Below are 72089 nucleotides of genomic sequence, written 5' to 3'. Positions count from 1 at the left end.
CTCTATATATATATATTCCCTTTAATAACACCAATTTGTATTGTTTTATATCATTATCATCGTTGATTCATCACCTTTACAAGGTACAGTTTTTAAGCATTGGGCATTCTTAGAATGAGCACAACAGCCAAACACGTGGGTAGCGCCGACCCAAACTTTGCCAACATTTGGTTCATTATATCCACCCTTTAATTATGGCAGGCCTGCAATACTGTTCTTTTGGTGTTCACTTTTGTTGCTTGGAGCATTGAATGGTAGCACTCTCCCACAGTAATAAGGACAAGAACAAAACAACACATATTGGCCATTTTAAGCTCAGTGTCAGGGAAGCCCAAAACGAGAGTAAATGCCAGCAGAACAGTATTGCAACCATTTTGGCAACATTTTGGTTGACGCTTTTGGCTGTGTAGCTCATGCCTCGAATGCCCCATGATTACAAGCTGTACCTCGTAATGGTGACGAATCAACAATAAAAAGTATATAAAAATGTGTGTGTGTGTGTGTGTGTGTGTCACAAATATATTAATCTGGGGGTCCTTCATATGAAATATTCGTGAACTACTAAGTTACAAGCAACTGGAAATAAGCCTTGGCCTCTAGGATCTCCTTTTAGTTGACCTTGTACCAATGATTTGTACTGTCATGAAACTGTACCTTTTTCTATTGCAAACTTCTAATAAAATCTTCTTCAAAAAAGCCCAACAAGTAAAAAGATGTTATTATTTATTTTTGGGGTCTGGTGCCAGCAAAAAGTAGCTTTCCTTTGAGATGTTATAGAAAATTATCTATTGGTTCTTTTTAAGCGAATTCATTTTATAATGGGTTTTATATAATGTACTTTGGCCATACTGTCTGGCAGCAGAGGGCAGCCTTATGCAACAAATTGAATGGAATTGGCCCATGCGGCCTGCCGCGTTCCGCTGTCTAGCGCCTGTTCATAGAAAAAAGCCAGGAAGTGATTTGGGACTACATTGATGTTTACGTGAAGTAGATTTTTGAGAGCAGCATTAAGGGAGATGCTTTGACTGTACACACCCGCGCGACCCCCCCCATCAGCTTACCGATATCAAAACAAGGTAAGAAAGAACAAGCCGTATTGGCATCGCGCCGCCGTCAAAAATGGGGCAAACAGGAACGTCCGTAGCAGTAAAAGAGTTAATCAATAAGTATACATCGGCCCCAACTGTTGCACCCATAGTGTATATCATCACCACCAATGTCATACTCACCTCGGAGGACATCAGCAGGTGTAATGCCTATCCTCCTGATGTAACGATGGGCATAGGCACACGCATTCAGTCTCTTCACAGAATTAAACCATGCATGCACGTAGTCCTCTTCCTCTGGGACAAGAGGAAAGGAGAAAAGGAAAGTAGGAGAATATGGAGAAGTGAGGGGGAAGCACATCGTGTCAAATAAAGTTTAGATAACTAGAAGCTTGGCCGAGCGTCTGGTACAGTGAAGGTACCATGCAATTTACTGTACCTTGTAATGTCTCTAAAGTCCCACTAGGTATTTTTAACATATATTTGCATTCACCTTCGTTGAGGCCGGTGAATTGCATGTCCACCAACTTTGCCCAGAAGAGGATGTCTGTACGTGAAACTTTGTTCTGAAACATAATACATTATATTATCAGTTTACACCTGCTTGTTTTTTATTACACACTGAATCCAAAAATATTGTGTGTGTGTGTGTGTGGTGTGAGTGAGAGAGATTACACAGCACAGCACAGAGTGTGTGTGGTGTGAGTGAGAGAGATTACACAGCACAGCAAGACAGACAGACAGACAGACAGACAGACAGACAGACAGACAGACACACACTTTCAACACCCAGGGGGGTCCCAAATTATTTTGGGCGGGTCCCCAGATGATTAACTTAAGCCCCGTTTTCATAGTGTCAAACTTCTGGAAGTTTTTTCAAATATTACAACAATTCACCTTTTGTCAGCCTTCTGATTGGTCCCTGAGACTCCCTGACTGGCCAACCAGAAAAAAACCATTCACTTTTTGTTATCGGGGGTGGAGTTTGTGCAGTGGAGAATGTTGCTTCAGGCTTTCAACAACTGTCCGCTCTGCGGAGCACAGCGTTCGTCCAGTACGGCCACGCGAGGTGATAGCGATCTCGCTCATCATAATGAATAAGCTTCAACAAACTAGTTCACATGGACCTTATCAATGTAACTAAGAGTTACGATTGGGTACATATATTTTAAATGGGCAGAATTACGAAAAGCCAGCCTATTATGTGAGGAGAACTATACTCTGGCAGTCATCTTCCTACCCAAGATGCACTGCGCTTTCTCTTTCTATTTCTATTCTCTCTCTGATCCAGAGGATTAAACTATTTAAAACATATATTTTCGGGGGAAATGTAGATATCATGTAGATGTGTTTCTTTGGTACTTTATATAGCTGTAATGAGGCTATGAAAAAAAAAAGAATCTGCAATGGTGATTCTGTCCCACTGGGATTAAACAAATTAAAACATATATTTTCAGGGAAACCCCCTGTTTTGCAATGTAACTACTGTACCTTTGTCTTCCCTTTTTATTAATATCACCTAGATGTTTTTCCTTTGGTACTTTAAATTGCAATAATGAGGCAATGAAAATACCCTCTCCCCCCATTCACTGCCACTATAAAAACAATCTGCCCAGGGTCAAATGTACCACCATAGTAACAGGGCAGAATGGGGCGGGATTTGCAAATTACAGAATTTTGAAATTCACGCCATGTGAAAACAGTCACTTAGTTTTGGGATCCGAAATGTCATGGCAAAATACCTAGTAATTTTAGCTGAAAGTACCGTGAGAATACCAATTTCCTTGCAGTGAAAACGCATACCGTGATTTTTGAATTTGTTTGACAAGGACGTGCGTGCAATGAGCCAATATTAAAAGTTATAGCATTGTATTTGGGATTGAAAGCTTCACCTTGCATAAGGGGATTCATTATTAGGCTATCCATATTGCATTCGAATGTAAGTTTACTAAGGCAGACAGAAGTCTATTTCTTTCTCCAATCTCCACCCTATACAAATATATAAACTTATTTTATTCTATAGCCTATTTTTGATTAAGCTGTGTGGTTTTGATATAAAGTCCCGTCTGGAGAACGGGAGACCAGAGCCCTGCACGGGTCCAATTTTGACAACCTGTGCCCACCCCGCGTGTCATTAATCAGATCCGTGTACCGCCGTACCGCCTGCTACCCGTCATTATTAACAAATCTAAACCAGACCCGCCCCGCCCGTCAAAAAATGGACCCATCACCCGCCCTGTTACCCGTGATTACATGCATTGAAGTAAATAGCCTACAGCCATGCGTGCGTTCTTCCAATGGCATCGCACTCCATTTTCACTCCATAGTTGATCCCCCTGCACGCCATCGTAAAATGCTGTTATTATGCCTATTATTAATAGGTCTATTATTATTTGGATAAAGTAGAACAACCTTTAAAACCAATCATACTAATTTAAAATCGTATCATGATCTGTCACGACAGCTTGTTGCTGCAGCTGCTTTCTGCCTCCGCTGCTTTGTGCAGTTGTATTTGTCATACGATGGTGTCGCGCATTGAAAATATCAGAGCTACAAGCTCACAACATGTCGGAACTTGCAGCTTTGTGAGCTTGCATGTCTGCTATGCTCGACACGCAACGTCATATGGCGAAGCACATATCCAGCTTTTCACAGCTGAAGGGAACTCCACTCGCTGTCTGTCTGTCTTCGTTCTCTCATCACTGTTTAGGCTACTGTTATGATGATAAACAGCCCAAGCTAATCTAAACCAAAACGGACCCATGATGTGACGATAATAAAAAAGGGATCGGAACTCAGTCGTGGAATCACATGGATATTATACAATCATGCACCTTTCTGATCGCAGCAATGATGTGGTTGAATTGGACAAGTTGATTGCAGGCAAGTCATCCTTCCTTGCGCCTCATCATCATGACATAAAACAAACCCTCAGACTTGTAGGTTTGCATATTACGTTTTAATGAGATGTAGGCTAAAGCCCAAATCATATTAGTTTGGGCAACTACATCGCGCTAGGCAAGCAGATCACTCGCGGCCACTTTATTCAGTTGTGTGTCGGTCGTGTCCTCCACACTGACTGTGTGCGCCCCAGCCCGGCTGCCGCCGCTCCATGTGTGTGACTTGACGTTTAGGTGGAAACAGTGCTGTATGCATGCCGTGGTATGGTTCTGTCGTGCTGCTCACTGTGTGCGCTCTTGAGACGTTGTTTTAGGCAGAAACAGTTGTCTGATTAAATGTCACCCGCCCGTGTTTTTAGTCGCTCACCGCCCGTCCCCATACCCGCACATTTATAATAGTAGATATATTCTGCCCGTATCCGCCCGTCAAACACGGGTACCTGTCGGGTACCCACGGGGCCCCGAACCGTTGCAGGGCACTGCGGGAGACTCAATAGGACGCGATGCGCACATTATGCCGTGATAAAAGCTGCAAGCTTCATCATTAATTAATAGTTTCTCGTCATCGTTGTGTGATGATTAAACGTGTTACAGGGCAGCGAGCATCGAGTCTGGTCATATCGTTGCATTGCATCAGGGAATATGGATACCAAACTAACTTATCTATAACATTCCCACATCTCCAAACATAAACATGCGCACACACACACATGTGCCAGTGCCATCAAGGATCACCTCTCCCAACTATAAACAACTTAACTTGGTAATACATACAACGTGCGTGTGTGCGCACACGTGTGTGCACGTGTTTGCGCGTGTGTGCGTGTGTGCTTACTCCAAGGAGATACTTCGTTTGTCGTTGTTTCAGTCTCTTTGCCAGTTCTTGCATCGCTGAAACCTAGGCAAAACATTTCAAAAGTTAGATTTTTTTTAAACAAAAAGATTTTGAAAATAGCAGAACTACAAGTTGTGAGTTTTATAGCCGGCTGCCTATGAGTAGTGCGCTGTGCACGGTCACAGCAGAGACAGAGTGTCAGTAAAAGGAGGGAGGTTCCACAGAGCTCTACCCGGGTAGCAGTGCGCTGTGCTCGACACAGCAAACACAAGAGTGTCGGTAAGGAGGAGGGAGGTTCCACAAAGCTCTGTAACCCAGGGAGCTGTGCGCTGTCCTCGGATCCAGTCAGGGTGGAAGATACATAACGATACATAGCGATATTCATTATTTCACCAAAGCATAAACGGACTACTTGTTATGAAGGATATTAATGTAAATAAGATATCTGAATGGATAAATGTTATATGCCCATATTTACAATTAAAGGACAATATATGTAGAGGTTACTTCCTCATAATGCGATAGCGGTGAATGCAGCGGGGTGGAGGAGACAGGAGAGTAGAGAGATGGGCGGGGAGCAGAAAGACAGAGGGAAAGGGGGTATATCCGAGGACGACCCACTGCAACTTCAAAATACATTTTAACCAGGATGCTGTTCTTTTTTCTGGAAGCTCTGGTGAACTCCATGCCCAAGAGGGTTAAGGCAGTGCTGGAATGTAATGGTGGCCACACAAAATATTGACACTTGGGCCCAATTTTGACATTTTCACTTAGGGGTGTACTCACTTTAGTTGCCAGTGGTTTAGAAATGAATGGCTGTGTGGCGAGTTAATTTGAGGGGACAATAAAAATTACAAGAGAAAACACAGAAATGAGGGGTGTACTCACTTATACTATTAAAAATAATAATAGAATGTAACACACACACACACACACACACACACACACACACACACACAATGTAAAAGTAATTTTGTCTTTCTATTTAAGGGAAATTCAAGGTTACTCTAATGAAAGAACTCCATGACACATTTCATTTAAACAAAAAGCAAAGCACTTAATTTAGGAATAAGGAAGGTATAGGCCTACAGGGAAGGCAAATAAACTTAGGTCTAATATACTGTACATCCAAACAATGCAGAACAACGTCTAGCAGCTGCTGTTTCACCCACATTTCCCAAAGTACTGTGCGATTGTCCTTCCCAAAACAGAAGTTTTTCAGCACTTTATCCAAACTGTTTGGTCAAATCTTTGTGGAGTTGCATGAATTAGAATACCATGGTTGAGGCCAGTTGTGGAAAGTAACTAGGTACAATTTTGAGGTATTTGTACTTTACTTAGTATTTCTAATTTCCAATACTTTTACTTCTACTCCACTACATCTCAGAGGCAAACATTGTACTTTTACTCCACTACAATTATTTGAAATCTTTAGTTACTAGTTACTTACTAGATTTTGATTAGTAATTACAAAACATGCATCCACCACTTCAACCCTATACACAATTTGGTCATTTATAGCCAATCTACAAGCTCACAACGTGTCATGAGGCGATCACAATGTGTCATGATGTGATGCATTGTGAGCTTGTAGATCTGCTATCTTCAAAGAAATGGGACATCATCAGTATGACGTGTTTTGAAGTTCCTATATGGGCATAAATGGACACAGGCAAACGTGTTCTGCATAATGACTACTTTTGTACTTTAAGTACATTTTAGCCGGTTTTCCATATGCATAGCCCCACTCCACCCCACACACTTGTGGTGGGTTTTCCACTGCAAGGAACTGAGTATAGTGGTGTGAAAGTGGTACAAAACGGGGTACTAAAAAGTATCCACTCTAAAGTGTTTCTGGGATGGGCCAAGCGAGGCCAAAGCAGTGACATATAATGCTGCTTGCTACTGATTGGTCGGCGAGGCCAAAGCAGTGACATATAATGCTGCTTGCTACCGATTAGTGACATATAATGCTGCTTGCTACTGATTGGTCGGAGAATCTGTCTCATGGCTGAGCTGTGTCTTTCAACACAAATCGAGACAGATTTTAGTTCGCAAGTCACAGCTGCAAATCAAATATAAAAGCAAAACCTGATTGTTTTATATATCGGTTTAATAAAGAGGTCGATTAGGCAGAATTGTGTTACCCAGCCCTGCAGTTGAGATTCCACGAAGCACCAAGAAATAACCAACACAACAGCGGACATATATCTATCGCCGCGAATCGCAATAAACAGCGGCCAATGTGTCGGCCATCCGTTATTTTATATAGATCTATCTTCTCAGTGAGATGTCTCCTGTTTGTATTTGTAACTGCATGTGTTGAATAGGGAAAAATAATCTCTTCTGGCAGTCTACTGATATAGGCTACAGTAACCAAATGGACCCAGTGCTACAGAACAGAACCCAATAGATCCAGCCGTTCCTTAAACGCACACATAAATAATAGGCCTAATAGCAGAGTGTTTTTTATATTTATTACACTCGAGGGTCTGCCTTATCACGGTTATTTGGCACTTCAGCCCTGCCTACGGAACTCGCCTTCGGCTTGTTCCTGCAGCAAGGCTGTCGTGCAAAATAACCGTGATAAGGTACACCCTCTTGTGTAATGTTGCTTATTACCCGGCTTGGTTGAATGCTTGATTTTGATTGGTCGAGTGCTGAAATCAGCGGTGAATTATGAGCGTATAATGACCACTCCGCTCTATAATTCACCGCTGCCTAATCAAAGGCTCAGAGCAGCTGCTGTATTCAGGCTGCACTGCGTGGATTTCGTGCCGTATCCAACATGTCAGCCATGTAAACAAACACACAGCGACATTTACAACCAAACGTTGCTCTGAAGAATGTCTTTAAAAACATTTGAGGCGAGAAATAGACAACGCAGTAACAGAAATGGATTCTATTTGATCAGCACTTCCTTGTTTTCCAAGGCGACCGTGTTGCGCTCGGGGGGACGCACTTTCAGCCGTCTGTAAACAAAGACACACTTTGTTTTGATTTTAGTTTTGAGTCAAATTATTAATGTTATGTATTAGCCGGGTAATAAGTGCTATAAGGTCTTGCTGCTTGGTCATTATGGCTTATATGGACACTTCGGGCTGATAATTCCCTTATCACCCCGTCGTGTCCATATAAGCCATAATGACGGCGCAGCAAGACCTTATCGCATACTTAATTGATCAACACAAATCTTACGGTTTTTAAGTCGTCGTAGATGTCGTCTTCTTCCATGAATTCATCACCTGCATCTTCAACCTCTTGGGGATGCTGGAATATCCGACTGCAGTGTTACAACAATAAAACAAAGTGGAAAACAAAGTAAAAGATAATGAGGATGCAGCGTAAGCTTTTTCAGCAAATGTAGTTAGTCCTTGTATGACACTTTCTGCTGCTCTAAAAAAAACAAGATTTAAAAAAAGAACATATAAGTGCCTTTCTTAACTGTAAAGAACTGTAAAGATAAAAGATGTATTTGGCTTTAATTTCATTGCACAATCCATGATTCCCGGAGGCGCCCCCACCTCTCCCCCTCGACCTCAGTCTAGTATCACAGCCGCCTCTATTGGGTCCATTCACTTCAATGTAAATACAGCAGATTTTACACATTAAATATCAATTCCGTTTTGGACCCAGAGCTTCAAAATCTCTTCCAATCCGTCAACAAGGCCGGGATATGCATTGGAAAAATATGTAGACCTTTAAACTTTTAAACAATACAACAGAGGAATATATAAGGACGCAACAGAGAGGAATAAGGAAATCGCCTGGCTGCTGGACCTACAGAGACTCTTGATCACGAGTCGAGTCTCGAGTCTTTGATCTACAAGTTGAGTTGAGTCTGGAGTCTTTGGGGGGTCGACACTCGAGTCGAGTCTTTGATCTACGAGTCGAGTCCGAGTCAAGAGTCTTTAGCGAAAAAATAAAAAAAGAATAATTTCCTTTTTAATTAATTTTATTATGTAATTATACGATGTAGCCGTCCGAGCACACTCCCCTCTTAATTTGTATTGGCCAGAGCGTTCAGTGCTGTGCATTCTGAACGCACCGACAGTTGATGATCTACACAGACTGACGTGACACACAACCCGAAATAGAAAATGCACAGGCACTGTAGGCACAGGCTCACACACACGTTAGTGACGCAATCGGACGCTGCATGCATGATTTGAGGCATTTTGTTCCAAAAATGTGTTATGCAAAAGTTGACCCGCTGGTGGCGCTATAACAGGCCAATGTGAGAAGGGTGGCAACTGTTCCTTGACCTAGTGGGAATGTGCTTGCAAGATTTCACACACATCACAGGCTGAGTTCATGATTTGAGGTGTTTTTGGCCACTTTATCGCTGCTTGCAGCTATATTATTATTAATAATTATTATTATTATTTTGTGTGTGCACTTCATAGGCATGTTAGATAAAGGTCCTTAGATTGTGTGTAGAATGTTTCATGCAAATTGCAACAAAAAAATCCAGAATAAAAACAGGTTTAAGCGTTTCACAAACTGCTCAAAATGATATAGCGCCCCCCTTTGGCCAATTGGGGTAAGATTGGTTTTAGTGATATTTGGAATAACACTATACATCTTTGCCAAATGCCATGAATATGTTACTTTGCATGCATGATTTAGAGGCAGAAGAATAATTTGCATAAAACTGCAATATTCATTGAATTTATTAAAAAAGCATGTTTAGATATTGGTCCAAAGTTCACGTAAAAAAGTTCAGTTAGAGAACTCACGATAAGGATTGAAACAATGTTTATTATTATTATTATAAATGAGTAATACAAGTGTATATGTCACATTTATTTTGGCGTCAGGCTCTGCTCTCCCTGCTCAGCGCAGCACAGAAGAACATCAATAACCATTAGGAGCAGGGAGATATAACTATATTTAAACACCCCCCATGGGGAACAGAATTAGCAGCAGAGCCTACTGGTGGTGCTGGGGAGGCGGTGGGGGCAAGCAAGTGCCAGCTGCCAATCAGCAAGGCAGGAGGAAGAGACAACTGAGCAGGCTTTAAGTAGGTTGGCAATGATCAGCTGACTGCCACGTCACCTGTGACGTAAGACTGGCGTAATAGCGTTGTAACAGAACTGAATGCAACCGCATTGACCCACTCAAGTTCTGCTAACTGAACCAATTCCGCAGGCTACATACATTTTTGTGCACCTGACGCGAACATTCCAGAATAAAAGTGGGTTTAAGTGTTTTACACTTAAATACAGATGTCCTCCTGCTCGAGTCAAAGCACGCGTGTAAGCAAGTTTGATTGATTGATTGATTGAAACCTTTATTTATTCTCGAAAAGAGCATTGAGGTTCACCCTCATACTGAGGTAGGGAGATTTAAAAGCATGTTATTAAATTGACCATACGATATTGGAGCATTAATTTTTAGCATGCATTGTAGATTGTTCCATGAGACAGGAGCATCAACGCAAAAAGCTGTTTTCCCTAGTTCGGACTGAACAGGTGGAACCTTAAGTGAAAGCCAGTCACTTGAGCGAGTCCGGTAAGTTATTGTTTTCCAGTCAAGTAGTAAAGTGATATAAGGTGGTAACTTCCCATCGATAACTTTAAAAATAAACTGGTGCCAGTGCCTTGTTCTTCTCTCAGCAAGGGATGGCCAGCCTACTCTCTCATAGAGGGTACAGTGATGGGTATAGTAACCTTCACCAGTGATAAATCTAAGTGCTGAATGGTAAACTGTGTCAAGGGGTAAAAGGGTAGTAAGGGGAAGCATTTCTATAGATAACATCCCCATAATCTAATACTGACATAAAGACAGCTTCCACAATCCTTTTCCTGCAGATCATTGGGAAGTTTACTTTATTTCTATATAGAAAGCCAATTTTCTGTCTTAGTTTGGTTGAAAGTTCTGAAATGTGGTGATTAAAGTTTATCGTCTAGCCAAATACCCAGATATTTATATTCTGTAACTCTGTCAATGGAGGATCTAATTAGAGTATCAATATGAAGACAGTCTGTATTTATATTTTTGGCTCTTGAAAATAGCATGAATTTTGTCTTGCTTAAGTTTAGAACTAGCTTAAGTGAGATGAGAGCATCTTGCAGGGTGTTAAAAGCATTTTGTAATTTTTCCATTGCTACTTCAACAGAATTGGCTATACAGTAAATAACAGTATCATCTGCATATAAATGGGATTTACAATGTTTTAATTTGGATACTATATTATTTATATAAATAGTGAAAAGGACTGGACCCAAGACTGAACCTTGGGGCACACCTTTAGTGACTTGCAAAAATTCAGATTGGGAATCCCCTCCTCTAAACACATTGGCGCCTCCCTGTCAAGTAATCACCTGTAAGTTGCATGACTTCAAACGAAACGAGTCATGACTTAAGCCGTTTGAAGTTTGAATTTTCAAACGCTTCGTATAGCGCCCCCCTTTGGCCGATTGGAATAAGATTGGTTTCAGTGATATTTTGACTAACCCTCTACATCTTTGCCAAATGCCATGAACGTGTAACTTTGCATGTATGATTTAGAGGCTGAAGAATAATTTGCATAAAACCGCAATATATATTGAATTATAAAAAAAAAACATTATTTAACGTACAAACTTCTCACCACATAGCCTGTGTAGAAATAGGTTCAAAGTTCATGAGAAAAAAGTTTCATGCTCCGAAAATCCCAGGAGGAGATAGATTTTTACTGTTTTTCATATAATTCCAAATTGTGGGGGATCTAAAGGTCAGAGGTCAAAAGAGGGTAAAAGTTGTTCGGCATGAGGAGACGCATACGTGTATACAGGTTTCATGGCTGGACCTCAAACACAGCATGAGCTATACCTGTTCAAAGTTCGCACTTTCGAAGGCTTCCTACAGCGCCACCATTTGGCCGATTGCTGTAAAAAGTAATAGCACACGTCGCCACAGTAAGCTGAACACATTGATGTTTTTATTTTCATTTTCTGTCTAAGTATACAGGAGTAGAAAGGTGCCAAAGTATTGAGGAGAACTGTCTGACTGACCTAAGTTACTAGATAAATAAACTAGAATTGACAGAGTCAATTTTGACAAGTGTGCCTGCAGCTCGCTAAATGTGCAACCTTGTGCAGCGGTTTGGACTGTGAGACCATCCACCAAGTTGCCTGTGTTTCGTTTTAAGAGGGTCAATCCCCCTGAAAAACACGTTCTGGCACGAAACGGTTACGTTTTGCGCGTTTGTGACGCCCCCTACGGGTCGAAGAGGAAATGCTTTGGGGGATCTGTTGAGTATGCCACCCGCGACCTGTGGTTAAAATTCAGTGTCGACCTTTTGTTTGTGATTTATTTTTTGCCAAACGGGCAAAAATTTGGCAGCCTGTTACGAACGAACAGTATGGACTATCAAAATACCCCTTGACTATGTTCATTGCATGGGTTCATAGATAATGTGTACCCATTTTTTTACATTTGACGAATATATGTAGGAAAAGGAGCAAAAAGTGTGTTTTGGCGAAAATTCTAAATGGCGGAAAATCTATCCTGACGCAAATGGGCAGGGCCTATATGGGGAGATGCGTCTTGACCCAAGGAATCCAGGGAAAAAATAATTTAAATTTTCCGACCTACGGTTCAAGAGTTACGAGGCAAGTGGACCGTTATAGCGCCACCATGAGGCAGAGTGGAAAAGCTTTTGGGGATTCGTTGAGTATGCCACCCCCGACCAGTGGTTGAAAGTCAGTGTTGACTCGACGTTTTGTTTGTGATTTCTGGCTATTGTTTGCGAAACAGGCCCCTCCCGCTAACTTTGGAAGCGCGTTACGAACGAACGGTATGGACTACCAAAATATCCCTTGAGTAACTTCATTGCATGGGTTCATAGATCATGTGTACCGTTTTTTGTGACATTTGAAGAAAATATGTAGGAAAAGGGGAAAACAGTGTGTTTTGGAGAAAATTCAAGATGGCAGAAAATCTAGCCTGGCGCAAATGGGCGTGTCCTATGCTTTGCGAGAGAAAAATACTTGAATGTGATTTCTTGCATTGTCCCATTATAAGTCAATGGGGACAATTAAGCGTTGTTTTTTGCCGATTACGTCGGCATGGTAAGGCGGATCGGAACGATAGGTAATAGCACACCATTCCCGGCCGAGCCGCACGTTTTGATGTATATATTGCGGGGGTAGCGTAAATGGTGCGGCACTAGTTACGTGCCAAACTTTGTGAAAACGCCACGCATGCATGCCTGGCTTAGGTATGAGGGAGTACAATAAGTGTTTTGCCATTGCATGGCAGGCACACTTAATAAGTGTTTTGCCATTGCATGGCAGGCACACTTAATAAGTGTTTTGCCATTGCATGGCAGGCACACTTAACTAGAATTGACAGAGTCAGTCAATAATGACAATATCTTAACTCATTGAGTGCCTATCCCGAATTAGTTCGGGATATATGATCGTATCACAGTGTGCCTATCCCGAACAAGTTCGGGATATAAAAAAAAAAAACATTTTTTGATTTTTTTTGATTTTTTTTTTTTTTTTTTTTTGGACCCCATCAAATCTGGTGAACATGATTTCAATCGCGATTTTGCATGTTCCACCCCCATACAACCCCATCTAACATACAGGGCAGCCATTTTTGGTTACATTACATGTAAAACATAATGGCGATTATCTCAAGAATGCCTGAACGGATTTACAATCGGATTTTTTTGTTTGAAAGCTGTGAACAAACTGCACAAATCCACTGGATTTTTCAGAGCTCATTCTTCTCTGTTTTTTTCCCATGCATGAGGTGTGCAAGGTTTAATCATGGCTAAGTTGACGAAAATAAGGCTTCTAAAATGCTTGGTAGCCAATAGCTAACTTCAAGCTAACTTCATCCTCTTCCTGTACATGCAGTCATGCACAAAGGAAAGTGTTCAGGCAAGTCATGGCTGCAGGGCTTCTGCATATACCAGCATATTTCTATGGGATTTTCTCTGGCCACTGGGCGCCCTCTAGTGGTGAAAGGGGTGGCACTAAATGAGTTAGTGCAATGTCCTACACACCATGCCATGGATGGACAATGACATTCCCATAGTCTAATTCATACTAGCCTATAGGGCTGTAATCTAGCCCTGTTTTAGGGATTCGAACTTCGGGGGGATTTTCCGAACGAACCATCGAACCTTAGATGGTTCGTTCAATTGAATAAAAACCGAACGTTCGGACGTTCGAACCATCGAACGTACTGTACCTTTAACCAGCTAAAACAGTGTAGGAAATGTTTTAAATGCGCTGTTTTATCCATTGAAAACGCGTGGATGCGTGGCCGCATTAACACCTAGGCTAACACTTGGAAAATCCAACCCAATCGGAGAAAATGTTGTGCAGTTTGTTGACGAACAGGCTCAATGTATAGCAGAGTTGCACGGATGATGATTAGACTTGGTGAGTGACTGCGTCGGAGCGCGTCGCGTTCGGGCTAAACTGGTCTCGATGTAACAACCCCAGACATCGCATTATAGATCCTTTAGGCCGGGGTTGCAATGAAATCCATCTTTGCTCATGCTTAGGAGAAAGGCTGTTTTATCTTTGGGTGCGTGGATGGCTGGGTGTTCGCTGTTCAAAGCACACACGCCTGTCTCTGCCCAGCTCAGAGTGCTGCCTCTCACTCTACTGTCATCAAGCGTGTGTCAGCGAGGCTGATTCGCCACCCGGTTCGCGGCCCCAAATAGGAGCGCAATTGGAGCGGAGGACGGTCCTTGATCGCTCCAAGCTGTTCTGGTGCATTTTATAACTACTATAATGGTCACCATTAACTGTTAGTGTTTACCGGTAGGCCTAACTTATTTCGTATTTGGCTATCTCTACTACTGTGATATTCTGAATAGGCCTATCACATTCTGATAATTATTTTTCGTGTAAAAAAAAGAAGGAAAAAAAAGAAAAAAACCTGAACCCATTAATTTCGAACTTCGATTGCCAACGTAACGAACGAACGTTCGAATCTCCGAAGGTTCGCTTGCAGCCCTACTAGCCTAACTGTGGCTTTAAGTTAGACAGTTATAGGAAAGGGACGACAATGTACTCATGTTGGCTTTCTGTGGTCCAGCAGCCAGGCGATTTTCTAATTCCTCTGCTGCGTCCTTATATATTCCTCAGGGCGGGGTTGCACCAGCTGTTACTAAGTTATAACGTAGCCTAGTTGTAACGTAAATGGCTTCTAAGTCAAGACTTACGCATTACTAGAATGTCAGGTGTTGCACCACACAAATTTGTTCTTACGTATCTCTAAGTAACAACTAAATATTTACACCACCCCTTGGGCAGCACTAAGTCTTTACTAAGTAACCTATCTCTATGGGAGCAGAGCAACTTCACTACGTGGCAGACAATATTATATCGGCTATTTAATTGATTCAACAATGAAACGACCCATCTGTTTAAAACATACATTAAGCCCTATATACATTTCGGACATTTGAAAATAGCCGATCTACAAGCTCACAATGTGTCTGCTATTAATAGGGTATTTCTATATTGCAGGATTGATACTTTTTAAATTAATTTAAATACTTTTCAACCACTGCATATACAGCACAACAGCGAATTGAACGGTGCGCTCTCTTCCCCTGTGTCTCCAAATATGTGTTGCCCTGCGTTACTTCACAACGGGGAAAAATGTACGAGGCCAATATCATTTGTGATACAATCCGTTTGCAGGGCAGTGCGCACTGCGCAGGGATGCGCTCGCCCTGTGCACGCATATCAGTGACTTGTGTACTGTACTGCACATGCCAGTGGAGAGACCGGAGACGGAGCTCTCTGTTGACAAAAGACGATACAAGCTTTATTTCCTTACTAGAAACAGAGCTATGACGTCATTTTATGCGACTATACATTACTTTAGGAACAGTCTACGCATTACTAGTTACGTTATGTCTTAAGCAGTTGTGGTGCAACACCTGTTAGTAACTCACTTAGTTACAAACTAACTAGTAGTTACTAAGCCTCTAGTAAGGACTTTACTCCCTAACTTAGGGCAGAAGTTACGTTCTGGTGGTGCAACTGGCCCCTGTTGTATAGTTTTAAAAGTTTAAAGGTCTACACATTTTTCCAATGCATATCCAGGCCTTGTTGACGGATTGGAAGAGATTTCGAAGCTCTGGGTCCAAAACGGAATTTGGCATTTACATTGAAGTGAATGGGCCCATTAGAGGACGGCTGTGATACTAGTCAGAGGTCGAGGCGGAGACAGCGCTTGGAGGGGCGGAGTTGCGAACGGTCCATTACATAATCAGTGTTACTTTTTACAGCCATTAGACTTACATTTAGTCTTAGTCTTTTGAATAACAAATAATAGCCTTAGTCTTCTGAAGTTGTTTTAGTCTAGTCTTATGGACACAATATCGAAATTGTGTAGTCTTTTAGTCTTAGTTGACAAAATTAACAGAATTTAACACTGACGATTATTGGTCAGAATAAGACAACTCAATCGACATGATTTTGTTTCAATGTACACCAACAAACATGAGCCTGGGGCATCCATCTACCAGTTGTTAGATGCATAACGAAATGCTACAATTTCAAAACCAAAGGATAAGATAAGATAGGAAGAATGTATATATACTAAGGAAGAATATATATATACTAAAATAAAACAATCAGCAAGAAATGTCAATGGAGAAATATTTTTTTTGATTTCTTGACCACCTTTGAAGAACACAACACAAACCTCCAAATTGCTCTTTCCCTTTAACAGTATATAGAGATTTAAATAAGTAGCTGGGAGGAAACACTAGGTTACTTACTTGCAGATGTACTCCGCATCGCGTTTCACACCCCTCATAGTTGGCATGGTTGGACAGCCGTTTCTGTAGTTCACGATCCCAGTCCCTAACAAAAAAAAGAGACACTCGAGTGGTTAATGTGAAGGCAAATGGTTCCATTTGTACACTCTCAGAGATAAATTAACATTGGGTTCTCAGAGATGGAAATGTAGTAGCCTAATGCATGTCAAACTGGGGGTCCTTGAAATTAAGCTAGAGCTTAAACAAATACTAAAATAATTACAAACGCAGAAGAAAACAAAACTAACGGAAATATGTACCCCAGTACTGTAATGAAGCACAATTGTGAGGTATTTTTGAGTATTACTTGTCTACTACTCCACTACAGCTCAGATCCAAATTAGTGTTGTCAAAAATATCGGTATATCGATAAATATCGATACTGAAAAAACCCATTCGGTACAATACGGCTTTTCCGTAGTATCGGTAGTATCGATACTACGTTTTACAGTTCGGTACGGCCATGAAAGCTGGAGCGTTCCCGAGCAGTGGCGGCTTATTTCCTCTCTTTTATTTAACTCTCGACAACAACAGATCCGCTCGCTCAAATAAATGACTCCATCTCATTACTGTTCATTTGAACAAAAACAACGTGTCGATGCGAGCTGAACGGGGCTATAGTGTTCCGTCTATCTCTCTCGCTCTCTCTCTCCCCGTCCCTACCTCGTCCCTCCACACACACTCTGACTCTCTCTCTCTCTCTCTCACACACACACACACACACACACACACACACACAACGAACAGCAGCTAGTGGTGGCTGCGGAGTTTAGTCGAAAACAGCTAATACAAACTCACATCATGCTAAAGAATGGCCAGATTAATGCACACGCTTTACGTGCTGACAGGGCACCATGCTATTCCTGCAAAAGTGCTGAAATCTATAGCAAAGGCTGCTGAAGAAGCGCTAAAAATGTCCGCGAAGCGTCTATTTTAGCGTCTATTTTCCGTGTCATCAACAGTGCTTTTCTGATGTTTCCTCCCTGTTGGTAGCCAGCCACACATATCCACAATATTGCACTACATAAATCATGTAATCATGAGCAGCATAGTGTCCACTGCAGCCTGCTTGTTTAGCGTCTTGTGCTAAGTTAAACACATCTCAGAGTCTGATCACCCTATGTTGCCAGGTTTTGTTTTTGAGAGAGAAACAAGCAACCAGCGGGGTTGCTCGCTGAGTCTGATCACCCTATGTTGCCAGGTTTTGTTTTTGAGAGAGAAACAAGCAACCAGGGGGGTTGCTTGTTGATACTGATGACAGAAAGGATTGCCAAGCCAATTTCACCAGCATATTAATAACAATAATAATGATGATAATAATAATAGTTAAATAATAATAATAATACATATTATAACAATAATATATTAATTCATGAATCTATATATTTTTTTAATAATTTTTGGGGACGGATTACATTCATTTGGGGACGGTTAAATTTGAAGTTTGGGACGGTCCTGGGACGTTGGTGAAAAAAGTTAGTCTGGAGCCCTGGCCTTTTACAGTGTGACAATCTGAGGCTTTTGAATATGCACACTACCTCAATATTTACTTTACAATTGCAATGCATGCCATGCACTCACTGCTACTGTGAAAGAAAAATATTAGGCCTACTGTGAAAGAAAGTGTAGTTATTTCTTCCAGACAGTTGATAGTTCATTTTTTTATTTGTGTATTTTTCTTTAAATAAAAATATTTTTTTTGCACTAAATTCTCCGTGGTTGCGTGGTATCGAAAATGGTATCGAGTATCGAAATTTTTCAAAATATCGTATCGAAGTTGAAAATCCAGTATCGTGACAACACTAATCCAAATGTAGTATTTTTACTCCACTACAATTAGCTGGGGCGAGGGGTATGAACAAAAGCGTGAACGGCATTGTCAAACATTTTTCCCCCATACATGAACATTGGCGCCATGGAGACTTGAGTTCAATAATATTTTTATGCTGGTGACAGCCAGCATTAAACTTTAGTTGCAAATCCGTACTACTTTTAGATTTCAGAGGACCTAGTCTGGATGGGGTCATGCTCAAGCTCCCTCAGCCCTATGTTCCCTCAGCCCTATGTTCCCTTACTCCCTAACAATTTATTATACCCTATGTTCCCTCAACCCTATGTTTCCCCCAGCCCTATGTTCCCTCAATTCCAAAATAGACCCTATGTTCCCTCAGCCCTAGAGCTGCACGGTTAATCGTTTTCAAACCGAAAGTGTCTATAAAGAAATAGCTTAATTCCCTGAACTGGGTCTTTAACTCACTTAGTGTCAAACGACTTTCAGATCAACTATCTCACTATGGACTTCCCTGCCATACGATTTAAGTCGACTTTTACTTAGATTTTCTTTTTTTTACCCCATTAAATCTAGTAAACATGATTTCAATCGCGATTTTGCATGTTCCACCCCCCATACAACCCCATCTTTCAAACATGGCAGCCATGTTTGTTTACATCTGAAGAAAACATAATGGCTGATAAATCATGAATGCCTGAATGGATTTCCAAGCAGATTTTTTTTGTTTGGAAACTGAACAGTGTGCACACACGTGGTGCATCATCTAGGCATGGGCGTGCACGATCCGTGCACTATAAATTACATGGAAGTCTATGGAGACTTATGGCAGGGAAAACCCAAATAAGGCATATTTAATTGGCAGTAAAAAAGTTAAGCAAGGCAGCGACATACGGTACTTTCTTCCTTGACAATAATGAGAGGCAGACAATACCATTACTGAGATTTTTCTGAATATAAAAACGTTTTATATTGCTAAAGCAAAAAAAAAAGGGAATCATTTGAAAATATAACTGAACGGAATCAAACCATTTACATGATTGCCAATTAGCCTAGTTAGTACTGTGTTCTGTCTGTCTGTCTTTCAATGTGATATGAAATACCTTACTAGGATCTCCTTTTATTGACTGTGTATCAGTGATTTGACTGTTATGAAACTGTACAAAAAAATTAAGTCTGAAGTTAGCCTTTTTTGAATGATGTAGATAGATAGATACCTTTATTATCCCAAGGGGGAAATTCAGTCACCCAGAGTCACACAGCAGTTAAGGTTACACGTTACAGGACAGTAAAAAGAAAAAGGCCTGTTGTGTACAGCTGAGCGACAAAAAAACAAACAAGAAAGAAGAATCGACAATACAGGAGAATCAACCATACAGAGCAACTATAAGTTAAAAAAAATATATATACAAATAAAGTCTCGAGATCAGTACAAAAAAATAATAGTACATAAAGTTTCTATAATGGATTGCAATTTTAAAGCACCTTTCTAAGCATATTGCAAACTCAAAGAACTTACATAAACATGGAACTCCTTATCAAGGGAGGCTTTGTCATTTTTTTTATACCAGTTCGAGTTGCTCTAACTAGACTAACTTTATATCATGCGTCATATTTACTATTTCTAAGTAGGCTGTATACCATAAAGACTAATCTAGATGAATGATGGTGAGTGAGATGTTGTGAGACAAATCGGTTGCCTATTAAAACAGCCGAGTTGGAAATCAGTGTCAATGTCTCAAGATAATTCAGTGACCATGTCGTCTGTGTGTATTGATGGCTGTTTGTCTTCACTCTCTAATGGGATTACAAATCACGTCCTCTGTGTCCATCGTGGTGCAGGGGTCTATGCTCTAGGACAGAGATTTTATGCCGAGAATGAGAGGAGATCGAATCCCGTTCACTCTTTATTTTATTCATCCATTTATTGATGCGTTTATTTGTACGCTTTAAATGGTCTGAATAATGGATGTATTCTACGTGACACATGTTTACTATGGCAAATAGTTTTAATTATTAATAAAATGTATATTGTTAGACACAGTGACAGGAAGAAGTGGTTTGTTTGTCTTCCCGTTTCAAACAACAACAAAAGGCAACCTACGGAGCATCACGGTCCACAGTGCAACAACGTGAGTCTAAACAAATTTAATCTAAACAAGATTCGGATCGGTATTTTGACATGGTGAACGGAATTTTTTAATATTGGCACTGACGCGGACAGCCTCGCGTTTTGTCGCCATGTCCAACATCTGCCGTTTCTAGGACTACGACCGACGCCGTCTCCTTTTGGGGGAAATCTCGCTTTTTCGACATGTCAATTGTTCGACGGGCCGCAACTTCGACGCGCCGATAGTTCGACTTAGGGATTTTAGCACCGCTGTTTCGACGGCACGTTTTTCCGAAAAAAAGGAGGCCGGTCTTTCGACGGGGTGGCCCGCTCCTTCGACTGGCCGGCACGGTCTTTCGACAAGGCTGCGCCCGCCCGCCCGCCCGCCCGCCCGCCTGCCTGCCTGCCTGAACAACATTACCTGAGGAAAGCAGGGCCGTGCTTAGGGCCTAGGAGGACCCAGGCAAACCCCAGTTTGAGGCACCTGGGTCGGGACCCAGTTTCTAGTTGGAGTCGCAAGTAATGCCTCTTTACATTTGGTTTCCTAAACTTTTGTTTTTAATTATTTGAAAATATCGGGTTAGGGTATTTAATTCCATATAAACAAAATAAGAAAAAGCAATTGTGCTTCACTCTCACATGAATTTTTACAGTTACAAGATAACATAATGGGAATATTAGAGTTATTACCTACAAATAACTAACTACCTTAATGATAAGAACAAGAATAACTTTTAAGTGCCTGTTTTGCAGTGGTTCTCAACCTTTGTCTCACAATAAATACATGTAAATTACAGGCAGCCTGTTAATTATATTTCAATTCATAGCTACTTCAATTATTGCCTTTATGCAGACAAATACATTTACTGCACCCAGCATTTAGCTTGTCAGAGTGGTTGTTGGAGTGCCTCTGTGCGGCTGCAGAGTTCATGTGCAACTTCTTCCAGATAGATTGATTGATTGAAGACTTTATTAAAAGTACAGTTTCATGACAGTACAGTCAAGCCAAGGTCAACTAAAAGGAGATCCTAGTAAGCTTTTCGGCTTATTTACACAGGAAACCTTTATGTATCTCATATAACCTTGAATGATGGACGGATAGAACTCCATCATTTACAAAAGGGGGGCCCTGTGATTTTCACTTGCAGGGGGGGCCTGCGATTTTCAGGGACTATAGTAGATTAAATGGTTAATCGGTTATTCAATGAATTTATACATGCATATCAATACCTATTAGATATGTCACAGCAGGGCATGTATGCATATCAATAAACCATTGTCTGAACCTGTTAACTCATGTAATGTATGTGTAAGTGCCGGCCACTTGACATCATTCAATACTAGTCAGGGATCACTTAAAAGACATCACAGAACACACATGAAGGAACACAGACATTTTGAGGAGGGGGTGCTCAAGTGAAAAAAAGGGCACCTTGTGCGGCGCGTGGAACCGTTGACTTCCTAGTAGTTAGTTAGGGATGGACATGGACAGTGTTGCATTGGTGATTCAATGTTTGGGGGGGACGTGATTTGAATGTTGTCACACGGACGGTGCTTACACCTACATTAACATGTTCAGACAATTGCTTATTGATATGCGTACACGCCATGCTCTGACATATCTATTGATATACATGAATCAATTAATTGAATAATCGATTAATCATTTATGAGATCAAAGTTAATTATCAAAAAACACATTATTTATTCTTGGTATCCAGAGACAAAACAAACTGATTAATGAAATGAAATATGAATTTTAACTTTTGGAAGGGGAAAAGGACTATATGGCATTACTTCTGCAAGTGGTAAATACACACAGCTGTGCTGAGACTTTCTTCACAACATGAGATGAAATGAATGCAAGCAAGCAGCATGTATCTAAGAAAGACACAGTTGTGTAACCACTTGCAGAAATAATGCCATATAGTCCCTTTGAGTTGAAAGTCTAAAATTCATAATTCATTTCATTGTCTCTCCAGCAGAGTTTCTAGTGTCTCTCTCTACTCTAGAAGAGAGGTTATACATGAACTCTGCAGCCGCACTGAGGTGCTCCAACACAACCACCCTGACAAGCTAAATGTTGTCTCAATCAGTGGTTCTCAAACTTTGTTATGTCAAGGATAGGGATGTCCCGATACCACTTTTTTGCTGACCGAGTACGAGTACAAGTACTTCATGTTGAGTACTCGCCGATACCGAGTACAATTAATAATACAAAATGTATTTAAATTACGCTTTTTTTTTTCCTCTAAAAAAATATATTATCCAATTTATATATCCGCATCCATCCTCATCCGCAACTATAACATAATGTCAAATTATTATTTTTTTCTGGTATTCTCAGAAATGCATTCATTGATTTAGCCCACAGCAATCTGAGTTCCCAGAGGTAATTTCTTCCGCCACTAGGTGGCGAAGCCCACAGAATCTCTATGTCTTTTTTCAGCTGTGCTACACTGGCAGGCAGGCACGTACACACATTGACAGTTTGACATCAAATGGGGCTTGAGCCCCTGCCAGATCAGTCTGTAAAAAGTGTCCATGAATGCATTTTTTTACTATGGTAAAAAATGCAAATGTCCCCGGGCCCTTTCCATACCATAACTGAAGGCTGCATTCAAGAGAATTGTCCACCAAAAGGCCTTCTAGAAATATCAGCCCCTGCCTCTCTAAAATTTCTCTGCACGTCCCTGCAGACAGACACACTTCACCGAGAGAGCGAGCTTGCAAGACAAGAGCGACAGAGAGGAACAAAACAAACCAACACACATACAGCTTTCTAGTGGGAAGTTTAACTTACCTACAGTAGCCTATACTTTGCAATTTGCGTGAGGTGGTGAAGGATATATGAAAGAGATTCAACTTTAGAGGTAAGTTTAGCGCAACAAGGCATGCCGTGATGCTAATGCCTTTAAGTGGTCGCAGCTGTATCGTTGGAGCACTGGTGCCTCGTTCGCAGTGCGGCACTGTGAGCTTGCATATCTGCTATTTTTCAATAGCAAAAGTATAAAATAATTAAGGCCCTGGCTTTCACCTTGAGCCCTAGTAACTCAGTCCCACTTTTCTCTGTTCAACAGCTCAACGGGGGCCCATGCCCATGTTGGTTAAAAAAATTATAATAATCTCATGAGGCCCCCAGCCTGTGTGGGGCTGCCTAGTTTGCCTGTATGGACTGCACGGCCCTGTTTAAGAGTAGCTTAATGAATGGCCACAGTCAGTGCGCAGCAGGCTCCACCAATCACTTAGCTTACTTGTTAAAAGCAACATATTATTAAGACATGACAGTAATATAGGTGCAAAATGTACTAGCCCCATATAAACGTAAAATATAGCCTACTCTCCTCCCTAGCTGTGGGCATATGCCATAGGCCTATGCACATATGAACCTGCCGGTCTGTGTCCAATAGAAAGTTGCAGAGCATGGAGTTAAAAAAAAAAAAAAAAAAAACAAGTACAAGGTTATATACATGCGCAAACATAACAGATTTACAAGCTATCAACACCGTCGGAGAGAGAGAGAGAGAGAGAGAGAGAGAGGAGAGGAGAGGAGAGGAGAGGAGAGAGAAAGCGAAGAGGCGAGAGACAGACAGACGATTTGTACCGTCATGAAACTGTACTTTTTTCTATTGCAAACTTCTAATAAATTCATCAGTCAATCAATGTGTGACGAGAGAAAGAGAGGGAGAGCGAAGGAGACGAGAGACGAGAAAGAGAACAAAAACAAACGATATAGGGTCGGAGGAGGGTAGGCCTAATAATGCTGGGTTAGGAGCATACGAGCGTTGTCATTGTGAGTCTGTCTGTGCGTGTGTGTGAGGGAGACTTGTTTTTTTCATTGTCGAAATACCGTGCCGTCTTGTCGAACTGTTGTCGTGTCGGACAGTTGTGTCGAACTGTTGGCCTCCTTTTTTTCGAAAAAGGGTGCCGTCGAAACAGCAGCGCCGAAATCTCGCGATCCCTAAGTCGAACTATCGGTGCGTCAAAATTGCGGACAAATGAACAAATGACATGTCGAAATACCAACACGCTCCCTCATTTTGAACCAGTCTGATCATAAACTATAACACCTGTCGGCAAGAATTTCAAACCACTTTCACCCCTGAGCTTTGTCTGATCATAAACTATAACACCTGTCGGCAAGAATTTCAAACCACTTCCCCCCCTGAGCTTTATCCTGTCTTTGGAAAAAAATGGTACACACTGGCGAGTGATAGTCAGTGCGTGTAGGTTAGCGTAGGCTAACCGTAGTAGCCTAGCATTGCCAACTATTGCGCGTGGCCGGGGAAGCTAAAGTCTGAGACCCACGGAGCCACTTCAATAAATAAGCACAAACAAACGAACAACAAACAATTTCACATGAACAATGATGTAACAAATGTTATTTACGGCAAGCGTGAGGAAATAGGTTACCAAGAGAGACACATAGTAGTCTACTACTGTAACAGCGAAGCGCTTCCCGATTAGCTAGGAATCTAGATGAATGTGGATCAGTTTTACCAGGGATGTCGACTTGTTGATGACACTGTGCACAGTGGTTGTGTATTCCAATCACGAAGTTGCCTTTTTGGTTGGTTAGCTCAAGAAATGCAAATACCGCCAGGTCATCTTTGCCGAAATTTTCCGCCAGTTCTATGTTGACAGCCATTTTCACACATGCACCACCTCAGCACCTGCTGCCACTTGGTTTCTGCTTCGCGGGCTGGGATTTTGATCACACTAACCTCGCGTCACTAGATCTCGCGGAGTCCGTTGCCTTGTCAACTGCCGTAAACAAGATGGCGGCGCCCTTAACCAGTGCAGCTAAAAAACGTTGCTCCTCTTACGGTGTGTGGGAGGCTATGGGATAAACTCATAGAGTATATATAAACAAGGATAAACTGAAGACATAACATAAGCAGTAAAGAGAGATTGACTGACTGAGCAAATTCTAAGTATTGCTCATTTGATTGATTGAAGACTTTATTAGAAATTTATGGAATCAGTTTAGACTCATATGAATCTGTGAACAATGTATGAGGCCAATATAATTTGTGATACAATCCGTTTGCAGGGCAGTGCGCTGCGCTGCGCAGGGATGCGCAGAAATGACCATTCATTCATGTGTACACTTCTCGCCCCCCTAGTGGCGAAAAAAAGAACCTCTGGGAACTCAGATTGTGTGTACACTGACTACACTCAGTTTTAGCATTTACATTAACAGTAGCCTATTTTTTAATATTACAGTATTTATTCAGTCTGATAAATAATTCAGAATTCCGATCGAGAGTCAATGTGCCGGTGAACGAGCCAATTAAACAAATGATCAATGAGGCGGTGGAGACTCCTATAGAAGCTAGAACAACAGGCACCACATCCTTGTCCCTGGTCATAGGATGAAGACGAGTTGCATATTATTTATAACAGCAGATCTACAAGCTGTAATGTGTATACTATCTTTCTCAAATAATCAATTAAATCATGCCAGTGAAAAGACCAGCAGCAGCTGGTGTGACTTAGCCTCGTACCCGCCCCTCTTCCAGAAACCATTTCATTTGTTACGTTGCTTTTGCCCCCTTCTGAAAGCTCAGGGCGTGATGTGGCGCAGAACTTTATAGTGCAATATCTGAGATGTCCATTGCTTTAACCTTCAAGTGTGGCACATTGAGAACAATCCAACACTTGACATGAAAGACTTTGTGTGTAAAATCAGTCTTTGCACTTGCTTAAACTTACTTATTGAGCAGCACCAGCAAATTTCTAAAATGGCAAAATTGTTCGAATCAGGATCTTTTTTTTCCCCAATACTGCAGAATTGCTAATCTCGTTAATATTGCATATTCCAATTTCAAAAACAGCTCTGCAAGAATCAAGATTTATGCAAGTGAATATTCCCTGTGTACCTCAACCTTTGAATTTAATGCTTTGACTCTTTCCAGTCTCCCAGCAACACCTTCTGTCTCAGTCTGTTTTAAAGACAAACAAGTCTAGCTGATGATTGTAATGTGTTCTCAATACTGTTGACTCTGTGTTTGTTATTTAGCACTGTAAACATTCCAGTTCATTCTTCCCCTATGAAGCCAATGACACCATGACAAAGCTTTTCCATCCATCATTGTTTGTGTTGATCCCGTTCAGTTATGATAAGCAAGTTATATAAATATATATATAAATATATCAACTGTATATTTGACATTTTGTAAAATAAAGCTAACCGAAACAAGTAATTCATGACCCATGTTTTTTTTCTTTTATTTTGTGTTCGCTCTTCAGTTCAGCGAGTTGTGAGCATGTACTGTGGTCCTCGTTTCTATAGCAACCACTTCTAGCCCAGTCCTCCAGGCCAACCAAAAGACATGCTGTAGGAGGACTAAAAGTCTTGCATGGTACCACTACAAGGTCTTCCTTGTTCAAACGAGTTAAGGTTATATGTTCAGTACCAGCTCAATTTAAATTTGACCACCCCTCATATGCACATGGTGTATTAAGACCCACCGAGCTCACATTAACCCAGTGGAAATTCTGGTCACCACCATAATTGAGGATCATGACTAGAAAAGTAGAAGTGTCCAATAGGGATGTCCCAATACCACTTTTTTGCTGACCGAGTACAAGTACGAGTACTTCATTTTGAGTACTCGCCGATACGAGTACAATTAATAATACAAAATGTCTTTAAATTACATTCTTTTTTTTCTTTTTTATCAGATGTTCCTCACTTTCTGGCTGTATATAACACATTAAATTGCATTGCTTTCCCAGAACATGGCACAACTGCCACACATTTCACTTTTTTTTCAGGTTTAGCCCATGGAAATTCCTGTACTGTGCATGATCTTCTAGATCTGCTATGCTCAAACATTTTGTATTTTTACTTTTGATACTTTAAGAGAGAGAGAGAAAGGCGAAGTGGCGGAACACACAGGGTACTCGGGCGCTTTGTGAGCAGTATCGGACAAGTACCGATACCGCAAATAGGCCGGTATCGGGGCGAGTACCGATACCGCAAAATAGGCCGGTATCGGGGCGAGGTAAACCCATTTAAAACAATTACAGAAGCACACAGTTGTCCAGTTTTTAAAACTTTTTTATTGTTTTTAATTTTTTTTGCTCATTTTTTAAATTATTTATATTATCTACAAAGTAAAAGTTTCTTCTTTTTAACTTAAAAGTTACACAATGGTCAGGTGAGAATTGGGATCTGATCACCTCAGCCATCAGTTTCATAAATAATGTTTTTTTTTCTCCTGTCCTCTGGCTGCCAAAATGTTGTGTTTGTTAATTCACAGGAAGCTTCTCGTCACTTTTGTTTTTAGTTTGGTTAGAAACCTGTTGTGTAGTTTGGAAACAAACGCAGCACATAGCAGCAGCAGCAATAGTTAAACAGTAAGGTTAATACTGTCTAAAAGTTGGAAGAATTCTTTTTTTTTTCCCATAACAAGGTGCAGACAAAATACAAGTTCCAGTTTTTTTTCTCTCTTCTTCACTCACAATCATTTCCTCACTCTTTCATGCCTCTTAATTGGCAAGCTGACTCATGTTGCTGTTAGGGATCCCCTTAAGTGGTGTTGGTTTGGGTTCAAACTATGTGTGTGCGCGTGTGTGTGTGTACGTAGTGTGTGTACTCTCCATGTAGATGCATGTGTGTATTTGTGTGTGTGTGTGTGTGTGTGTGTGTGTGTGTGTGTGTGTGTGTGTGTGTGTGTGTGTGTGTGTGTGTGTGAACACTAACAGGGGCAGTCCTCTGTTAATATTAGAACGCTAGCTCGTTAAAAACATGTCACTGCATCAGTCTGTTAACATTCTCTTATTGCCTGGTCTGGAAGAGGAGAGGAGGAGAGGGGAGGGGCGATGGATTGATGGAGGGAGGGGAGGGTGGGGGCAGAAAAGCTGATGTGGTCGCATGTCTTGTGTGTATGACAGTAGGGGGGGGGGGCTGGTCAGGTCTCTTCATCATGTGGTGGTGGAAGTTCTTGTGGAGAAGCATGAGGCAGAGTGGGTCCCTCCGCTCACCCTTCTACAGCTGCTGCTGATGGTGAGCTTGAACTGTCAGTGGGAAAAGGGGAGAGACAAATACCATTTCATTGAGCGCTTTCAACATGAGGTCCCTATTTTGGGCATGTCATTATGTGGGGCTTCGCCAATGACCCATGTGTTTGTTGCGTGAGCTTGTAGCCGTTTTCGCTATTCGTCGTACAATCCCATAGGAATTCAAGGTCGTCTGTACAACTGTACAGAAAACATGCAAAGATCTTATGTGATGGTGTGTCGGGGCCATTGTTGAGTTGAAGTGAAATATATATTTTTTGAAATGCCAAGTTACCGTGTACCTTTTTTGTCTTCACTAGTATAGTACCCAAACCAAAAATACCTGACAATTCCCAACACCCGTATGGTACAGTTCTGTGTTCAGTTGGGTTCAGATTCTATGATCTCAGGTCTGTTTATCATTATGTGTAATACCCAAGTGGATCTGAGAAGACCTGTACTCAGTGCTGATCAGGAGAGAAAAAACAAGTGCTGTGTGATGATTAGATCAGATTACTGGAGAACAAAACAAGGGGGAAAGCATTGAGCTGCGCATGCATGCCTGGCTGCCAGTGTTTTGGCAGAGCACATCAAACTATACCTCCATGGCATCAAAGGTGCAATTCCTTTTTCAGCCAAGTGAAAACGTTTCGCTTTTTGTAGACTATGTAGCTGCTAGACTCTATTACGGAGTAGCTCATAACTGGCATTTACAGGTAGAACATTTTTAATAGCAATAGAAAGAATTACTGTAGTTCCTCTTCCAGGGGGTGGCATGGACATTTTCCTGTTCCGAGTTAGTTTCCCATAGCTTAATTTCATTGGCTCAGTAACAGATTTGAACTGGAAACACAAAACAATTTTAGGCCACGTTTAGTCGACAACGGTCTCTAGAGAAAACGTCAAAGTCCTGTTGTGTTCTCACTTTTTATTCTGCATTTACACAGTGACGCGTCAGTGAATCAAATGCTGTAGTGTGCATGCCATGTGGCGGTGACACGTCTGTTATACTTCCTATCACAGCAGTTGTTTACATATCTCACCAATGCAACGTGTAGGCTCCACGGTTGTCGGCTTTGCAGTGTGAGCCGTCGTGAGCCAACACATCACACGTTTAGATAAACTGCCCCGTTTATATGGAGACGCGAGGCGGACCTTCTTCAAAGATTTCACTCTGGAAGGTGGATTTGGCGCCTAATATGCGATTCCCATTGAATAGTTTCATAGCTTCATTTGATTTGGCTGCTGAGCCAAATTAAGCTACTGTATGTGAAACTGACTCGGAACGGGAAATGTTTGTGCCACCTTCTGGAAATGGGAACTACAGTTTGGCATAGAGCCTATTGTAATTTGTGTGAATTGAGAAGCGAAGCCATGTCGTCATTTGTGCGTAATGTCGCCCTCTAGGGGGTTCATGCTGGTATTGTTTTGTATTGAAATCGCCATTGGGGAATCTGCGATCGCCGCATATAAGGACTGTATTAAAAAAATAAACACACCATGTGCGCGTTTCTGTCAGCGGGGGGGTTCTGCATAGTTTATGATATTCATTCATATCTGATATAGCCTGTTGTAACTCGTTTCTAGCGTTTATTGTGTTACTCTTTGGGTAAATCTGTACATTTCCACCTTAGTCGATGCTTCATATCCATTTGGGTCAATCCGAGAGCATGGTGTGTCTATATTTTTAACACAGTTCTTATATGCGGTGATCGCAAATTCCCCAATGGCGATTTGAATACAAAACAATACCAGCATGAACCCCGTAGAGGGCAACATTTCACGCCATTTCACGGAAGTGACATCACACTTCGCTAGTCAATTGTTGTTGTTGAATTTCACAGGGCCAATTAGGGTTCGGTTCAAAACATGATGTAACCATAACCAATCGGATCTCAGAATGAGTTTCACCGGTCCATTATGGTTCAGGTCTGTCCTTGGACCAATGAAGAGCTCTACCTCATACCTCACTTTAATTGAAAACTGGAATTATTTTATATAGAAAGCACAGAAACGTTCTAGCCTAGTCCAGAAGTTATTCTCCATTGTAGCTAGAAGGTGCTTATTGTATTCATAAGAAAACAGATTTAGAAGCCAGATGTAGTCAATGTCCCCATATTTTTGGATACAGTCAAGAAGGATGGATCCCATGAACAAATTGCGCTGGACATGTCAGAGTGACTACACTGAGACCAGAGAGCCAAGCTCGCCAGGGCATAAAAACTATTAAGCAACCAACTTTGAAGATCCACTGAAGTTGAATGAATGTATTAAGTGGCTGAAGCACTGTTTACAAGGCAATCAATATGACCAAGAAAGCGACACTCTGCTGGAATGTTTGGACCTCAAAACTTTGAACCCTGACGATCTGTAATTGATAGGATTACAGCTCAGAAATGGAACATTTCTGTGCTCAGTTTGAAGTAATGCAGTAATGCAGTTGTTTTCCCATAATATTACAGACAAACCAGATGAAAGCTACTGCAACTTAATCTCGATAAAACTTCAGCTAAAACTGCCATTTCAATTAACTACCCCAAATCACCTAGAACACAAACACTCACATCATCACTGACCTCCAGAGCACTTAGCAAACTATGACTGCAAAATAACCTTTCCAGCATCACACCACACCAAAACCCCTTACCCATCAGAACATTACATCACCCTCATGCACACACATTAACCACACCCGATTACAAATCAGTCATGTTCCCCACTGACCTATTCTGGGAACCTGATTCTCCAACTTCTCTTTAAATCATGTTTTCTTTCTGTAGATGACACACCAACATAGTGCCACCTACTCACCCCTCACTCACCCCTTTATTTATAAGAAGATAAAGATACGCTAGACCCAGAGGGGAAATTCAAGTGTTGCAGTGGTACAAGATAGGTCTAAGTGAGAGCAGAGAGATAAAAGCCAGACTTGGGTCCCATTTTCTGAGACGGACGCCAAGCGCTAGAACAGCATTTTAGGGTCTTGCACAACTGCTTCGCGCTCTAGATTGTATGGATACCACAGCTCTGTGCATTGAGTTTGCGCTTGGATGTTCATTGATTTTAAAATCAAGCATGGTCTGGGTTCAAAGCTATCTTCCCCACAGACTTGGCGCTACAACTTAAGACCTCCTGTGTTTACTATGATAAAGGTAATGCTTCGATAATAAAATTAAAAAAAAGTTAACAGCAATAATGAGAAGAAAAAAGTTCAATAAGTGTGCTGGTTAAGTCTGCTGGTAGTGTACCTTGTGGGTGTGCCAGGTAGGAGAAGTGTGTGGTGGAAGAGACTGGGATGGGGTTGAGGGCGGTCTGTTGCATTTGGGGCTGGGGACCCCCTGGAGGACCCTGGGTAGCCATCAACATCATTGGGGGATGTTGTTGTGCCGCATGGTGAGATTGCACTAGACCAGACTGCATATGGGCCTGGAAGGGGGGAAGAGAGAGAGAGGGACACGTGGATGTTGGAGTGTGCAAGATAGAGAGAGCCAATCCAACTCAAGAGGAAAAAAAGAGAAGGCGATTAAGGAATGACATCAAAGGAAGACCTCAATGATCACTAAGTGTTCTAACAATGACAACATTTCACCACACAGACAACCAGCCTACAGAATGGGTTCACAAATAGCTCAAAAATGTAATTAACAGGTGAAGCCGCATGGTCGAGCAAGCTCAAACAATCCTTTTACCAAGTGAAGAATGCCCTCTAGTGTTTCTTGGCTGTCTTGCAACTATTACCAACAAACTTTAATACATTTCAATGAAAACACAAATAACCTTTTTTTTTAGGGCAAGCCATTCATTGAAAAAAGTGAACATGTAAAACATTTTAAAAGATTTTCAAAAATCGGCACGCTGTGAGCTTGTAGATCGGTTATTGTCTCCGGCAGGCAGAAGGCAAAGCTGACTCTGGCACCGTTGGACTGATAGCATGAAATCTTGCACACATACTCCTTTGAGTCCAAATAAAGCATTTCTCACATTAGAAAATTACAATAAATAAATAAACAATAATAAAACAAATACATTAATAAATAAAAGAAAGACAAGTAGAAAATAGAGCTTAAGTGATCAAACAAAACAAAGTTGATCCAAAAACCTTCATAGGACAGCCAGGATAGCATGAATCCAGCCAACCAAGTAGTAAAAGCGGTTTCTTGAAAACATCAAGGTCCTGAAAATGTACAATTTAGGCATTTTACAACGCTTGAGGGCCAGGAGGGAGAAGATGATGGCCAAGGTGTCATAGGGAATGGAGAGGAAAAACTCATTACTATGTTCTTGTTGAAGAAATACAGTGAAACGAACAAGAGCACGTTAATATTCCTTCTTTGTTCTTCTTCTAAATTGGAGTGGTTCTTTTTTTAATGTGTAATATTCAACATTAGTTACAGTACTAGAGAAGCATTTACAGTATATACTAGAGTTGCCCTCACACCTACGTCGCACTACCGATCCGACCAATATGTCTGAGTCAGTGTCAGAGTACCCGTTGTACCCGTCTGTCTGGGTCTCTTTTGTGCAAATATACTGTATGGAATTGGAGATCTCTGTATTTGTTGTCTACCCGTGTCCCTTTATTTAAACCTTAAATACATAGCAAGCCCAATCGGTTTATCATCAATCTTTCATAAAATATGCAAGTCATAAAATGTACCAATTTGCGATTGTGTATACTGAATTTGCCTCTTTAGAATGGTGGCAGGGTGGCATTTACCTTCTCCTTTCTTTGTCTCTCCATTCCCACCGCTTTTTTCAGTCTTTTTCTTGAGTCTTCTCTCCTTCACTTGCCTCCTGCTCTGCTTCTGCATCCATTTATCCTTTCTCTCTTGTTTATGTGGATCTTCAATCAGCTGCCCTTTATGCTCCTGCATCTGTCTCCTTCCTTCCTTCTCTCTCATCTCATCCTCCACTGTCTACAATGCAATATCGGCTACACTGTTATAATCTGACACAAACAATATATTTTTACTGGTACCAGCTTGGAGATGATAACAATAGAGGATTAACAACGAATACCAGAAGAGTCGCCAGAAAGAAACTCGCCTGAGCTGATGGTTTATGCCTTTTGATTGATTGAGATATGTATTAGAAGTTGTAGATAGGAAAAGGTATAGTTTCATGACAGTACAGTTCACTGATACAACGTCGACTAAAAGGAAACTCGGGTAAGGCTAGGCTTATTTGTTATTTTCCATTGAGATACTTAATATCCTTATACAGTATACCTCTGTAAACTATGCCTAAACGGTTAAACCTAACCTTATTCCTATCCTTAACCTCAGTAAAATGGTGCCAAAACCTAACCCTATTCCGAATCTTAACCTCAGAAGTTATTTCTAACCTTATTCTCAGTAAAACAAATAAAAATCTCTGCGAGTTTCTTTCCGGCGACTCTACCGGTTACCATAACAACATACCGTTAACGATGATAATTGTTTCACCGTGGTATATCAAAGTAAACTAGAAACAGCAACAAGCTGGTTTAAACCAGGTAACAACACTAGCTCCACATTCAGGTTGACAGCCACTTGGCACTTATTTAATGCTCGTTTGTTCCAAGTGACAAGTGCGTTTCATATATTTGCGGTGCCTGGTGGACTCAACCGGTTAGTACACTGACCACATGCTCCTTGTGAGTTGCGAGGACTTGCGGTCGAATCCAAGTCCTGGCACCTTGTCTTGTGTGTCTTCCCTCTCTCTGGCTTCGGTTTACCTGTCGCTCTACACTCTCCTGTTTAATAAAGCAATGACAACCAACACCTGTTCCACACAAGAGATTTGACTTTTCATGACCTTTCATCCCCATCCCTAACCCAAATGACCCGTTTAACCCGAAGAGCTAGCATAGCAATGTTACCATTATTTAGAAGGGAATGTTTTCAATATAATGAAGATGGCACAGCAGGGTGACTCACCTGCTGCACATGGGCCATGTGGTTGGGGTTGTAGCCGTGCTGCACCTGCTGGGGGTGAATGTAGACGGTCTGTTGGGTCTGTTGGAAGGAGGCCTGGGGAGACTGGGGGTTGGGCCCTGGGGTCATGGAGGGAGGCGTAGGAGCCAGAGCTGAATACATCTGCTGCTGCTGGGGCTGGTTGGCCATGTGGAGGGCCTGGGCCGCTGCCGCCGCTGTTGCAAGTGCACACAGAATGTTGGAAAATAACTAAACTGTTAGGGCAACCAGGGTGGCGAACAATACATATCCCATGACTAGTTGACTTGATGCGCTGGTTAAGGCCGGTAGAGTGGCCGGATGGGAACCGCAAGCTTCCCAGTTCGATTCCCAGGCTCCCCCAGAGTTACTGCTCAAGTGTCCTTGAGCAAGACTCTGAACCCCTAGTTGCTCCCGATGTGCAGGTTCCTCCACCATCGGTTTATGAATGTGTGTGAGAATGGGTGAATGTAATGCTCAATGTAACGTGCTTTGAATAAAAAGCGCGACATAAATGCACCATCTACTGGCTTGTATCTTATTATTATTACTAGAAGCTGCCAGCTTCTAGTCGGCGACCTGGCCAACTCGGAACAATGTAAATAGGGAATGAATGCCCCGCCCTTTAATGCAAACCCCATTATACCTGTTGTCATAGGACCCGTTTTGACCATCTGTTTGCCTGTGTCCATTTATGCCCATATATGGAGATATCTGTTATCTGTCTGTCTGTCAGCGTCCATTTTATGTCCATATATGGAGATCACTGCAGATATAGTTCTGGGTCCATTTTATGCCCATATATGCCCATATTTGCCATTTGCGTCCATTTTATGCCCATTTATGGAGATCTCTGTATCCGTCTGTCTGTGTGTCTGTCTGTGTCCCTTTATGCCCGTATATGGAGATCTTTGTGATTCTGCGTAAATTTTATGCCCATATATGCCATTTGCGTCCATATAGTTCTGGGTCCATTTTATGCCCATATATGCCCATATATGGAGATATCTGTCTATTTGCGTCCATTTCACGCCCATATATGGAGATCTCTGAATCTGTCTGTCTGTGTCCCTTTATCCATTTTATGCCCATATATGGGGGCATTCATTTTATGCCCATATATGGAGAACGCGCGTGCCCGTGGGACGAACGGTTCTCATATGGGGGCATTCATTTTATGCCCATATATGGAGAACGCGCGTGCCCGTGGGACGAACGGTTCTCGAGATACGCGGATTACCTACATACATACACACTCAGAGATTTTTTGTTGACTCATGTGGCGTACGTGATGTCAGAGCCTTTTATGAAGTGATGTCACAATGAGTCAGAGCTTTCGCCGATTTCCTCAGAAACAGCCTGATGTCAACAATCAACCCCGCATAAGGAGATTCCGAACGTTTCGCGCCGGTTCGGGAAAACCGCGCGTCGGGTCGGGTCGAGACCCGGCACTGCACTCCGTGCCGCGGCGGGGAACGCGCGTGCCGAATCTGAAGCCGGTGGGACGAACGGTTCTCGAGATACGCGGATTACAGACACACACACACGCAGAGACTTCTCGCATTTATAGATAGATTATATGATAGTCACTGTCGGGAAGAAACCCTGCATCTCCAAAGTTTAAAATGTGTAAAAGCCCTGCTTCATAAAACAAGAGTGTTGCACACAACTAGTGAAAATAGAAGATCTATTTATATATATAGATCTATATTATTATTTAACTCATTTTAAAAATGATAAATACAAAACGAAAGGTTTTCCACTGACAACAGCGATTTACTGGTTCGTATCTTATTATATGATATGGTATCATTAAGCCGTTTTAAATATAACTGTTAACTCAGTAAGTGCCAATGGCTATATTGACCTGCTGCAGCCTGTTGGTGCTGTTGGTGCTGTACTGGGCTTTGGGCTGGGTGGTTGGGAGGACCGCCGTGCTGCTGGGGGCCACCCTGCTGACCCTGGCCCGTGGGAGTGGCCGAGGGCTGGGGGTGCTGTGGGTGCTGTGGGTGGGGATGCAGGGTGGCACTAGGGTGTTGGTACTGCTGGGGCATCGGCCCTGTAGACACTGAAATGGACAGAGGCGTGCAAAGAATTATTGTTTGCAGTTATGTCGCAGGAGAAATGCTGTTGTGCAGACTTTCATTGTATTAAACTGTTATTATTTGTCCAGCACCAGCAACGAACTGGATGTGCACAACCCACTTCTGAACTACTGTAGTTATCCATAGGTAACCATAGCGTGGTGTCATATACAAATTAACATTGCAGTGCATATCATGAACCTTGGACATAGCATCTGAAGAGAGGAGGCCTGGTTTCAAGAGTCATTTTCTCTTGACAGACCTTAGAAAGTGGTTTGATGAGAAGATTTCTACTGTAATAAGTAATAACTCTCTAATTGATAACAGGGATATTTGCATTGGGCCTATACCGACCGGTGTGGCAGAGGACATACTAGGTGACCTACCATACATGGTGTGTGTCTGCTCTGGGTACTGTTGTGTAGAGGAGGACACCAGGCCGGGCTGGCCGTGTTGTGGCGGGGCCATCATCCTGGCACTGCCCTGCATCACCGGACTGAACACATGCTGTGCCTAAAGGAACACAAACCCACAGACACAGACGGGAGTATGTGTGAAGACAGAGTTGCACGTACTAGCTTAAGTGTTCATTTCACTGAGAGAGAGTACAAATGGAAGGCAAAGGCAGCTACGTAGCAGGATGAGGACATTACTACTTTATTCCACTAAACACAGTAGCGAATGGATTTTTTAAATTCCCTGACCACTTTCAACCTTTGACCAACCAAATGAACAAAAAAAGCTAACAGGGCCTTAAAACCTGAACACTGTTCAGGTTTTACCAGCGTGTGGCTAAAGGTGTTCCATTTCTCAGCTGTAGTAATACAAAATAAAACAAAACTAAAATATTAAAATAAATACAATAAATTATAATACCTGTGTTTGGTAATGTGGCATCTGCTGGACCAGCTGTTGGCTGGTGAACTGCTGTGGACTACAGGTGAAGTACTGGGTAGAATAAGCAGGGCTCTGTGCTACGATGGGAGGCCCTGCTGCCGAGGCCGGGTGCATCATGGTGGGAGCGCCTTGGGGGTGGTGCTGGTCTGATCTCTGCTGGGGCATGTTGGGCACTGTAGTCCACAGGCAGGAGAGAGCCAGGTTAACTCATTGTCTGCCCCCTCCCGAGTTTCCCCGAGTTATTCCTGTACTCTGACGCAGCCACGCCCTAATTTCCAGAGTTTTGGGCCGTTTTTGCAACAAAATCTATCTACTAGGCATGATCGCGATCGCGAAATTGCATGCTTGACCCCCATACCAACCCCATCTTTCAAACATGGCAGCCATGTTTGTTTACATTTGAAGCCATTTTTAAAATGCAGCAAAACAATTAATGAAGCAAACAAAGTGTTTTAAAGCAGGGGTCTTCAACGTTTTCAGACCAAGGACCCCTTAATTGAGAGAGATGAAGCCCCCCACAACCTAGTGTCATCGTTTGACAGCACGATCATCAGTGTATTTTGGATACATGTGAATTTGTGTTTTCAGATATTTAACCACTTGAACCATCAATACTAAATAAACTTGACCTTTCACTCTGTACTTTGTCTGCTCTTTTTCCCCTCTACACCAAACCTCTTTGCAGTGCGAGGTGTTCTGAGCTTGTAGATCTGCTATTTTTGGCTACAGTTCTCAGAATATGGACATTAGGGTTCAAGTTGTTAATATAAAAAGGATTGGAAGTTTTGGAGGACCCCCTGTAGTAACTCTGATGACCCCCTAGGGGTCCCGGAGCCCCTGTTGAAGACCTCTGTTTTAACGCATTCAAGACCCGAGGCCGATTCTACTGATGGCTTCTAAATCAGTTGTTCGCAATACTTTCAAGATTTTAAAACGTGTTCAAGAATAGCAGATGTATGAGCTCGCAGCACGGCATGAGTTGACGTGCTGTGAGCTTGTAGATGTGCTATTTTTGAATAGGCAACGCTAAAATCTAAAGTCACACTGATGCTTTACCGGTTTTAATGGGTTAATTCAACTGGAATAGAGGAAGAGACAAGGTTTCAGAGACAGAATGAGCAAGTATGAGAGAATATATATGAGATCAAATTACTTGAGGGTAACTGAATTGTACACCGGTGTCACGCATCGAAAACGGCAGATCTACAAGCTCACAAAGCTGCCATTTTCCATGTGTGACACCGATGTACAATTAAGCAGGGGTTGACACTAAGGGCTCAGAGGTACTTGCCCATCGGCAAGTACAGGTCATGTTCTACTTGCCCGAAGGTCATTGCCAACTTGCTCGAAAAGTAAATCGTCCATTATAAAATGATAGGTACGATTTTAATTACCGTTCAATTTAACACTTATTTCTTTACTTTCTGGGGCTGTGCGAGAAAAAATGTCACACCTCAATACCTCCAAATCCAAATACCAACCTACTTTAGCTATGATTGAATATGTCTATGGTTTCACACTTGTCATTTTATATTTTTAAATGTAGCAACAGTAAAAAGAAAAACAGCACATTATAGGTAAATAGTGCTCTCATTTTACATTCCACAGAACAGAAGACACACCGCACTGGCCACGTTCCTTGTGCTTAGACAGATATCTCGTGTTGTGTTTATAGACATCTGTGTCCCCTCTCAAATGAGCACTTGCCCTGTCGGGCAACCTGAAAGCCTTAGTGTCAATGCCTGATTAAGTGTGTGTAGAGCGAGCGAGAGAGCGAGCGAGAGCGAGAGCAAGAGAGAGAGAGAGAGACAGAGAGAGAGAGAGAGAGAGAGAGAGAAGGATTAGTGTTTGTTCTCACCTTTACCTGGTCTGTAGGGTTTAGACTGGCTGACAGTCATATGAGGCATCTGAACATGGTACATGGGAGACTGGAGGAAAACAAAACAGGAGGAACATTTAGATGTCATTGAATGGCTTCCTGCTGCCGCTCAGAGTCACGTTGACATCGATCTGGGACCAGATTTCAGATGCATGAATTGAGCTCATATCCATGAATTTACCCACTTAGACCCGGAACGCATCTGTGTCGCTTTAGATTTTAACCACGTTAACGAGATCTGCTATTGTTTTTTAAATCGAGAACATTTTTGCGAATCTTTGATAATATATATTTTTGTAACTCAGGGGACTGAAAAATGAATGATATGCCTAGAATGATTTTTCATGCATTCGCTAGTTTGACTAGAACAACATATTTTGAGATGGGGGTCGGCAGCCAAAAGCATATAATTTTAGGGGTCCTTGACATGAAAAGGTTTAAGAACCACTGATCATAGAAACGTGGGTTTTTCAAAAATCTTAGAAGGATTTAGAAGATATTTACAGAATCGGGTCAATATAGTCAAAGACTTTTTCATGATTTTTCAGAAATAGCCGATCTACAAGCTCACAAGCGCACTAGCACTCGGTGCCGGGCTGTGAGCTTGTATATCTGCCAGTTTTCAATAGCTAAAGCATAAAATAATGGTGAAAGTGGTTAAAATCTAGAGTGACACGGATGCGTTCAAGGTCTTGATGGGTCAAGTTCAGTTTATGTTCAATCCATGCTTGTGAAACTGGCCTTTTCAACCCTGCCTTGGTAGCAGACCACCTGGCATCCCAAATGGTGGCACGCACGCACGCATACACACGCGCACGCACGCACACACTAACAGCATGCCTTGTGGGCTAGGATAATGAGCCCACCAATGTGTGAGAAAGTTGCACTGATCCGTTCGCGGACGCCTCATGCATTCGCTAGAGCTGACAGGGATATGTAGTTTGACTAGGTACCACCGCTTGGAAAATGGTCTGCATCATTCATTTAGGGATGGGACGATAATCTATATTATCGTGGTAAAAAAACACTCGTATCAAAAAATCTAAAACCGTATCCTAGAGATTTAAAAATCGTGAAATTATCCTCCGTCATGCACTGGGATCAATTCACCTTTTATTTGCCGTGCTGCATATCCGGTAAAAGTTTAATAAATTCGGTAATTGATAATTCGATAATTGGTAAAAACAGACTTGGAAATAATGTACTTGATACAGTCTTTTTGTTCACTCTCTACTAAATGTTTGGCAAAAAATAGCCGATCTACAAGCTCAGTTACGCGATGCGTTGTGAGTTTGTAGATCTGCAATTTTTTGGCAAATGTTACGCCCCAGGATAATGGATGTTGTTGATATTTTGATTATCTCGATAATACCGTAAATCGCAGTAATGGTGACATGAAATGTTCTTATCGTCCCTTCCCTACATTCATTCCTGGGATTTATAAACTTGCCCCATGCGTCTCTAAGCATAACAACATATAAAATAAACATTAACAACATAACAATACTTTTAAAACAGCACAGAATAACAACAATAACAAAAGGGCCTCCAAGTCGCCATTAGCTGGGGAAGAAAAGAAAGTCATCTTCTAAATAATAATATTAAAAAGGACCTATCCATGAAGACAGTTGTAAAGGAATTGCAATAAGAAGTTGGCAAACCAACATCGGATGGGCATGTAAGCCTGATTTATCATTGGTTGTACATTGTTATCTCGCACAGAGAATAGCAGATCTATAAGTTCACAAGGGCGACCCGTGGTTTACTTGTAAATCGTCTATTTTCCCACGCGAGACACTGGCGTGCAACGAAGTATAGATCAGGCATTGCTCATCAAGCAAGCAAAAGCATTTCAGTACTGGTTGAGAGAAAAATAGAATAGTAAAAAAGTAAAAAACAAAGAAAAATAGAAATCTTAGAAAATGTCACAAACCTTCCAGATTATGCTTTTCTAATGGAGAGAGAGAGGGGAGGAGAGGGAGAAAGGGAAAAAAAAGAACCATTCTTTAGTCGTCAACAAATTCTTTTTTTTTTTTTTCTTGGCGAGTGATGTTGGATCACCAAGTACTTCTTAAAGCAACTTGTTAAAAAAGAGGTGTATAAAAATATCAGTCAATATCAGAATTTTTTAAACATGCGTTATCTTATCTGACAGCAAAATATGACATGACATACAGTAGCATATTGTAAAAAAAAAGAAAAAGATAAAAACAAAAAGATATATACAGTATATACTGTATAAACATTACGTTCTTTTGGCACTACACTGGGAAACCCGTGATATTTTCGTGACCATTACTCAAATAAGTTACAATATCCCAGCCTTTATGGGGACTGGGTGTTAAAACATGTTAATTTGGTTTGAATAAATTAATGTTCAGGACATTCAACGTACACTAGCAATGTCATAGTGTTTAATCCAGTGTTGCACCGTCTGCTCTGGCTTGAGAAAATGAAAATAACAGGGTGTAACAACATATGGTGTTTAGGCCTGTCTTGTCTAGCGGTGTCTGACGGATCAAAGAGGAAGGAAAGGAAAGGCATGATAGATGTGCATGGCCTGATTGTAAGAAAGAGAAAAAGAGATGAAAAAGGAAAAAAATAACATGTTTATCTGGACGCATGAGAGCACACACACACACACACACACACACACACACACACACACACACACACACACACACAAAATATGGTGATACTCCATCCTGTAGTACACATATAATTGCACAAAATGGGGCCTGAACAGAGAGAATAATGGACCAATGAGATTCATCTAGTAATGGAGAGATTAAAATGAACGACAAAGACAAAGGATTAATAACAAGAAAATGAGAGGAACAATGTGGGTTTAATTGTATTGATTAAATGTACAGAATGCTGACAGGAGAACTCCTTCAAGTGTATGTAGATAATAGTGTATGTAGATAATAACTCGTCCTTGTCAATTTAATTGACAAGGACGAGTGAGCGGGCCGTGAATAGGGCTAATTGATCCTTACAAGTCTAACTTTATAGTGTACAAATGGAACCAAATGGACCCATTTGTACACTGTCAAAGTTAAGGGGAGACCTTCCAATTTCAAAGGTTTGAGAACCACAGGTATAAATGATACAGAGAACAGGAGGACAGACATGGAAGCATGCTGGGAGACTGAAGCATGCTGGGAGACTGACTGAACAACAGCAGCTAGAGTTTTGGTCACGAATATCGTCGCAGGCAGACAGAAACCTTTTTGTTTTTTCGCCATATTTCACATTTGTATGCGACTAAGCATACTGTATGTGTCTCACCTGCACTCCTGGGCTGACTGGTGTTAGAGGGTACATCTGTGGGAAGCACACTGTCTGGCCATAGACAGTCTGGGGCTGTTGGACCATGATGGAGGGGCTGGGCTGGCCCTGGGGCCTCGGGGGAGTAGGGGTGTTAGCTGGCTTGGGCTAGTGAGGGAACCCCAAATACACAAAACGTATGGAGAGAGTCAAACACAAACAGCAACAACAACTTAATCTACAAGCTCACGATGCATTGTGAACTTGTAGATCAACTATTTTGTAAAACAACATAATTATATAGACAATATATATACAAAATTTGACAGCTATTTTCGAGAAAAATGCCAGGGTTAAAGTGAAATGGCATAATGGTGGCGGCAGGGTCAGACTGACCTGTGCATTGAATCTGGGCTTGAACTCATTGGCGTTGGGGTTCAAGGTCGACTTCCTCACTTGACTACAGGAGCGGAGGAAGAGAGAGAGACAGAGATGGTAGAACGTTAACATGTTGACAATATCCACAGCCTATCCTCCCTCGTTCCATCCCGTCAACCATTCTTCTACTCACTCTTGCACGGGCTCTTTCTTCTCCTCCTTGTCCTCGGGGGGCTTGGGCCCACCGAACATGGGTGTGGCTGTTGTCTGGGAGCCTTGTGATGTCACGTCTGGCCCCGGCCTCTTCTGGTCTGGCGCTGCGGGAGAAGTGGAGGGCGCCGCGGGGCTTCCCGGTTTACTGCTGTTTGCCGCTGCAGGGGTGGAGGCTGGGGTGGGGGCACCTGCTGGCACCACCGCTACTGCCCCCTCCTCACCGCCCTCTGGCCCCACCGCAGAGGCCTTGTCCAGGGGAAGGTCCTTGGGCTTGTCTCCGGGGTCTCTGGGAGGCTTGGTCATCATCTGGTCAAAGACAGGGTCTGGGTTGGAGCTTGACTGCAACTGGACGGAGGGGAGTGGAGGAGGAGAGAGCTTGTATTCCCTTGCTTATTATGAGATTGTTACCAGCAAGATCACAAGATCTTCTGCAAAAGAACATGCTTCAAATGAGCCATTAACCATTTAAACTCTATATACTCTCTTGACTGGGGCCCCCTCCTCTTTTCCCTCTTCCCTCAACGCCAAATCTCTTTGCTGAAAATAGCCTACAAGCTCACAATGAGACGCGTTGAGAAACATTGCAAGCTTGTAAGATCAGCTTTTCATCCAATGTTCACTCATTATGATATACAAAGAGTGTGGGGATGCTAGGGTCCATGTGATTAAAGAAAATAAGTGCATTCAACTTACCCTAAAATCTACACTAAATTTCTTTAAATTATCTATTTGTTTTCTGTGGTCTGGCGCCATGGAAGGAGGTCCTGCAAAGTGGAGAGAAGAAGCCATGTATTAAACATTATGACATTAACTACGTTTCTTGTAACATTGCTGAAAAGCTAAAGTACAATCATGTGAGTAGTGGATCAAACAAATGATTCTGGAGAAGGCTACTTCTCCAGAATCACAACGATGAAAATCCCTCCAAGGCATGGCTGTTAGGGGAGTAAACGGTTACCTTTGCAAGCTGGTCTAGTGATACTAGGGGAGCTGTCCAGGGGCTTGACATTCATTCTCCTTGTTGGCTGTAGGGGACGTCTGCCTCGTCTCCTGGATGCGACACTCTTTCGCTGTAGGGACCAGAATTAAAAAAGAGAGTTGGGTCACTCTGGATATTGTCCAAAGACAGACTGTATATAGCTCTAATGGGTGCATTTTAGGTAGCCACTATGTATGTTCCCTGTTCCCTATTTGAACAGATGTTCAGATGGGAGGTATTTACACATTTCATATTCAAACTTTACAGGTGTAGACTCAGTAACAAGTGTAAATTGAAACAACAGGAGAAAATATTTTGGGGCGACCATAGCTGAATGGATAGAGGGTCACAACACTTAACCCCTAACTGCTCGCCGGGCACTGCCCCTGAAAGGACAACTTTGTTTTTTTTTACAACAAGGATTCATATTTTAGATTGTAATAAGAAAAAAGAAATGATGAGTGTTAAAATGTTTTCATTTACTGCTTTCTTTTGTTTTAGTGATTTTAGTATTTTGATTTCAGTGGTTGGGCATGCGTACAAGTGGCTAAATATGTTTTTTTTTAGACACAATAAGCCGGCAATTTCTTTGTTACTATTTACACCAGCCCCCATAAGTCACATCTGCCCCTGAAAGATTGCGGTGCATCTTGGGAATGGGCTTATTGTGTCTAAAAATACATATTTATTCACTTGCATGCAGGGGGCATGCATGCAAATCAAAATCGTTAAAATCACTAAATTATAGAAAGAAGTAAATGAAAACATCTTAACAGTCATCTTTTCTTTTCTCTAATGACTATCTAAAATATTAACCCTTGTTGTAAAAAAAAAACAGTTGTCCTTGCAGTGCCCAATGCTCCAAAATAGCTAGGATGGGTTAAAAGCTGAGGACAGATTCCACGTATGTGAAGATGTACAGTGACACAAAATACCCCAAAGGACTGGGGTCCAGATTATTATTATACCTTCAACTGAACTAGCAGCGACCATGTTGGGGGCGGGGCTAGCAGCAGTGGGCGAGGAGGCCGACGTTGGCGAGGTAACCGTCTCCACGGGAGCCGTCCCCGTCTGAGGGGACGCAATGGAAGAGGCGCTAGGAGAGGCTCCGCCCATGCTGTTCTGACGAGGGGAGCGAGGTCTGTGTGCTGCAGAGGGACAGGGAGAAATAAGACTTTACTGCTGACATGGCTACTTACTCACATACAGTACTCAGGGGTTAAAGTAAAAAAAAAAGACTGAACTTTATTTTCAGAACATGTCCCAATATGTGATTTTAGAAACATGGTGCGTGCAGCGCACACCAATATTTGGGCTGTTTCGCTGAAGTTCTGAACTGCGTTCACTGAATGTGTGTGCCAATCCATGCTTCATTTTATAAAAGTATCTTCCGAAGTTCTGTTGTATTGTTGTACTGTTGGACAATTCAAATACTCATATCTTTAAATTATAACTTTTTAGTTTGGAGATCACTTGACTAGCGCTTTGACGACTTTGTCATCCATCGCTACACCTCCCCCTTATTTATTTATGTTTTTGCGGATCTGCACTGATCTCAGAAATAGCCCCTATGCCTATGGAATCCTCAAGACTGAAATCAGTCACCAGGACTGAGAACTTTAACCCCTGAGTACTTAACACTCCTTCACACCTATGCAAAACAACCCATTTTGTAAGGGACTGTGTCCACAGAATGTTTTTTTGAGCGCAGGAGTGCTTTGGATATGACATCCATACTACAGTGGTGAGCAGCAGGTGGTGATGAGTGATAAACATAAATATACTCAAGTAGGGCGGACCTCGATTAGTCGACTAATCGATCGAAATGGGTCTTAGTCGACTAACATTCTCTTAGTTGAATAATGTATTTTCTTTCTTTTTTTTTCTTTTTTTGCATGATTCAACTGAGAGATTGGCCTAATTTGTTTGGGAAAAATAGGAAAGAAATATGATATACAGTATATCACGATTTATATCCTATTAATCTAATACACACTTTTCATGTAAAGGTGCTTAATTTCTGTGCAACAACAGTAGGCCTATATATGCTTTCTTGTTTAGAACCTAGCCTCACTACAGCACACTAGTGATGGCCAATGACGTGGCTCTGATGCCATCTTTGAATAGATGTAGACCTATTTCACAGTGCAAACACATAATTGCCTTCTTTGACGCTTTAACGATCTCAACGAGGATCACCAGGGTCACAGACGCGCAGACCTTCACTCTGCAGTGCTCTAAACCGAAGTGAATTTCTCCCTGAATATGTTTAAGGATTACTGTGATTATGGTATCGCACATACTTTTTTTCCCTCCTTCATATTGCCTATAGTCGACAACTAATAGTCGACTATAGGCAATATTCGGCCAATCAGGTTTCGTCTATATAAATCTTTAGTCGGGGACAGCCCTATACTCATGTAAATAAAAACAAAAAGGGGGGAGGGTTGAGATGAGGGGAAGGAATTCAACGTGTACCTCCACTAACTACTGATGACCACGTTCCTCCAGAGGAGCTATTCCTGGTCGGTGGATTGACCGGCACTTCTCCCGGGGCATTGTGGGGGATGAAGTCCACTCCTGGAGGGACTCCTGTGGTCCGGCATGGGGGCACTCTGTGGGCACGGGGCGTCCGCTGGGACTTTGGGGACATTCTGGGGGGACCTGCAGGAGGAGGAGGGAGAAAGGAGAAAGCCAGAGAGACCAGCAGGGAGGAGGGAGGGAGAGAGACAGATTAATGCACTAATAGCAGGTCGAATAGCTTCCATTATTCATTCCTTTCCCCATTGTGCTGTTTCCTTGAAAGGCCTCTGTGTCTTACAAACTTCTGCCAGAGTGCTGAAGCTCTGAGCCGTCTGCAGCCCACATGAGCTGGTCCATCTGGCTTTAGAGGGCTCACCGTGAAGCAGTGCTAATGGTGACAAGCATGTGAGTGGAACACACTGCAGACTGTATACTACTACACAACACTGGTTCACACCACAAGCAAAGGGGAAAGGAGGGGAGGGATGAGAAAAATGAGAGAGAGACAGAGAGAGAGAGATGGAGACGGAGACAGAGAGAGAGAGACAGAGACAGAGAGAGAAATTGTTGGTGGGAGAAAGAGCCAAGGCAGAGATGTGAAAGTCCAAATGTAAATCATTGGCAGTGTTTAGTGAAGTCTGTGCCAGTAAAGCTTAGCAGTGTCTGTTTGACAGTTGACAGCCCAGTGCAAAACCTGATGTGTGGCAAAGAACTAGTTGAGTAAGTTCAAATATTTGTGGAGATCTGTGAGGAGCCACTGAATAACACATAGAAATGTTAAGTTCACTTTTGAAGACACATTCAGGCCTCTCTGCTAAATCAAAATGAAAACAGCTCATTCCATAAAGTATCAGTCATCTCTACATGTAAACCTCAACCAGATTTTTTGCATTACTGTTAAACTTGCTCCTGTCAAAACCGGGTAAAATGTTTCTTTAAGAGGTTTGTAACTGAAGGTTCTACATTCAACTACTCGCTTTTTTAAGTCAAATATGCTTGCAGGGATGCTTGCTACCGTCATGTAATTGTGAGAACTCTGCTTAATGCCTAATGTTCATGTTGTATTGACCAAATCATCTCATTGAACATTCTACTTGGCATGAGTTGCAAACTTAACTACTAGGACTGCTTTTCTTTCAACGGTATAAATATGTTTAGACAGATGGTACTGAATGCTCCCTTTTAACACATGTATACAAATCTGCTTCATTACCACAAATTCCTCACTATAACCTAAGGGTGTCAAACTACCAGAGGGGTCCAATTTGGCCAATGGGATGATTTGGAGGGGGAAATAGAAAATATAAATAATTATAATATCCACACCCAATTATTATTTATCTGTGTGTGGCCTGTCAGCGCTACGCTGCCAAAGCTGCCATTGTGTGAACATGGAAAACAATAGAGGCAGCACCACCAAATGTGTACAAGCACCTACCGAGAGCACCCCACTTTAACATCCTCACCCCTGTGCCTGAGTGCTGCACTGAAGAATCAGGGACCAGGGATCTTTATTGATAATTTATTGCCGTCACTATAAAAACTGACATGACTCATGAAACTCAATTGGGAAAATGTACTTGTGTACTGATGCATCCTTGCTTGTACCGAGACACTATGTAGAAAAAGCCTGAAAATGGACAATGCCAGTGTAGTCATCAAAACTGTCATTTTCATTACAGCCTAAGGACTAAACCAATAATATGACACTCTTATTTTACAAGGCTTACCCTGCCACTCTGGTTGAGCAGGGGGCCAGTGCTCAAGTGTTACTTTCAATTAGACTACATCTGGATATTGAGCCTTTCGGTAACATCAAGTCCTTATAGACACTGCTTGAAAAATATATACAGTTGTAAACACATTCCCGTTTAGTTCTAAACCTGAAATCAGAAGCCTAACAATGTTTCAAATTTTAGTTTGTGAGGGAACGGATTACTGTGACAGCACTCGCACCTTTAAGCATTGGCAGCACGCACGCACGGGAAAGTAATCTGGACCGTGAACAGTCGCAATGGGACCAATCCGGCCTACAAACTACATTTTGTTTGACACCCCTGCTTTAACCTATAGTGGCATGTGCTGTTGCACACCAAACATCAACAGGAATATACTGCATTTGAAGGTTTCGATTTAACTTAAGCCGACTCAAAGAATCTTAAACAATTTCAGTTAAATATAGGGCTCATCGTGATCTTTTCAAATATTACAACATGTCTTCAACTAGTGCTTTTGTCCGGGTCTACTCCACACTCTTGTGGGTACCTTCCGAGGACATGCGTTTGGGCAGGGTGGAGGCTGGCGATGTGGGCCCGTGGTGGGCCGGAGAAGACGAGGAAGGGTAGGAGGGGTAGGAAGGATGGGAGGGAGGTCTGGAAGGTCGAGAGGGGGGTCTGGAGGGGGGCTTGGTGGGCGTGGCCGCCCTGGGAGGCAAGGAGGAGGGGCCAGACTGGTAGCGAGAGGGGGGTCGGGAGGAGGGAGATGGACAGGGCGAGGGCCAGTGGGATGAACCTATGAGGAGGATGGAAGGGGGGTACAAATGATAAAGGATAACAGACAAATCAGAAAAAAACAAATCATGGGCATAATTAAAAGAAGGAATGAGAAGGCTAAACAGAAAAGAAAGACATGGCAGGTATGAAATAATGGTATATGTAAGGAAAATATATATACTGTAGGCTATATAAAATGACATGGAAACGGCAACAAAAATACATCTTCTTGAATATCAGCCAAGCTCACTTTAGTTATGACATTGTGTTGATATCATCTAACAATGAGATTGACTGAGGTTGATCAAACAAATAATGACACATGAAAGCTTTAGAAGCATTTCACTTGCAGATGTAAATAGGGATGGGACGATAATCGCTATTATCGTTTATCGTGATTAAAAAACCCTCACAATAATCGTATTGTGGAGATTTTAATTTATCGTGAAATTATCCTCTGTCGTGCACTGGGATCAATTCACCTTTTATTTGCCGAGCTGCATATCTGGTACCATTTAAACCCTCTATAACTGGTAAAACGGACCTGGAAATAACGTACTTGATACAGTCTTTTTTTCCACTCTCTACCAAATATCTTATAAATATCTTATATATAAAATAGCCAATCTACAAGCTCACAACGCGTCGCAACAGCTAAATGTTCTGCCCAGCATAATAGATGTTGGGAATATTTTTATTATCACGATAATAGCGATCGTAAAACGCAATTTCTTTGGTCACAATAATCGTAATTTTCATACCGTCCCATCCCTCCATTCACTCTTCTCTGGTCCCATTTAAAAGCCCCTACCTCCATTCACTACCCTCTGGTCCCATTTAAAAAGCCCCTACCTCCATTCACTACCCTCTGGTCGGCCCCAGAGCTGGGGCTGTAGTCCTGAGGTCCTGGTCGGGGGGTTTGTGGTCCGGTGGAACTCTGAACCAGACGGGGTGTGTCACGGGGCAGCCCGTGCCCTATACAGATACAATGTTTGAGGACAATGTACACACACCCAACTAAAACAGCGGTTTCCATTTGACTAACTTTGCCGGCCGGCTTTGGAAATGACTGTGAAGGGTTGGTTCATGGACAGTGTTCTTAACATGGTATTTGAATGCATTTTAAGGTTCTCCTGTGTGTTTATTGAATCATTGGGGTGTTGGTAATTAGGGGGTGTGGCCAATTTTCCTGGGTCTCCTTCACAGCCGGTGGCAATTCCTTGGTTAATAGGAATGGGCCAAGTGCTGTGGAAGAGAGGGGTGTTTCCTCTGTTTTCAGAGTTGTGTTATAGTTATAATGTCATTAATTTGAAGTTCACCCAAGTGTAAGTGTAACATGCATCATTTAGAATGTTTAAGTTCTCTTACTAGCTGTGGGTTATTTTGGAATGTTATATGGAAGTATTTGGAAGTCATAGTTACTAATTAATGTGTGCTGTCCTGTGGTAGGATCCACTCCTTATATAAGGGAGACTGCAGTGACAGACATGTTAGTTTGAATGTGGGCAAATAACACAAGAGAGCATTCCCTGAAGGGAGAACTACGGGGCCTTGCAGAGACTTGGTTTTACCCGAAGAGAGTTCTTTGCCTGTTGGGTTATGTTAGTGTTTCGCCTAAGTGTTTATTGTTTTCAGCCTTGTTCTACTTTTTCTATTTTTGGCCAGTCTTACTTTGGTCTATGCAATTGTATGGGAAACTGCACTGCTGTGTTGGAGGTGTTTGGGTAAAATAAAAACCCTTAAAGATCATTTCTTGACTGTTCTTGGAGCCTGGCCGCTCGGGCAACTTTACAGGGTGAGTTCTGACGTCCCGCCCCCCATGACATAGCTTCTCTGTTCCTCTGGCTGGGGGGAATGTACTTGTTTTCTCTGTATACATAAATAAAGACACGCCACGGAGAGAACTGGTTAGATAACTATGTACAAGTCATCGGCCCCAATAATTAAGGAGTTAGATTCGATTTGGTTTGATTCTTGGCTACCAAATACACTTAGATCCGAATTTATTTCCGTTCGGGGAATCACAAAGTCTCTGTGGCACCGAACAGCCGAACCTCTGAATGACATCATATTGTAGTTTATACATAGCCGAACCAAAATATACATAGTATGCACTGGCCCTTAGTCTTGTGTATATGTTTATGTGTGAGTATGATCTGCTGTCAAGTGTGGTGTATATGCTGCATATGTTGTTCTCACCTGCTGAGTGTGTGTGTCTCCCTGTCCCCCCTCTCCCCCCGCACCACGGCTGTGTATTTGTCCTCCTCAGAACGTTCGTCATTCTCCAGGGCCACGCGGGCCTTGTAGGTGGCACTGGCCTCAATCTCCTCGGCCAGCTGTGCAGCACGTGCCTCTCTCTTCAGGAACTCTTCAGAGTTGTCCCGCTCCAGGGGAACTCTGAGAAAACAAGTAGGGGGGGAAGAAAACATGTGAGCTTTCATTTCTTAAAAAAAAGACAAGTGATACTTTTCAAACCCTATTCTTAGAGTCCAGACGATATCAAAACACATTTAGGGCTGTGACAATGATAACACAAAGAGACAAAAACAATGGAAGTAAAAACAGAAAAACTAGAATCTCTATTAAAACGGTGGTGGTAAATACTGCAATCATGGAAAAACAAGAAAATAAATTTTCTTGTCGAGACCCATAAGAAGGAGCCCCTCGATTCATAGATTAAGAAACAAAACTATAAACTGCAAACTGGCAAACGCAACTGTGACTATGAATAGAGGACTAAAGAATATACTGTATTTACGCAGGACTTGAAATGAACTATTTTTATCTTGGTAGCACTGGTGCTCCCAACTCAAAATGTTAGTAGCATCAGCAATATTTAGGGGCATCCACCAAAATGTAATTTGAATTGTATCTGATTTATAACAATACGGTTTACTAGAAAATGAAAATGCACATAATCAATATTCTGGCCATTTAAAATATGGTCTCCTTGCTCTTATCTTTTCAATAAGACTGAGGCACAGAGGAGAACGCTGTAAATACTAAATTAATAAAAGTAAATATAGTAACCAAAATAATACTGCCATAAGCTTATGTCCTCATCACAATGTAAGCTAGCCTCGTACCCGCCCCTCTTCCAGAAACCAGGCTAGGTGTGACTCTGGGCTGATGGGCTTTGCTACTCTTCCGAGTTATATTTATATTTAGATACATTTTCCCGTGGCACATTTTAACTACCGTAAATACCATATTCTCAACTCTCGAGTCCAAAGGAAAATAGTTATATAGCGCTGCTGTGCTGTTTTGACGAAGAGAGGCTGTGGCTGCCAAAGCCAAACTATGTGAGTGAAACAAGCGACCAGGTCTATGAAAACAAGCCCAACAGTTTCACCACTTGCTCTATTACATGCTATTTTCTTAAAGAATGTTGAAAGGCCAAAAAAGCAACTACACTTCAGAAACAAGCCCAAACAAAAGCAACATGCAACTAAAGACTTTACAGGAAAATTACCAAAGTCACTTATAATGAGCAAACCTGGCAACACCCTGAAGGTTTATGTGCGTCTCATCTGAATGCAATCTTCCAACGCCCGACTTTTAAATGCCAAGTTTGTCACTAAATGCCACCGACTGCCAGTCTCCCAGGAGTTGGAAAGAGTTTCTTGTCGGCTGTTTGGTGTACACCTTTTACATTAAACCATAATTTATGGTATTATTGCATTCTCTGGATTAATTATTTAAATGACAGAGGCAGGGGCAGTAGTAGGCTATAGCCACGTAGGCCTATTAGCCCGCAGACCACCATTTGAAAATATATACAGGGACCCCCATAGAGAAGATTTTTACGGCTCTAGCAGTGATTCTCAACCATTTTAAATTCAAGGACATTGACATATTAGGCTACAGACCCCATTTACAGGCATTTCTATCTCTGGGACCCCAATTTATATTGTAAAATCAATGCTAATTTAACTCAGAGTGTGTACAAATGGAACGGACCATTTGGTTCCATTTGTACAATTTCTGAGTTAAAGGGTCCATTTGGGTCTGATAATTTAGCTGGGGGGTCCCCAGACCCTGCTTTGAGTACCACTGGTGTAAAGCGCTTGTGTGGAAGCAGTGGGTGGTCCTTTCTGCTGGGTAGGGAAAACCAAACGTCTCTCCTTACAAAACCCAGTCATTATGAAGTGTTATGGTTTGAACAGGAATAGTTCCTGTGTTTTACAGAAACTAGCCTTCAGCCCCCTGCGGGGGCCTGGCACCTTTGTGTGTGTGCCTGTTAGTCCCCCTTGGTGTGAAGCAGACAGACCGTGATGTTGCTTTCTCTGGAAGTGCCCCCGGAACCGCGCCCCTCCCCCTCACTCCATGTCTGCTTGCAGGCAGTGTGCTGCTTGTCGACGCCCATTTGTGATGTAATTCGCATCACAGGACAAAGCCACCAACAGGCCAAAATTTGGGAAAATATTGTAAACATTTGGGGATTATGAGAAGTAGAGACGTGTACATCTGAAGGTGATAAAGTTGATGTTGGGCAAGGTGAATGCGTTATTGATTTTTGTATTATGTTTTTTAGACAATTGAACAACTGCTGAACATGGAGTTAGAGATGGAACCACACACACACTATTTTTTGGGGTGATTCTAATAAAGGTTGTGGGATGTGAACTGGATTCCACTGTATCTATACTATAATTTTGCGAATGTCTGTCTGTCTGAGTGAGTGTCTGTCTGTCTGAGTGAGTGTCTGTCCGTCCGAAACAGCGTTTCTCCTCAGTGGCTGGAGCAATTGATCTGAAATCGCATCACCATTAGCATATGAACATACCTGACATAACTGTGAAGCCCGTTTGTCACTTTCACAAATCGTATGCTGTATATTGTCAAAATGACATCAGAGTATCAAGTTACAGAGGGGGGGGCGGGAGGGGGGAGAGGAGCTGAGCAGAGTAGAGTATCGAATTACAACAGAGGGGTGTGTGTGTGTGTGTGTGTGTGTGTGTGTGTGGCGCGCACACACACGGGGGCCTGTGCACACACACACGGGGGCCTGTGCACACACACACGGGGGGGGGGGGGGGGGGGGGTTCTGGCCCTGTTACAGATGTTGTCCAAAAATCATGCAGATCGGTACACAGTATCTCTGTAGCCGTTAAATGGAACGGGTATTTCTTACATTGATGCTCCTACATATTAGCATGCAAGCACCAGTTAAAGTTACTTTCCATCCCTCATATACTGTGTGCACAGTGCACATCCCATAACACACTGCACATCATTTCGGAGCTCATATCTTTGAACGGGTAAGGGCTAGTTTAAAAGTAATTCTATGCATGTACTGTAGCGGACCCAGCTGGACAGTATAGAGGTTGGAGACTTGACTGATGAGTTTTAACATTTTATTGAGTAACTCAACGTAGAAACTGGAAAGCAAAAAATACATAAATCAGGTAATGCATCAAAAAGTACCATAATACATTTTCCATACAACATTAAACTTGTACAAATACATAAACCACGTTATTAGAAAATACATTACATTCATGCAACGATAAGACCAAGATTAAGAAGCAAAACATCACAAAATGTACCTTTTCCCCCTTTCCAGCTAGTTGCATGTCCATGGCGTCCGTGATTCAATGTCTCCTTCCATGTTTGATGTCTGTATGTCCTTAACCGTCTTTTCCTTTAGTATCAAACCCTTTGACATAAACCTTTACACCATAAACCTTTACGTCATGCCGTTTCCTTCAAGCCTTCTTTTCAACTGAGGCAGTCAGTGATTTAACCCCAAGCCTAACCTCGCCTCACCAGGCTTTCCTGAGAGAAAGCCTGGTATTTGTTTACTGATCAAACAGGTCGTCTGATCCGGTCTAGACCGGATGATATCTTACGTCATTTTCTATTCAAAACGGACTTAGTCTCGCGTGGCCAGACGGTTGCCTCCGCGATTTGGTCAAATTGACCAAATCGCTCCCAGCATATAGTCTGGCGCATCAAAAGAAGAACGATGAGTACCCGGTCAAAGCGGAAGTGAAGCCCTCGTCACTTCCGCTTCCGTCTCACATCGCACAAATATTTATCATTATATAAATAAAAATCATATAAGCATGTTTAGCTTGCTGCTTAGCAGAAATGACATTTTAAAATATATTTTTTTGAACGTTAATGCCCGTTTTCGATACTCGCCGTTCTGGAGCTGCTGTTCCAGACTCTATATAGCATTCAGAGATTGTGGAATAGTTGTCTGGCTACGCAAGACTAAAACGGACTACACTTTGGCCGGAACTACCGCCGGAATCAGTTTTATCCCAGTTTAGCGCATGCGCAAAACCAGGTTAAAACTGATTCCGGTCGGTAGTTCCGGCTAAATTGTAGTCCGTTTTGAATACAAAATGACGTAGGACGTCATCCGCTCCCGACCGGATCAAAAGCCAGAAATTGGAAGCGATCCCAGGCTACCCCAAGCCCAGCTGAGCTGGGTCCCAATCAACCTCATTCCCAGCAGCTGGCACAATGTCTACATATTAGGGACTTCCTGTCTCCACATTAATGAACAGGAAAGAAAATATACATTCAAAAATAAAAGCATTAATTGTGGGTCTGTTACATGTACGTGTTCCTTTCATCCTAGCTGCACAAAAAAAAAGTCGAGAGTAAAGACTTAAGGCCTGTCCATAGTATCTCCGAAACCTCCGAAATGATCAGTGAGTTGTGAGATACTAGGCCTTTAGGCACATTCTTTACATCTCTGAAGGAATATTACGCATAGTAGCCTAATGAGTGAATCGCATAGATCACATCAGTCTGCATTTTGCATTTGTCAAGTATCAGTTTATTGACTAAGCAGCAGCACACATATTACAGCAGTAACAAGTTGTTTTCAAAGAAGAGATGATAAATAGTAATAAAATATCCCATAACACTCCCAGAAAAACAGTACTGTCACAAGTGAGGTATAAATCTTAGTAGTGTCCCTGACTGATAAAAGTATGAAATTATTGTACACAGTTAATCGGAAATTGTTATTACATCGCTTTTGTTGGTTGTTGCTGTTGTTTTTACTTGTTTTTATTTTTATGTTAAGAATAACCCCATTATGTTTTCTTTCAAACATACTGTACATTCATTCATTCATTCATTCATTGTACTTTCTTGTGTTTGCCGCTGCTGTTCCTGCTCCTACAGTAGGACCAGCAGAGAACTACAATTCCCAACAGTATGAGGAAGAGTATCGACGCAATGTCTAATAGGCATCTCTGGTACCAAGGCTGGGTCAAAGAGGCTGGACGTAGGTGAGCTCCACCACCGCTGCGTAGGATGTGCTCCACCCACTGGACCAGTCTGAGGCCTGGCGGGGCAGGATGTGACCGGTGAATCCTGCTGAGTGACACAGCCGAGGACTTGAACCTGCACAGGGGAAAAGGGATCGAGGAATGAGGGAGAAGGGAAGACGAGATTAGGGATGGGCCGATATGAAAATGTCATATCACGATGATTGGTACAAAAGAAATTGCGATTTCTTGTGCTTGTATATCGGCAATTTTTTGGCAAAGACATTTGATAGAGAGTGAAAAAAAGACTGTATTGAGTACATATATTAAGTACCTTTTACCAATTATAGAGGGTTTAAGTGGTATGCAGCTCGGCAAATAAAAGGTGAATTGATCCCATGCATGACAGAGAACGATATCACGATGAATTACATCTCCACGGTATGATTATCATTTTTTATCATGGTAAACGATAATATCGCTTATCGTCCCATCCCTAGACCAGATAATGTGGCATTTTCAACTCAAAATAAAACATGAAAAGCTGCCCATCCATACCGGTATGTCCATCTCACCATCCATCCAAAATGGTAAACGGTCAACATCTATACTATAATTTTGCGAATGTCTGAGTGAGTGAGTGTCTGTCTGTCTGTCTCAGCGTTTCTCCTCGGTGGCTGGAGCAATTGATCTGAAATCGCATCACCATCAGCATATGAACACACCTGACATAACTGTGAAGCCCGTTTGTCACTTTCACAAATCGTATGCTGTATATTAGCATTTTTATGGTGTATCTATATCTATTTAGCCTACAGTACCTTTTGTGACCACACATGTTAAGGGAGGGGCGCTGTTGTTCAGGCCATGCACAATCACACACAAACCCACACACGGGGGGGGGGGGGGGGGGGGGGGGGGGGGTTCTGGCCCTGTTACAGATGTTGTCCAAAATCATGCAGATCGGTACACAGTATCTCTGTAGCCGTTAAATGGAACGGGTATTTCTTACATTGATGCTCCTACATATTAGCATGCAAGCACCAGTTAAAGTTACTTTCCATCCCTCATATACTGTGTGCACAGTGCACATCCCATAATCCACACACTGCACTCATTTCGGAGCTCATATCTTTGAACGGGTAAGGGCTAGTTTCTATATAGTGCCTCAAAGTTATTTACAAAGTGTGTTAGATTGACCCATCCACTGACACACATGCTCATCAGAAGAAGTTAAGCTTTCCGTGTCTTGGCTCAAGGTCTCTTTGACACAAAGGCAGGTGGAGACGGAGATTGAATCGCCAACCGTTTGGTCTCCAGGTGAATATTATACCACCTCCTCCATCCATCCATCTATCTACTGTATCCGTCCGTCCATCCATTTATCATCCATCTGTTCATATATGCATCTACCCCACGATCCATCCATTCATCCGTCCATCCACTCATCTGTCCATCTATCCGTCTGTCCGTCCATCCATCCATCCCAGACCATAACCCCTACCTGTTGTCACGTATGATCGAGTCAATTGTGGAGCTCAGCAGTTCCCCAGTGATGTGTGCAGGTTTGATGGTCAAGCCCAGGCCCTTGGCTTGAGCCCTCACCATATTGTCATACTGATCTCCAAACAGAGGGAGACCCAGCACAGGAACAGCATGATACACTGCTTGGAGCAGGCTGTTTTGACCACCATGGGTTATCAAGAGAGAGGCTTTAGGGTGACCTAAGAGACAAGTGCAGAAGATCCAGTGACATGAGCTCTTAAAGAGTTGTTAGCATGACCAAGAGAAACTCAATATTAAAGCCAGATCCATCATAGACACCCCGTGTTTATATTCATGCATGTGTTCTACAATAGACAGCTGCTGAATACTGCTCCACACTTGAGTGTTCCCTGAAGGAACATTTGTTCACCATCTCCATGGTTTTGTCAATTGAGAGTCACTTTTCCATACCCAGCAGGTCGTTCTGAGGGAGCCAGGGCACCAGCCTGAGGTTGGGAGGTATGTCCACATGAGAGGGCCATCGTTGGGGGTCATACCTGTAGAAACACCAACAGGTATACCGGAATAAAAAAGTATTTTTTGAATGTTATAATATGCAGTGTACCACTATGTGCTGGTAGAATTAAATAATTAATTGACAGCAGCATATTGTACTGTAGGTCCTTAGTGCTCTAACTTATATGGCTGGATTATCCTGTCCACGGTAATGCAATGTAATCGCCCCTATCCTTCTGTCTGTGAGTCATTGAAGAAAATAACTTCAGAAATAATGTTTTTTACCATTTCGTAAAACTTGTTGGGTATGATCAGGAGGCTACCACAGTTAACTTTGGGGTTGAAATAACCAAAGGCCAAGGTTAAAGTCAAGTCAAAATGACATAAATAGGACACATTGTACATATGCTAGCTAGCTGTGCACCCAAGATGCGTTGCCTTTGTGCCCGTGTGGATCCATGACTCATGAATCTACCTCCAGAGGACCCCCTGGGGAACCCTGGAGAAGCCTTCAGTGAACTCCACCAGCAGACGGTCCACAGAGACAGAGGAGACCATGGACCCTAGGGTCACCACAATGAAGCCGGCCTCTCCATAAGCTGAGATCCATGACTCCAAGTCCTTAAGGGTTAGGTGGAGAGAGAGGTAAACAGAAAGACGGTAGAGGACCAGAGGACAGAGAATGTGAGGAAGGCACAGGTTGAGCATATAAGTAAGGGCACGAGTGGGCAGACGCAAAAGCTGATCAAGCAATGGATGTCGAATGTATTGTGCGTCACCATCTTCCTGTAAGCAATCTATATAGCTATATGTTTAAGCCCAATCATGAAGATTATTTATCTGATCTGTATGGGTTAGCAATCACTAAACTAGAATAGAATAGAATAGAATAGAATAGAATAGAACAGAACAGAACAGAACAGAACAAACCTGATCCAGAGGCTTAGCAGGTGCATTGAGAAGGCCTCCCACTAACACAGTGTAGGCCAGGGCATAAGAGGCTGGGGGAATTCCAGGGAGAAGTCTGTGTTAAAGGCCCACAGCTCTGCTCCCAAGTATAATTCCTCAAGACCACCAGGGGGCAAGCCTGAGCCCAAGTGGTTTTCAGCTACACCCCTGAACTTTGACCATAATTAGATTCTGGCCTGGGGGAAAAGACATGAAATATTTACTTTATGGGACCTTTGAGAAACATACTTCATCATTGGACATTCTATCAGAAAACTCTCATAACTACTGGAACCAGGAATGTTTAACCATTAAATGGTTATCTTTTATATCAAACTGTGTGGGGCTCTCAATCTCACAGACATCTCTCAAGAAAACCCCCCATGAACATAGGACTAATCCCCATCTCAGTGATATAAAATAGCTGGTGAGATATGATCACAATTACTCCATTCTGACCTATTGGAGCCAGGAGGGCATAGAGCAGGTTCTTTGCACGCCCCCAGATGTCCATACGGTCAGGCAGATCCGAGCTGAAGACAGGGACATAGGAAAGAGGGCTGGGCAGGGCGATGGACAGAGGGCCATTCAGAGTGCTGGGATAGAAGGCAATATATTGAATACCTACACGAAACAACAAAAACAAGAAAGCATAAAATACATTTTGGTTTATACTGTTTAACTTATAACTGCTTACAGTACCATATAGGCTACCATATCTATGACCACTGAAATACAAAAATAAATCTGATTCTGGTGTATTGTAATTATCTCATTGTTCAATTAGTGCTGGTTAGTCACTGTGGCCAAAGTCAAGACAGTTAAACAACATGTTGAAGTGACCAGGAATGTCATTGAATTGTATCTATATCCAAGTGTAAATGAACATTGTATAATATAGTTATTGTTACTATCTTGTTACCTTGTAATACATTTGTTTGAATACTTAACCTAAATAATAGGATTACAGTGATAACTTGATATAAACCGAACACTGTGCACAAGTAGGAGATATACCAAGCTTGCGTGCCAGGATGAAGGAGCAGGGGTTGAAAGCATCAAGGATGGCCACGTCGTATTGCTGAGCCTGGAGGAAGGCCATCATCTCACTGTCCCCCAACAACTTGTCACACTGGTACGCTAGGTGCCCCATGAAGGTCAAGAAGTTATTGAAGTTATCCCTGCCAGAGTGACAGAGAGGGAGTGAGACGAAAAGAGAGAGAGAGAGAGAGAGAGAGAGAGAGAGAGAGAGAGAGAGAGAGAGAGAGAGAGAGAGAGAGAGAGAGTGTGTGTGTGTGTGCAAACACAGCAGCAAGATTCAGGAGCTGCTGTGATAGGAGAAGATATCAAATGACTACTAATGATTGTGTATATCCTTGCACCATCTGCATTGAGTGACCTCTATACATGAACTGTTTTCCTTCAATTGTACATATTTTGTTTTGATGATATTGTATTGATTGATAGTACAGTATTGTGTACACTTCTGCTTTGGCAATGTAAACGTATGTTTTCTCATGCCAATAAAGCCCATTGACTACTATCGGTAGTCGCCAAATATGGCGAAGGCGTTGTTACTTGTACCCTTGAAGGATGTGTGTGGGTATTGGATATTTGTCAAGGATTAGCTGACTCTACATTATTTACAGCCCCTTGTAATATTTGTGTCCTTGTATTGTATTTCTTATGTGGACATAAACCAGTAAGACTCCCTAATCGAAATAGGGCAAAAATGTGTTTTTCCAAAATCTTCCTGATCCATGTTGATGACATGAGTGTAGACATGCTGTGTAGTGATTTTCGGGCAAAATCTGTAGGAGCAGTGTCCAAAAATGTGTTTTTAAAAATCGGCCTGAAGGTGGCGCTATATGGGACAGATTCATGTTGATGGGATGAGTGTAGACATACTGTGTAGCGATTTGCGATTTTAGGGCAAAAACTGTAGGAGCAATGTCCAAAAATGTGAAGGTGGCGCTAGAAGAGGGCCATGTGAGAAATGAGATAAAAATGTGTGTGTGTGTGTGTGTGTGTGTGTGTGTGTGTGTGTGTATGTGTGTGTGTGTGTGTGTGTGTGTGTGTGTGTGTGTGTGTGTGTGTGTGCCTGCGTGCGTGCACGTGTTTGCGTTAAACGAGAGTACACTCCACCTACTGTACACAAAATACAAAGGGAGTGGAGTGAAGGAATGATGGTAAACAATGATAAGCATCATAACACACAGTACCTTCCCAGTAAGAACTGAGTCTGCTGCTCCAGAAACCAGCCATTGTAGTCTTTAATGTAGCTGTCTCCTAAAGACCAGGTGCTCATCTGGTAGCTCTCTGCACGGCCGTATGTGCGTGTGTATGTTTGTATGTGCATGCACGATGTGTGCCTACAGGTGCATATGAGAGATACAAACTGTAGCTGGAGAGTTAAAGAGAAATAAATAAAATAAAGAGAAAATACATTTTCTGAGATTGTTTGTTTGCCTGAATGCTTGTTTGCTGTTGTGCGCACATGTGTTTGTTATATAAGTGTGTGATACATACCTGTAATAACAGGGTTACCCAGCTGCAGAAGCATGCGGACATCATGACCGTGCAGGTGGAGGTTATGGGAGATCTCATCTAATAATAAGTAATGGCTTCCACCTATACAGTAGGAGAGGAGAAAAGAGGAAAGGAGAGGAGAGGTGAAGATGATGATGCAAGGATGCTACTGTATTCCCATCATTCTGCTTTACCCTAAATTAATCCTAGAGTCGCTATTCTGGGCAGACAATAGCAGATCTACAAGCTTATGTATGTTGTGATATTGTAGATTGTAAGAGATTTGTTGTAGAGGAAAAAAAGAAGTGGACCAAGTATGGACCCTGGGTCAGGTCCACAGTCAACAATTAAGTATATAAGGTTTTTAAGTGGTTAATGATTTTACTATGATGACTTCTCAGTTCTCACACCAGTTCCACTCCATTGTAATGTAGTCTACTCACCAATGAGACAGACAGTCAAGATCTTGGCAGACTGTAGGAAGCCAGGGACCGTCAAGAGGAAAGAAATGACCCAAAACAAGATTGCCATGTCACTATAGTTCAACACCCTGAGCAGGCAATGTAATTCCTCTAAAAGACAGTTCTAGTAATACAATGCCTCCAATGGATGAAATCTGTTATAAAAATGTCACATGATATGGAGCAGGAACCATTGGCTCTGACTGTAGGTATTGTAGCACAGGCCAACAGTGTCTTCTGTTGTGTATGAGAGTAGTCAAATCCAGTTAAGTGCATGGGATAGATAGTAGTGTCCTAAGACACGTGGTCTGGACAAGGGGAAAAAGGGATTGGAAATGGGGACAGCACACTTCAACACAATGAAGTCACATGAGAATGTACCTGTAACATTCACAGGGTTTCTCCAAAACAATTATAAAAAAATAAAATAAAAAACGTTTATGCTCCTGCTAATCCCTTTCTGTGAGCTGCAGATGAATCCTGATATTGTTCTTTCAGATGGAAGACAGCAGGCTAGTCAGATAATACTCCACACAGTCTACAAACAAAACAAAATAGTAATAATACACCTGTTAGGATAAATCCAGTTCAGTTACTGATGGAACTCATAAACGTCCAAGCTTCAGTTCTGATGCAGGTCTTTAAACGCAGAAAGCAAAACGTTCCGTTTGAGTTTTGTGCGTCTGAATGAGGTTGTGATGTGAATGGTCTAGAAGTCATACAGTCTGATATCTACTAGCAACGGACCTGCAGCAATGAAAGGGAGGGAGACAGAAATACTGAGAGAGAGAGAGAGAGAGAGAGAGAGAGAGAGAGAGAGAGAGAGAGAGAGAGAGAGAGAGAGAGAGGGTAGGGACCTCCCCTTTGTAACACTGGAAAGACAAAGGAAAAGTTAGAATACTAATCCTGTCACAGCAAAACTTTGCCATGCATGTACAAGTACAATATACATACTGTATACAGTGTAAATGTAATTCAATTTAATGTAATTTAATGTAATAGAAGTAAGCAATTTACCCCGAGTGAGAGGACATTATGCTCTCATAATGTCCGCAGTGCGGGTGTTATCGGACGAGGCGCCAGCCGAGTCCGATAACACCCGCACTCAGGACATTATGAGAGCATAATGTCCGACCCCGAGTGGTAAATAGCTTTTCTACCACTTTTTCCCGTATACATGAAAGAAAACACATAGTTGTAACTTGTAAGGATCTTAAGTTACAATCATTATTGCCTATAAAACTTCCGCGAGACAGCAGATAGTTCCACAAACAACATCTTCTACTCACCAACAGATGGCGCCAACTCCATAGTAATCCATGCGTCTAGCTTACAGCTAAGCTAACGTCAGTTAAAAGCACCGTTCCGGCCGTAAATAGAGGCTGTTCGCTTCCAGAAAGGCATAGGTTCAGAGAAAAGGGGCTTTAAAGTTGGCGGATTGCATTGGATCCAAATAAATCGGCGACGATAGTACGCACGTTAGTAAACATAGGACCGCTGCGACCTTCATTTGTTGGTTGGGGGAACTACCTCCTGAAGTCCCCGGATGTACACTGAGGCGCATTGATCTCGGACACACAACTTTGCGGCAGTTGTCCTCTCATAACCTCCGGAATTTAGCCAATCAGAATCCAGTATTTGAACACGTGACTCGAAAAAGTGGTAGAATAAACTGTAAACTCCTGAATCTTAATATAATTCTAAGTTACAGTATACAGTACTCTGACCTTTCTAGAGTTATATTGACACTTATAGAATATAATTCATAAATAATAACAGTCACTTACGTTTCACCTAATTCAAAACTGCATACTATATGAAAATAATCACACCAATCAAAAGCCTCCTTATTTTTGCAGCAACTGAGCTGGTTGAGATGCTGATTTTGACAGACAGTTTTCAATTATGTCAGAATCTGTACACAGATTCACAAACAATAAGACCTAAACAGTCTTTTAAATTGAATTGCATTTTAAATGTATTGACATTCAACAGCGTGACGTCCATTATAGTGTTTCAGAATCACATTCCAAAGTCTGAGCAGAAATAATGGAAGAAATAATTCTTCTTAAAAGGACATTTGTTTTCTGAGCCACAGTGACCTATCCAGCATATACAGTAGTACTTAAATAGGAAATAACTAAAGTCATGTTTCTTATAGAGGCTTAGGCAAAGTCAATTATTTTATTGGATCTCAAATTAACAAGAGTAACATATACCACAAATAAGTGCAGAGAATCTGATATTTAATATTTGACATGAATATTCTTTACAAAATGCTTTGAGTTAACACCACAATCAGTTTACACATAGCAGAAATTACATATAGAAAAAGCTATTTCAACTGAAGTCATCATTCAGACCGTTTGATATTGCATTTAGTGCTGAATAGTGTTGGGTATCGTTACATTTGAAGTAACTTATTTTGAAGTAACTCGTTAAGTTACTTTAGTTACTTGAAAAACTATTCCGTTAAGTTACTCCGCTACCCAATGAGAAAAGTAACTTAACGATATATTTCTTTCCGTTACCGACAATTAAAACCCACCTGCGAGGACGTTTGGTAAACATAAAATAGCCTACCGGAGTGTTGTGACGGTAACCAGATAAGTCGACCTCTTTCAAAGTCGACCTCGCTCGTTTCCCAACGGGTCATGAGGCCTTAAACTAGATGCAGATTAGACTAAAATCAAATCTGTGCTTCTGGGGGTCCCTGGAACAAAAAGGTTTGCAATAGGGGTCCATCCGTGGAACAAACTATTTTGAGATGGGGGTCCACGGCCAAAAATACATTTTGGGGTTCCTTAACCACTGATAGGCACATTCTACAAATGTCTTCTAAATCATAACAATTTTCTGAAAAAAGCTTATTTTGCCATCAGTGTTTCTCAAACTTTGTCATGTGAAGGACCCCCAGAATGATATGTATTTGGCTACGGACCCCCATCACAAAATATTTTGTTCCAGGGACCCCCAGAAGCAAATATTTGATTTTTGTCTATTCTGCATCAAGCTAAGGCCTCAGACCCGTTGGGAAACGAGTTTGGGGTCGACTTTGAAAGAGGTCGACTTTTCTGGCATTCGTTGTGACAGCTGGACTTCAACATGGAGATTTGCATTGACGTTGAACCTCCTCCTTTCTTTCACCAGTAAATCCAAAAATAGTGTGAATACTTCCACAGCCTTACTAAAAGGCTGTCTCTCTCAAGCCCTGCCATGCACGACTGTAAATGATATGTAAACAAGACACGAGCACAGATAGTTTGTCCCAACTCTTCCTGCTCACTTCACAGAGCTGCCGTTCGTCACCCTGTGTCACACCACTAGTGACAACCTATATAAAACTGTAGACTGACTATGCAACCACCACAGACTGCAACACATTTCTGGTCGGTCACCTTTTTTAACAGTCAGAGGCGAGTGGGACTTGCCTTCAGAGGGGGAGGCAGACAGACAGGCAGACAGACAGACAGACAGACAGACAGACAGCTACACACGCCTTTCACAAGTGTATTTGTTGACAGAATAAGACAGAAGGAGGAAATGTGACTCGGGGCTTCTTTTTTAATCGGTGGCAACAAAAAAAAAACAGTGAAAATGGAACACTTTTTAAAAAAAATAACAAGATTACTTTTTTGAAAATGTAACCAAGTAACTAACCGTTATATTGATAAATGTAACTCGTTAGGTTACTCCGCTACTGCCAAACTAACGTCGTTACGTAACGCCGTTAGTTATAATGCCGTTACACCCAACACTGCTGCTGAATCCAGTACATTTTGTGTAATGAGGTAACATGCTCTATTCCCAAAAAGACTACAGTGTGTTGACCCAGTGACACCAACAGGGTTCTTCTGACCAATCATCAGTATGTTACGAGTTGGGAGTGAGAAGAATGTATTGGAGGGGGAGACAGGATTTTCTTCTAAATAGTACTACTGCCTGTTCTAATAGCTGTGTTCCGCTTATCATATTTTCAGACTCTTAATTTTCAAAATGGATTCCAGGGACAACGGGGGTCCGAGATGAGGTTCCAGGGGATCCACACCCAAATGAGTAGTTTAGATTAGCTATAATGCAATTCACTTGATTTCTTTTTCTTTTCTTACAAGTGAATATTCTGTATTCAGTATCATCAACATGAATGTATTTCTAATGGACAATATCTAGACAATTTCATTTAAATCAAAACGTATCAAGCATATCATATAACATTATATATCAGGGTCCCTAGCCCAGACAATCAGGTTTATCAATGATCAGATCCGGAAAAAGAAAGTCTTTTGGGGATCCGTGTCATGAAAATGTTTGAAAACCTATGGTCTGGTACACATACTTTAAGAGATCCCATTCAAGCAAGTTAGAATATAGACAATGTGGGTGGTTTTGCAGATAAAATAATGCCTGATAGGAATGCTGCATGCTATTGAAGGTGTGAATGATTTTGTGTTCACAGTGTTGCAACCAGCACCACAACAGTTCATGACTGTAATAGATGTCCAATGTCAAACGATAGTATACGGTAGGGATGTCCAAAGTGTGGCCCAATGACACATTTTATGCAGCCCGCGGCATCATTCCTTAAAGTGATCCCTGACTAATACGACAAATATGTCTTAAAACATTATAATTGTCCTCTATAACTACAATGTAAAATTTAAAACACATTAAATATTTTATTTCTTCTAGAAATAGCTAATCTTTCACTCAGTAGGGGAAATGCCTGTCGCAAGTTGATGATGTCATAAATGTCATGTGTCATTTTTATGGCACGCATGTGCAAAAAAACAAAACACAAACACATTTGAAATATTGATATGATGCTCATATTAACCATAGGAAGTATTACGTTTGTTTTTATTTTCACATGCATGCCATTAATTCCATAGGGATAGATCACACTTGACATTTATGACATCATCAACTTGCGACGGGCATTTCCCCTATTGAGTGAAAGATTAGCTATTTCTAGAAGAAATAAAATAATTTAGGTGTTTTTAATTTTACATTGTAGTTATAGAGGACAATTATAATGTATTGAGGCATATTTGTCATATTAGTCAGGGATCACTTTAATTGTGATATAAACGGCCCGCCAGCACCGTCAAACAAGAATATTTTCCCAGAGTATCATTTGTCAGGATTGTTGTTGTTCCCTGTTGTCTCATTCTGAAGGGGTCAAAGAAAGGCTATTTTGTTGTATTTTTTATCTTGCATGTCTGGTTACATTAATTTTGGTAAAGTAAGTTATTTGTGTTTTGTTCAGAGCACACGCCAGACAAAAGACCATTGATATTAAATATTGATGATGATAGTTAAAGGAAATATTGTAATTGCAATGCATATGTATGTGACTTTGTTATGGTCCAACCGAAAGTACATTAAGTCAGGAGATATACCGGTAGTTGGCCCTTGGGTTGTTTTAATATTTTCTAATGTGGCCCCCTTTGAAAAAGGTTTGGACACCCCTGGTATACGGCAACTAGTGGTATATGTGGAGAATGCACCATTTTCACATTGCTTGCAATTTGTTATTACATCCACCCATCCATTCTTAATATAGGAGATCACAACACTGAACTACATTTGGGAAGCGGCAAAGCTGAAAGCTTATAATTCCACCTTTATCTTCTTCCAGTCAGTGCCCATTTCAAGTTAATTGGGTGGACAGGCAGCAAGTCACAGCTGAACAGACTAGTTGGCATAACACATGTTGGATGAATGGAGCGCAATTGGGGTTTTGGGTGGGCTGGTGGGCTGTTGCTGGCAAGTCAGGCTTGACATGTAGGTTAGGCTGGACAAAGAGCTCATTGTAGCCGAACCAACGTTTGGTTGAGTCAGAGAGGATAACTTTAAAGAAGAGACTTTATTTTCCTTATATGCGAACCTGGGACTGCATTCAAGCACCCTTTTGTGAACCTTTTTGTTGGAATAAAACTACTTAAAGAGAAGAAGAAGCCTCTCTTGCATTCTTACAGATGCACCACAGCGGTCACCACTCCCCAATCAGCGAATTTAATTATTCTACATTTCAAATGGTCCCTCTTTCCGGATAAAGTGACTGCTGTGGAGAGAGTGAAGATGATTCCAAACAATATAAATGGAGCCATGCAGCCAACCGACGCCCAACCCAAAGGCCAGGTATGTGTGCCCACTGGGCCTGCTGACTATTATGCCCCTCTGCCTGCCTCTGCGACCTACCTCAGCCCTATACTCCCCTCATCGCCCTACTATAGTATGGAAGGAATATCCGATATGCAATCCCCTACCCCCCTGCACATTGATCAGTGTAGTCCATCGACTGATGCTCGCCCAAAGCTTCCCAGAGAGTCAGTGTACTCGGGACCCCAGCACCACAGTAGCCCAGACCCACTGTCTTCCCGTGCAAGGCCAGAGGTTCCCCCTGCTATATTGGAAACAATGAGACAGATGAGAGAAGATAACCAGAGGCTGCAACGTACAGTATTTGACATGCAAAGGCAGCTTATTACCAGCAGAGGGCCAGGTCTGTCCCCTCCTCCTCCTCCCCCCACGCAATACAGCTCCCTCATTTATCCTCCTCCACCTCACCCAACACCATACAGCTCTGTCATGTTTCCTCCTCCACCTCCCCCCACTCCATACAACCTACCAAGCACAGCACTACAGGCCATGGCCAACATTCCACCAGGGCCTGTGCATGCAGCATGGGTAGAAGAAGTTGAAGATGGGGACTGGCCACTCCCCCCTCCTCCAGTGGCAGAGAATACAAAGCCCCAATTACCCACTGCAGTGATTAATACCAAACCCCCTGTACCCACTGTCACACTGCCCACGGAATTGGTGGCAGAGCTGACCGCATGCCTCAAGAATATGGGGAGGACCCCAGGCCTGCCACCAAGACCCCCAACACCTGAATACTGCGAGCCATACGAGTTTGATGAGTCAGAGAAGTCATTCTATGCATCAGAGTCACCTGTCATCCCACAGAGATCTGCCTATTCAGTTCCTCCACATCGAGGCCCCCCTGATGACCAGAGACATGAGGACTTCTACCCCAGCCGCCACACAGAGTATGTGTACCGGGGCCCCCAACCCACCATCCCAGACTTCAGTAGGGGGGACCCCCGTGAGTTCGCCAGGCTAAAGACCTCCCAGAGAACCTTCTCCCAAAGGATGCTACAGAGAGGTTCAAATATCAGATCCTGGTAGATCATCTGAAGTTTGAAGAAGCACTTCTCATAGCAGACTCATACACAAACTCTGCAACGCCCTATACAAACACCATGGCCTCTCTAACAGAACACTATGGGCAACCCCACCAGCTGGCGTTAAGGCGCATTGCAGATCTAATGGAGGCGCCTAGCATCCGGAGCCATGACACAGCTGCCTTTAAACGTTTTGCCCTTAGAGTGAGAGCCCTGGTGGGCATGCTCGACCAGCTTGGACAGAAAGGCCGTATTGAGCTACAGTGTGGGTCCCACGTCACTAGATTGATGTCCAAGCTCCCACAGAGTATGCGGTCTGAGTTCATGATGTATGTGTACCCTCAGCAAGTCAGGGTCCCTACGCTGCTACACTTTGCAGACTGGCTTGAGTTCGAGCTGAAGATTCAGGAGTATGGATTCGAGTCCCAAAACAGAGAGGGCAGAGAGAGCACAGAGGCAAAGAGGGACGGGCGGAAGGACTCCAGGCCTGGAAGGCCCACCGCAGTGCTCCATGGGGCCGAACAGAAGGCAAGCAGCCCTACTGTCCCAGACCCCCCATCCACCAGTGCCAACCCCCCAGGTAAGGCTGTTCTGCCATGCCCATACTGTGGGGACACCCCACACTACCTGAACCAGTGTACTAGTTTCACCCAGCTTTCCACTGAGCAGCAAAAAGACTGGATCAAGAGCAACAGGCGGTGCTGGCGTTGTTGTCGCTCCCACCAGGCTGCTCAGTGCAGATTAAAGGCCAAGTGCAAGAAATGCAACGGCAGACACCTGGAGGTTTTGCATGATGTCAATATTAGGCCTGCCACGGTGGACACCTCCTGCCTAGTGAATACTGCCAACGAGGTGCTGTACTTAGACAGGCAGTCCGGCTGCAGTCAGGTACTACTGAAAGTGACCAAGGTCATGCTGCACAATGGAGAACAGACTATGGAGACCTATGCGATTTTAGATGATGGATCAGAGCGCACCATGCTCCTACCAGCGGCTGCTAAAGTACTAAAACTGCAAGGAGAGCCAGAGGCCCTTGCATTGAGGACCGTGCGCAAAGATCTCAGAGTTCTGCACGGTTTGTCTGTCTCTTTTTCCATTTCTCCTGCCAGCCAGCCCCACAATACATTCAAGATCCAGAGAGCCTTCACTGCCGATCAGCTGGGGTTAGCAGAGCACTCACAACCCATAGAGACACTTCAGCGTAAATATAAGCACCTGAGAGGCCTTCCCCTGCAAACGCTGGAGCGAGCTCGTCCCATGGTCCTCATTGGCTCAGACTACCCCCATTTAATTACCCCTACAGCTCCAGTCCGTCTGGGACCGCCAGGAGGACCAGCTGCTGTGAAGACCAGGCTGGGCTGGACTATTCATGGACCTACCAGTGTTGTCCGCCAGTATCTCCAGCCACAGCAGTGTCTCCATATAGACACCCAGTCCCCTCATGGTGAACTCCTTCATCATGTACAGCAGCTCTGGCAAATGGATGTGTTGCCCTACAGGAGCGAAAAGGTGGTGACACGATCAAGGCAAGACCAGGAAGCAATGCACATGCTGGAAACCCAAACAGTAAGGGTGGAAGTTGACGGGGTGCATCGCTATGCAACCCCCTTGCTGCGAGTAAAGAATATGCCCTGTCTGCATACCCCTAAAGAAACAGTCTTGCCATGTCTCAGGAGCACTGAAAGACGCCTGATGAAAGACTCAGCCCGAGCAGCAGCCTATGGTGAAGAGATCCTGAAACTGGAGCAGGCTGGATATGTGAAGAAAGTAGCCGGTGAGGAGCTGAGCAAGTCACCTGAGTCCTGGTTTATCCCGCACCACATGGTGAGTCATAATGGGAAAAATCGTATTGTATTTAACTGCTCCTTCACCCACAAGGGTCGTAACCTGAATGAGCTGCTACTACCAGGCCCTTCTCTGACCTCCAGCCTGCTGTTCTGCTGAGATTCAGAGAGCATGTTGTCGCCATCAGCAGTGACAGTAAGGGAATGTTCCACCAGGTCAGGTTGCTGCCCGAAGATAGGCCCCTGCTCCGTTTCTTGTGGAGAGACTTGCACAGAGAGGAACCACCCACCATTTATGAATGGCAGGTCCTACCCTTTGGAACCACCTGTAGCCCATGCTGCGCAACGTTCGCACTCCAGAAGCACGTGGCAGACCACAGCCAGCCAGAGGAGGACGTGCGGGTGGCCATCGAGCAGTACTTCTATGTGGACAACCACTTACAAAGCCTCTCCTCCCCCACAGTAGCCAGGCAGCTGGTCGACAAACTGAAGATGCTGCTAGCCACCGGTGGATTTGAGCTGCGGCAGTGGACTAGCAACGTCCCAGAAGTCGTCAGTCACCTGCCGAAGGAAGCAAGATCGCAAAGTAGTGAGTTGTGGCTCACTGAGTCAATGGCTGACCCACAGGAGCTGGCACTTGGACTCAGATGGCTTTGTGCCTCAGACACCCTTGGATACAAGTGCCGCCTCACTGACCGTCCCCTACCAACTAAGAGGAACATTTACAGTACACTGGCGAAGCTTTACGACCCCTTAGGCTTCCTAGTGCCCTTCACCACACAGGCTAAAGTCATCGTGCAGCACTTGTGGGACAAAGAGAGGGA

The 72089-nt window shown here is 42.5% G+C and overlaps 2 protein-coding genes and 1 pseudogene across 3 annotated transcripts in view; all 3 read right to left on the bottom strand.

Moving 5' to 3' along the window:
* Positions 1–8027, bottom strand: part of LOC308296228 (uncharacterized protein) — a 14398-nt gene extending 6371 nt beyond the window's left edge. The window contains exons 1-4 of the mRNA XM_080739411.1: positions 7980–8027; positions 4782–4844; positions 1540–1612; positions 1230–1343 (exon numbers count right to left, since the gene is read on the bottom strand). Coding sequence (XP_080595537.1) covers positions 1230–1343; positions 1540–1612; positions 4782–4844; positions 7980–8015 — 286 coding nt within the window. The 5' untranslated portion in view covers positions 8016–8027. The remainder of the gene's footprint in view (positions 1–1229; positions 1344–1539; positions 1613–4781; positions 4845–7979) is intronic.
* A 19498-nt stretch (positions 8028–27525) lies between these two features.
* Positions 27526–53451, bottom strand: LOC308295594 (ataxin-2-like; annotated as a pseudogene). The gene is made up of 20 exons: positions 53447–53451; positions 51323–51520; positions 50916–50992; positions 49976–50098; positions 48897–49142; positions 46587–46772; positions 45077–45256; positions 44088–44199; positions 43823–43893; positions 43110–43474; positions 42935–42998; positions 42560–42706; positions 41202–41219; positions 39248–39317; positions 37369–37562; positions 36879–37005; positions 36276–36476; positions 34394–34605; positions 31724–31901; positions 27526–28493 (listed from the first exon to the last, which is right to left on the bottom strand). The product of its transcript is annotated as an ataxin-2-like (transcript).
* Positions 53452–55499: 2048 nt separating this feature from the next.
* Positions 55500–63072, bottom strand: LOC308295593 (UDP-glucuronosyltransferase 3A1-like). Its single transcript, XM_080738645.1, is given in 11 exon segments — positions 55500–56491; positions 57860–58079; positions 58312–58397; positions 58832–58977; positions 59287–59343; positions 59346–59477; positions 59753–59928; positions 60322–60485; positions 61527–61788; positions 61834–61935; positions 62277–63072. Coding segments are annotated over 11 exon segments (1701 nt in total). The 5' UTR covers positions 62365–63072; the 3' UTR covers positions 55500–56223.
* Positions 63073–72089: the final 9017 nt, after the last annotated feature.

The sequence above is a fragment of the Nannobrachium achirus genome (assembly GCF_963921795.1).
Source record: "Nannobrachium achirus genome assembly, chromosome: 12".
Taxonomy (NCBI): domain Eukaryota; kingdom Metazoa; phylum Chordata; class Actinopteri; order Myctophiformes; family Myctophidae; genus Nannobrachium; species Nannobrachium achirus.
The sequence above is the reverse complement of the archived record's forward strand: the minus strand, read 5'-3'. Positions and strand labels throughout refer to the sequence as shown.